Raw genomic sequence first — 72089 nt, 5'->3', positions numbered from 1 at the left:
TACTTTGCAGCTCCATGGTTGGAAGGAAGACCTGCCAATCAAGGTAAGCTGGGCTTCCATTTGGGTTTCCAGGGCGACAGAAGGAGTGCAGACAGAGTTCAGACATTCCCCCGGCTCCATTTCCAAGGGAATTGATTGATGGTGCCTGACTATCTGACTTCACAACCGTGGAAGAACGCACTGAACTGCGCCTCTAACAAATGCTGGTTCATTGGCCATGGACACTCACGAACCGCCGGATCGCAAACAGAAGATTGGGCGGTTTGTGGGTTTTTTTGGTTTGTAATGCGGTTCATGCCCATGTCTAGTCATAGCTCACTTCTTCACAGACAGACTAACACAGCTACCCATCTCTTTCTCTGAGATCTCTTCTAAACTTGCTTTGATACGATTTTTCCAGAAAGATCATAATAAAAGTGGCTTTTCCTCCTATGAGTAGGAAGGTGTAGCTTTTCAGACCTCACTGCTAGTATCAGCATCATTTTCCCTCAGTATCCCCTCATGCCTACCATTCCTCCCCTGAGCTGCCAGTAGCCTTTTTTCTGGCTTTATTAGTTTAGTAGTTTTCTGGCTGTAGTAATTGCTGTATCACTATAGCATCATGATGACACTATAGCACTACCATTTTCTTTAAAAAGACAGAGTAAAGGCCCCCAGCAGCACAAAGCAGAATGATGGGCATGAGGGCATTCTGTGAAAAACATGGAGAATCCCCCACACTCCCATGAATGCTCTGTTGCTACTGCAAATGTGAGAACAACAGGGAATCATCACCATGTAGATGCAGCCACAATATACTTCTTCTGACCACCCAGTCCTGGGAACAAATGTCAAAGGATACTCCACGTGTTTCCTTCTATGTGGTTTGTGTCTGTCCGGTGCTAGAAGACGCAAGGTAGACGGTGCCTGTTTGACTCTACTTATGCTCAACTTGTATATTTATCAATAAAACAAATGTTACAAAGACACTGACATAAATCGCCACTGTTCACTTATGAAAATGGAACCATATTCAGGAACTGTTGCTCTGGAAATTAGGGGTGGGTAACAGTATATTCCTCATCGAACTTACAAGGGTAATAAAATGGCAATCCCTCTCTGGTATCAGTGCCCTATTCTGCTTTAGGATCACTCTAAACATCACGAGTTCACCACAGAGCCAGCCCAGGCTCTGCACAGACACACAGCTCTGGGGAATGGCTTGTATAAAGAAATGAGAGTCCAAATGGGCTCGGAAAGCTGCTGCTGTGGGAGGGAGAGATCTTGCCTTTCTCTCAAGCTTTTTTCCTGTGCAAAAATAGTGCAGGGGCGGGGGGGGGGAGTTTTCCCATTTCTGCTGCTGTTCATAGAGGCATTGTGTGCACAAGCAGCAGCAGTAATGGGATACCTCCCTGCACTGGTTTTTGAAACAGAGTAATATTTACAGTGACCCTTATTAAACATCTGGCTGCCTATGAAATGGAGGGAAATTGCTATTTCAAAATGTCCTAGGGCCTGTCAGACCAATTTAAAATGGACTGAAGTGTTCTGTTAAATCCATGGGCTCTGTAGCTATAACTCCAGTGAAGGGTGGTGGGCTTTGTCTGTTTGACAATTTAAGAGCCAGAAAAATTCCCTGGCAGGAACAAAGTCTGTTTATCTTACTCACATAAAGGCCTGTTTCAAATATTGCATCAGGGAAGCCCACAGAGAGGAGCCTCTTCAATGCTTTCTGGGTCTGTGCGGCTGGTAGAGGACTGGAATTTCAAATTTCACTCCCAGGGAGAGTCAACATCACTGACAATGAAACTCCCAGACAGTCTGGCAAAAGGAGAGCGTTCGGCTGCAAGATATGGAAAGCGAAGATGGGGAGAGATCGAACTGCCACTGTTGGAAACAGAACAAGGCCACCAATCTTATATCAAAATTGTCTCACATCTCCAGTCAATTTGAAAAAAAATGCTTGCTCTTTCCCTCAAGAATGTGTTTGGCCTGTTCTTCATAACATAGCCCCCCAAAATTAAATAGTCTAATGGGAAGAAAAAATATTTTATTCACTTGCTAGGTTTATCCATGGGTTCTTGCCACAGTTTAGCTGGCCAGTGGGAGGAAAATGACAGTGTCCTGATGCACTGACATCACTCCCCATGCACCTGGAAGTGACATCAGCAGATCACCAGGAATGCTCTAGCATTTGGACAAACTATGGTTAAACACAAAAGTAATTATTCACGTTTGAAAAACATGTACCCCTTTGGTTAAGCACATTTAAGCGCAAACCCATGGTCCCGTGAACTTTACATTTGGGGCTATTTTTTAGATCAGAATGTCAGAGATAAAATGTTATTGAAAAAAACATAGTGGATTTTGAGACTAACAGCTCTTGTCCCTCATGGGTTAAATGAAAGCCTTGAATTGTTATCTCGCTTAAGAGATAAAAACTGAGTCAGACCATCACATTTCTCTCTCTGAAGCTCTGTTGCTGTGGGAACTGCTTTTGTACACAATTTTACAGGTTAGTTTTATTTTTCTAACTTGTAAATGTGTTAGAATGATCTATATAATTTTCTTTTTAAGATCTATGTTTCCACCTGTACATAGTCTGTGTAATTTTCCTTTATTGCACCTGTATAATATCCAAAATATGTTCATGACTTTGCAGCTCTGGATACCATTATGCCCTTCTCTCATGCTCGGTGATTACTTTCTGGTTTACTAAGTTTCTTAATTTTTTAAATAGCAAATTATATTTTATTGTTTTTATCTACATTCTTATAGATCCCCTTGAAGAAGCATATGTGAAACACAGTACAGCTGAATAAAATATTTTTTCTTCCCACTACACCATTGCTCGCTTGCTTACTTTCTTGTTTGCTTGCTCTCTGTCTTTCGTTCTGTCTTGTGCTCTGCTTTTTTCTCTGGAATACTTTATAAAATAGCAGCAGCAGCATAGGAGAGAAAAGTGGTTTTTAGGACCAGTGAATGCATCACCCCAAACTGGAACACTGTTTCACTCACCTAATGTTCCCCTCGACCCCAAAAGAAGCTTTTAATCTGTGACATGGATGTTTCAAATTAAAGAATGAGCTCTAGTATACAGAATTCGAAATTGTCTGGGTAAAGCAAAAACAGAACCTTTAGCTACTATGAGAAGATGCTTGAAAGACATAACTTAGAGCAGAGATGGGCAACTTTGTGGGGAAGGAAGCTGGCCATGATTCTCCACTCATCTAACATGAAAATTGCTGAGGTAGGCCTTGTCCAACATGGAAATGTTATAGCACCACATAGTGAGGAAGACTGGTTACTGCAGTGGTAGTAAAATGGTTACTACAGTGGTAGTAAAATGAATTGTGTTGTGGTTAGCCGGACAGAGACAAACATTCTTAATTTATACTGCTTGGGCTGGTCATAGTAAGTGGCTTTTAAAAAAATATATCCAAAGATCTGATTACAAGTGGAACCAGTCTTATGTTTGTGAATGGTATCCTTGCGATCCATTTGTACTACACCAATTCCATCCTAGTGTTATTCTAATGGAATGTGAACTCAGCCATTTCAAGACATCCCAATGCAGTCATGCAGATCACAGGATTCTGTGTGCGACATTATTATCTGGTCATCCCGTTTTCAGGTTTTCTCATACATGCTTTGCTAAATCTTTGTATTAAGATATGGATTCTCATATCTCCCCGTTGGCATCTTGTACCATTTTCACCTCCTTTTTGTTGGTTTTCTAAAATTTTTGATATTCTGGACCTGGATAGCCCAGGCAAGCCTGATCTCGTAAGATCTTAGAGGCTGAACAGTCGACCTTGGTTAGTAATTGGATGGGAGACCTCCAAAGAAGACCAGGATTGGAGAGGCACACAATGGCAAACCACCTCTGTTAGTCTCTTGCCTTGAAAACCCCAGCAGGGGTCGCCATAAGTTAGTAATGACTTGACAGCACTTTCCTCCACCACCGTATCACTATAATGCGCCAAGACTATACATGAACCATTTTTTAAAAAAAAAACTAGCAAAAAGCCTTCAGGAGGCAAGGAGAAGAAGGAAATAATGGGTGTCAAGGGAAAGAATGGGAAATTGACCTGTTCAGAGGTTCAGCACCATGACAAATTGTATTTACAGCAGGTATGAGATCAAACTGGGAGATTTCCCCTATTTAGACATGAGCTATGTTTTTGAAAACAACCTTCTTGCAAAGGCTAGCTTAGAACCTCTTGTCATCTGAAATGGTGTAGTCCACTCCACATTCTCATTCCACTGCATGTATAGATCAAGGCTCAAGGAAGGAGTCTCCAGTAAAAAGGAGAGAAAGTAAGGCGGCACCTGCAGGTTGCTGAGTCAGGTGATACAGGAGACATTGCCTCATCCTCTCATTTTCCTGTTTCCATAACAACCAACAGCAGAACAAGGATAGAAGTCTAATCTTCTGCAGAGTTAGCCTGATTTTAAATCGGTCCTCATTATTATATGCAAACCTAGCAGCATGTTTGAGCATTCCAGAGAAACCAACATTTAAAAAAATGAGACATTCCAGACTTTGGAGCACCTATTTCTTCTACAGTTAGCTAAATGATTCTTTTCAAAAGCAGAGTCTTTTAGAATTATACAAAGCAAAAAAGACAATGTATTAAATTCCCATTCTAGAGAAAGACATTCTGCTGCTAAAAAAAATGCTAGCAAACGTTTGTCCAACCTTTTCTTCAAAGGAGGTTAATGACCATGGCTCAGAGGTTCAGTCCACAGTATCTTCAGTTGGAAAGATCCGATAGTAGATGATGTCAAAGACTTCCTCCTGAGACCATTGAGAGATGCTGCCAGTCAGAGTAGACAATATGGACCCTGATAAACTAGTGGTTGACCCAAGGATAAGGCAGCTCCACATGTACTCTTGTGAAAACCTTCATGGTAAGGACATAATTCATGTGTGATGGGAAGCAGTGGTGATTGTTTTGGCCTTGAAGCTCATAAAGGATTGGAATGTCTTCTCTTTGTCAAAATTCCCAGGGAGCTTGATGAACTAGGCTAGCTTAGGATGGAACCACACGAGATGTATGGGCGCATGTCAGATACTGCAAGGATCCCTGGGAAATGTAGTCTTTAAAAAAAAAAAACCAGCCGCTCAATGTGATTCTCAGCCAGGGAGAATCGCAACTGGAGGGACTTTCTCTCACACACTCTCTCTCTCTTTCAAAAATCCTTTAGGAGCTCTGGATGGGGGTGGGGAGGTGGGGAACGACATAACAAGAGGCAGGAAAAAGCCAAGGTGTTTTGCAACTGAGAGAGAAACCCAGTCCCTCCCATTCTTCTTCTCCTGGCAGGAATTGCAGCATGGATCTCCCCTCCCCCGCCCTGCCTCTGAGTTCCTGAAGGAAAACTAAAGCAAGTGGATTTTTGATAGAGAGAATCTCTCCAGTTGAGTGGCTATTCTTTGTAAGAAAATCCACTTGGCTCCGTTTTCCTCCAGGAGCTTGGAGAGGGGGGAGGATAAGACTACTGCTCCAAGGGAAGCTTGAGTAACCTAACAAGTGCTCTTCTCATGTAATTCATCTCATGTGTTTCCACTCTCGGTAATCATTCCCCTTTCCCAGGGAATTCTGATCTTCATCAGAGAATTCTCAGCACCTTCCCTAGACTGTAATTCCTGAAGTTCTTGGAGGAGAAACACAAAGTTAAGTTGGACTATAATACAACTAATGTAAAATTGTTGTGTAGATACCCCTGTACAAGGTTTTGGGTTACTCAGAACTCTTATTCAGGCTAGGAAAATCCCAGGGCCCAAGTGGTGCTATCCCACTTGTATCTGTTTTATAGTTTTCTTCCCCATAGATGAGGTGACGCACATTGTCTCAGGGTGTCACTCTTGCTGTTGCACAAGTATTGCTTAGGAGGAGAATATATGTTGCAACATGCCTGTACCAGAGGCATGCAAAATCCAGGACATTGTACAAACTGAGGAGAGATCATTGTGACAGCTGTCCTTGTTTTGACCTCTACCTGAGGAACAGCATTCCTTTCTCACTATCTCCATGGCTTTCTCTGCACCATCCAAGTGAACATTCTTGTGGAGAAGATGGGGAAAGATCATGGATGTCTCGGGTATAAAGTCCACAGGGTGACCTAGCTTTTGGTCTAACCTATTTCACAGATGTTTTGCTTGGATTAAAGGAAGGGAGGACTATGCTCCTGAGATCCTTGGTGGAAGCACGGCAAGGAACCATGAAGGAGAACACATCTATGGGCACTTGCAGAGGACAGTCCTCCTCACACTTTGGTCATTTTGGAAATGACAGAAAGGGGGAGGGACAAGGTGAACAATAGACTTGAGTGACGTTAAAGACCAGTGTAGTTATTACATGGTACTTTGCCACCTCAGCAATGGTGACTCTATCCACCCTCCCCCTCACCTGCTCAAAACTTCACTACCCTGAAGGCAGCAGCTCCTGCTCCCTCTGCAGCCTCGCCACCATGGTGGTAAGGCCAGTACCGAGCAAAAATAATCATTTTTATCTCCCATCATGATTATTTTCTGAATTTTCATTGTATATGATAGACCCAATTTAAAACCTAGTTTATTTCAGTTACTATAGTGGAGCCACAAACCAGGAAATCCCATGAACAATTCAGCCACCTGTCTTTCAACTTCAGCTCCTCCCCTTTGCAATATGGGCATCACATTGCCTGCATCCCTTTCGAAGGCCTTTAAGTACTCTTTTATTGCTGATGGAATAGGACTGTCACATTGTCGTACAGCTATGACACAACAATGGCTGACATGCCCTTCTTGCCAGCATGGAAGATACAAGCCAAGGGGAAGCTTAAAACTTACGGCCATCATGTAGCCCTTTGAGAGACAGATTAATGAGATTTTTCACCTCATAGACCTTATAGATATCCATAATGTCAATAGGATCCAGCTTCACATAGCCACACAGAGTCTGTTTAGCCACCTTGTTCATCCCTACTGAAAAATAGACAGTAAGAGGATGACAGAAAGAAAAATAAATATGGATAAAATGGGAAGCCAAAATAAATGCTCAGTGTTTGATTTACATGCCAACAGGGGACATTTCAAACACAGCTGAGAACTCTTCCAGCTGGCCAAATTCTTCCACCCCCTCCTGCCCTGGATGGATGTCATACCACAAGCCAAAATAATTCCTATTTACCCATTTTAAAGCTGTGTTTTGTATTAAAACACACAGGTGCATGGTTGCATTAATTTGCAGAAGCCCATGATGCTCTACTTTTGAGGTGTTTCCAGTCAACACAGGTGTAATATTCAAATGGAACTTAAGACAACTGAGAACTAGCCGGATGGTCTTGGCCAATTGCTCAGAAAGATCTGGACTCCTACACCAAAGAACAGTGATTTGAGTCCAAGAACCTATTTAGTCACACAGGCAAAGTGTCCTGCTCTTTCCTTGCCTCAGCCCCATTGCAGTCAGGCACTCTAACATTCTCCCCTCCACTGGAGTGCCTTTTTTCAATTACTGATGTCTTTATACAACCCTCTGGCTGAGGGGAGGCTGAGGTAAGGAAAATAGTGTCGATGTAGTTGGTACCTGGAAAAAGTACCATTCACATAGCTATCAAAGTGATCTTTCCAAAAACATTGTACCCAACCAGGGCCGTTTCTTCGTGGAAGGTTAGTTCCACCTTGGCTTCATTACACCACTGTCATTTCCTACTTCTGTGTTTGCTGCAATCTAGTTTGGTAAGATGTTTTTTGAAAGATCACAGTCGGATCAGCTTTGGATGATGTGCAGTTGGGAAGGTGTGGAGGCAGCCCAGATTTGGGAAGATCACAGCCAAGTGGTGAAAACATGGAAGTGGGACAAGAGAAAACAATATTGTGCGGATGATCCCCAAAACAGCTCTGCAGTAAGGAAGCCAAGCTCAGTGGGTCAGTACACACCCTCTTTGCAGGCATACTGCCCAGAGTTTCAATCCCTAGCATCTTCAGTTGAAGGGAAACCTTTACTTGGCAGACTGGAGAGATGCAACCAGTAGACAATATGTGGACCAGTAGCTTGATCCAGTATTAAACAGCTTCAGATACTCCTCTTGCCTCCATCATGAACTGAACAACACAAGAAACCTCAAGCCTCTTCTTTCCTCACTAATATGAGGATAATACTGACCTGTCTTACCAGGCTGTTGTAAAGAAAACAGAGTTTCTCTACATTAGACATCTTACATTAGTAGGATCAAGTGAAAAATCTTATACTTGTTCTCCCATTGTGGATACACATGCACTGCTAGGGAGACAGAGTACACTTGAATATAAGACCACACAGAAAGTAAGTCACTTGAGCATCCTTTATGTAGAGAGACTCTGAGATGAAGAGCTCCAATGACAAAGAGTCTTCAGCAAAAAGAAAGGCTATTCCAGGTTACCACTTTAAATCACTATGCAGACCCTTAAAGGCGGAAAGGATACTAATGTTTTAAATGAAGTATTGTTAAATATCATCTCATTGTGGTACAGAACCTAACAACATTTTCCCTCCAAGCGTTATCTTTTCTCTTCCTTCCATACTTAATTAATAAACCCTAGCCTTACTGGAAGTTATCAGATTACTTCAAGAGAATGCCATGTTGCACAGTACAAAAAACTGGCCAGCCCTGGGCAAAGCTCTCTGCAGAACCATGCTTCAATAACCTGCTCCTCTACAGGTATACATAAGTAACAGGCACCAGGGCTCGGAGCCAGGCAAGGAGTTTTTACACACAAGCTGTTTTGCTGCATATTTCACATTGTTTGTGAAAGGTGGGGCAAAACCACACAGCATTTATTAGGCACTTAACTCTACTTTTAAAAGCAGCACTGCACCACACACAAGGGTGCCTTCCTTCTCCTCCCTCTCTGATGCCTAACTCTTCTTTGTCTTACCTGATCCTTAAAAATTTATTGCACAAACGTACATCTATGTTGTCATTCAATAAGCAGGAGAATGTTAAGCAAAGGCCTTTTCTTTCCACAGTCATTCAAAGTTCAGCAACTCTGCACTGTTGTTAGGACAGGGCTAGAAGATCCTGGCCAGCCAAAGGATGAATGTTGAGAGAATCTTTTCCAGCCTAGAAAACAGCCCCAAGGGACTGACAGCCTGAACCTAGAGAACCCCATACAATGTATAGCCTTTCTAGAGTCTGCCATCTCCCTAGCCCAAGATTACAAGCATGTTAGACTGTATAGAAGAAAGAAAGCCCATCCACACAAGTGAACAGGCTGCCGCAACATAGTGGATAAGAAAAGCAGAAAGGAAAAGAAGGGGGATATCACAACAGCCCAGTTTCTCCTTTCTGGAATAGATTTCTGACAGCTCTGTCTGCATCTCCATATCAAAGGAGTTGTTTACATCCCCCCTCTCCTCCTTCCCCCCTTCCCCCCCTCTCCTCCTCTATATTTGGCCAGTTTCCTTCTGCCCTCCATGCATCTGACGAAGAGAACGTGATTCTCGAAAGCTTATGCTACAATAAAATTGGTTAGTCTTAAAGGTGCTACTGGACTCTTTTTGACAGCTCTTTAGTGTCCATCACACACCACAATTATACAGCTACCGTCTGGTACTATGTATTTGTTTATTTAGGGCAGGGGTCCCCAACCTGCGGCCAGCGGGCCACATGCGGCCCCCAAAGCTCTTTCTGTGCGGCCCTCCAACCTGCTTATTTGCTGCTATCACCCTGCAATTTTGTTGCATTTTGAGTTAAGCTGTGGCCCTCTTTAGGCACTGGGCACTCTAATGTGGCCCCCATGTGCCAAAAGGTTGGGGATCCCTGATTTAGGGCATTACTTATCCCACTTTTCTCTCCAATAGGGACTCAAAGAGGCTTCTAAAATTACCAATACAACTTAAATATACACTTTAAACAGCATACAGTGTAATAAACAGGGGAGGGGACCCCAAAAGGTATACTAAACATCCTGGGCTGGGCTGGTTCATCTAGTTGATCACAGAAGCACAGGTCTTTGGTTTATGCTTCTGGCCACACCCAGCCTTTAAGTGCCTGAAACAGGAGAGATACAAGAGTTCAGTCTGAATTTTAAACAGCTGGCAGCCATCTCTCACCATTCCCTTGCACTGCAGCACTAAGCAGCCATGTTCAAAAAGCCAGGAGGACACAGGACTTGCCGTTCCAAGCTATTTTGGTATGTTGAATTATGTGTGTTTGGGATGGGAGACTCATACTGACAGAGAAGTCCCAAAGTATTTAATATTCTAGGCTGGAAATCCAAAAGCTTTCCCCATCATGGTCATGATAAAAACATAAATAAAATGTAATAAGCTTACTGCTCTTTAATGGAACTCCAAATCTGGTGCTTCAGGCAGATTGCATCACCCTGCCCAGGAGCCACATTCTAGACCAGACCTCAAATATATTTATTTAATTCATTTGTATCCTGCCTCCCCTACAGTCACCCAAAGTGGTTTACATCATTCTCCTCACTTCCATTTTATCCTCATAACAACCCTGTGTGGTAGGTTAGGCTGAGTGTGTGTGACTGGCCCAAAGTCACCCAGAAAGCTTCCATGGCAGAGTTGGGATTTAATCCTGGGTCTCCTAGAACCTAGTCCAACACTCTCACCACTATACCATGCTGGCTCTCATTCTTCAAATGTTTCCTTGCTTCAGGTCTCCCTTCAGAGGTTCGTTCATCTGGAGTTCACAATACAACTCTCTCCATGTTGGCACTTCCATTTTTGGCATTCTCATCTGTACTTGGTTCAGGCATAAATATCAGTTCAACCATCCTGTTCTTCAATCACCGTGGACCAATGGTCTTAATTTTTAAATGGTGGCAGGCTGTGAGTGCTAAGATGCTGTGGTGCTGATGTTCTCAAGCTTCAGTAACCTGAGGACCCCCATTTTAATTTAAATATTAGTTGACCCACAGGCCTATTGACATTTATTTCAGTGTAAACATGAATAAACTCTGCACATAATGGCACCTCTGTGCACAAAGTGTGCAGGTCCCCTTTACTTTCACTCTAGCTAAAGAAACTGGTGTTGTTACCTACACAGAGGTGTTTCTCCACCTTGCTTTCCCAACACCAGGGGTGTGTGGGGAGGAGTGTCCATAGATGCTGTCCTCTAATTGTCCATTGTCCAGGCATCCCCCACCCTCGGTATGTTCTTCTGCAAACCTGGTTTGATACAATCTTTCTGAAAAGAATGTTGTCTAACCACATTAGCAAAATATCTGGATGGAAAGGCGTACAAATGTCCTGCCCACATCAGCACCATTTTTCTTCTAGCAGCCCATGATGGAAGAGCTAGAAACTTGCTTTCTTTAAAAAATGGAAGTGGGAAATTCATAGGAACAAGATCATGGCAAGAGATCATCATAATGTTATTGTTCTTCTATCATACAATAGCAATCAACATTTTTTTAAAAGCCCTAAAAAAAACCCCTGTGCTGGTGGGAGCAGAGAAGGGAGAGTGGCAGCTGTTGTGGGGAAATACACCCGGAACTCCTGCGCAAGATGCCCTGTTGACATTGCAAATGTCTCTGCACTTGTGGTAGTGATGACAGGGAACAAAGAATCCTCACTATGTGGGTGCTGTGATTGTAAAGAACCCAAGAATTGTGCCTATACCAGCCAATGTTGACCATCACAGCCACAAGCCTGCACCAGATACGGAGGAATGGAAAAAAATAAGCCCTTGTTTCTATTGTTCTGTGCTTGGCATAGACAAGATTTCAACGGAAGATGTAGAAATTATGCTCCAGAGGGTAAAGTGAAAAGAACTGTCTAAAGAACTCAGCCAACAAGCTCACTCAAAGTTTTTATTATACAAATTTGGGCCTCCATTTACATAACAGGTATTTACTTGTATTACAAATACATTTACAGTGAAATCCTAAGCAGAGTTACTCTGCTTAGGAGAGTAACTCTCTTTAGGATTTCACTGTTAAGAGATTACCAGTTTCCCCTTTACCAGACACATTATCTATCCAAAACTATACTTGGGGGTGGGTGGAGGGAGATTAAGCTAAAATATATACTGTAGGATTTTCCTGTCAAGATAAAGCACAACAAAGAATACAATTGCATATAACAAAGTAAGCCAGCAACAGACCAAATCCACCTAGAAAATTCTGTGTTGAAGGACATTGAAGGGTTGTTAAGATGATTTCCATCTCAGTAGTGAAAAAATCATATGGATCACATAGGTCAGCGTGGCTACAAAGGCGAAGACCTAGAGAAGAAGAGGACATTTAGTACGTTGACTTCATCCAAATTGCCATTTCCCTCCATGGAATGATTCTCCAGCGTATTCTTCTCAACCTCCCTTTTACTGTCTCATGCTCTGAAGTACAATCTCTCTTCCTTCAAACTCCCCCCCCCTTCTCACTTTAGCTTAGCTGAAATACATCTAAAGGTCCCCAACTCAGGTTTTTGCAGCCATACATCAATTAAAAAGTAAATGGCTGTTAAAAAATAAAGGAGAGCCCAGATAGCCTAAGAATGCCTCCATGGGGGAAGGAGGGAAGAGCCACTCCAGGCACATGGATAGATCACCCTCCTTGAGCCATTTCCCCGTGTGACAATAGCATGGGAGAGTCTCTCTCCCCATTTTTACTGCTCCACCTGCACAGAATACTCCACATGGAGCAGAAAAAACAGGGCAGGGGGGACTCCCTCCCCTGCTATTCTGATATGGGGAAACGCTTGTGGGGGGAGCCCCTCCGCTCCCTCTGCAGAGACATTCTATGGCCATTTGGGCTCTCCTTTGTTCTTTAACAACCATTTCCCGAAGGTGTTGTTTGGCTGCATGGAACCTGAGTTGGGTCCAGGTAATCCAGTCAAAGACCTAACTCTTTGACTCTGACTCTTCCTTGGGTCTGGTGTTTGTCTTTTGTAATGCAGAAACCCAACAATACACCAGGGAGTTTTGTGTCTGGAGCTCTGAACATTTTTAAAAACACAGTTATCGGGCATGGGGGTGAGGGCGGGGGTCTAATTTGGATCAGGATCATGGCACAGGGGAACAGAGCAGAAGTGAAGCCTCCCCTATGCACTGGGTTCCCCAATCTAAAACAGGCCTGGGGAGTTACTATTGGGCTTATTGAGGAAACTTATAAGTACAAATACAGGTATGTTTGTTTGTATGTTTGCCCCAATGGGCAAAGAAGGATTCCACAGACCATTTTAGATCAAGAAAATGGCAAGGGAGAATTTTGGGCCCCACATACCTCAGCTTAAAAGAAAAACAATAACAGAGAACTCTGTACAAGGAATGTACATTCTGGAACCCCTGAACTAAAAATATGCTCCAATTTTTTCCCAGAATTATGAAAAAAATGGATAGAATAGGAGATCTTTCTGGGGGCCTGGAGCATCTGTTTCTAGAGAAAATGGCACCAAGATGTCAAAGAACTAAGTCTTCCCTTCCTCCTAAAGACCACCACACCTCTACCAAGTTTGAAGGGGATTGGACAAAGGGGACCCACACAGAATAAAGTCAAGTCAGAGAATCCACACAAACCAATGCTGCCACACCCGCCAAGTCAAAGGAAGCACGGTATTTGTCACCAAAAGAAACAATGGAGACCCCTTTGTCCAATTCCCTTCAAACTCGGGGGGGGGGCAGAGTCTTTAGGATTGATTCCCTGCCAACTTGGTGCCATTTGCTTTAAAAACACCCACTCCAGGCACATGGAAAGATCCCCTATTTCTCCATAGGAAACAATCGCCCCAGAAAAAAATAACCCAAGATAAACCTGAACCAGTAGCAGGACATCAGAAAATGTGGGATTACAGTGTTAGTTCCCTACCCAAAATCCAAATCCAATTTTTTAACCAATTTTATTTGAGAAAGTGGGTGGGAAATTTGAGAAAGTGGGTGACAGGGCTGGATTTGGGGACGCTGCCACCATGTGTACAAACAGGTACTTTAACTAGAGGCATGTTATTATCCATGGAAAACTGATGTATTTGCTTGCAGTAGTGAAACATAGGCTCTGACCTTGACAGCCCAGGTGTGCCTGATCTTGTCAGATCTCAGAAGCTAAACAGGGTCAGCCTTGGTTAGTATTTGGATGGGAGACCTCCAACGAAGACCAGGGTTGAAGAGGCAGGCAATGGCAAATGACCGCTGTTAGTCTCTTGCCATGAAAACCTCACCAGGGGTTGCCATAAATCAGCTCTGACTTGAGAGCACTCTCCACTCCACATTGAAACATGGAATATTGTTAGATATTCAGCACAATTCCCAACCCCATGTTAATCAATGTGACTTCTGAGAGTTCTCAGCTGCTACTGCTGTCTGCATTTTGAAGTTTATTATTTAGTCTTAACGTAGTCCACAGGAGTTAAGTTATGTGCAGGTTTGCTTATATAAGAATGCATGAGCATCACTGTGAGATCAGATGAAAGTTGTTAAGTCCCATTTTTCCCCATACTGTAGCCACAGACAAAGCACAATAGAAGGGAGATTTTTGTGGATGCCAAGTTCTGTAGTTACTATCAATTGCTGCACTCTAAAGTATTCAACTGTAGTATACAAAAGATCTCTGTATGGTTTAAAACCTGGTGCCAATATTGTCCTCTGGCCAGCCCCAAGTCATGCAAGTTTCACAACCTCAACCATGCGGCAGCCATGGCAATTTTCACCAAATGATCAATCTACAATCAGGTAAGGGAAATAGTTTTCTAAGAATCTAGCTGGAATCTAATTGATTTCATTTGAGTTTGAGTCAGACTACAGATCACAAGCATGTGTCTCACTCAGTGTTCCCGTTAATGTGAGCAACTGAGCAATTGCTCACAGATTCGGACTCCTCCACTCACAGCTTCTCAGCTGTAGCTCACAGGTACTAACTAACGTTACCTGCAGAGTAATTTAGTTTGATATTTGGAAACCATGTATGAATGACTGCTTTCATTGTTTTTTTCTAAGCAAGAAACAATACAAATTAAAGTAGTTTATAGTTTGTTTGTACATTTTATGTTTGTAGACTGAATTAAAAAAAAAAAGAGGTGCGCTCAAAACTTTAATGCAACTTGTTTTGGCTCACGAAGTAGATTTTTGGCTCACAACGCTGCACAGCTTAGAGGGAACATTGGTCTCACTCTTCAACCCTTTAGATGCCCAGATTAGTTGAACCATCTTTTCTCTGTAGCTTTGGGATCTTGAGCAGAACTAAGGCATCAAACTAGGTTAGTAGCACCCACGGCTGACCATCCCCACAACCTACTTCGCAGCCATGGACGCAATCATTTTACACCTTGCTGGAAGATGTCTCTCCCTTTCCCAGACAACTCCTCATACAACTTAAATCCTGACATTCAGCAACAAGTTAGCACACAATACACAACAGACTTACCACTGCCGCAATATCTATTTGGTAGTATTTGTAATCCCCAGTCTTGATGCTGATTGTAGCAGTGGCTTGCAAAACTGCTGCACTCAAGTAGAACAGAGCAGCTGTTACCTGGTAGAAAGCATCCTGGAAAAGAGATGGTCAAGGATCTTAAGAACACTGCTAGACAAGACATTGCCACAACTGCACATCCCAGGCACTACCAGTGAGATGCCCAATATGCATTAGCTTCGATAGCAGTTTTACTTGATACTATGCCACAACTAAAACTTCAGGCCTTGAACTGGATGGCCCAGATAGCCTGATCTCATCACATCTCAGAAGAAGTAGGTTCAGCCCTCATTAGTACTTGGGCTGGAATCCACTAAGGAAGTCTATGGTCCCTAAGCAGAAGCAGGCAATGGAAAATCACCTTTAAATGTCTCTTGCCTTGAAAACCCAATGGGGTTTCCATAAGTTGCCTGTGACTTAATGACACTTCTGCCACCAAAGTCTTCAGACTTCAGTGCAAAACTTTTGAGGCACACATTTCCAATGGAAAGAAGGATTGCCAGCTCTCAGCTCTCAGAAACCTGTCCCTCACATATTTTGTGAGTGTTCCTGATCTAAGCCAGTTTGGTGTAGTGGTTAAGAGCGCCAGACTCTAATCTGGAGAGACAGGTTTGATTCCCCACTCCTCCACTTGAAGCCAGCTGGGTGGCCTTGGGTCAGTCACAGCTCTCTGGAGCTCTCTCAGCCCCGTCCACCTCACAGGGTGTTTTGTTGTGGGGATAATAATGACATATGGTTGTTGTGGGTTTTCCGGGCTGTATTGCCGTGGTCTTGGCATTGTAGTTCCTGACGTTTCGCCAGCAGCTGTGGCTGGCATCTTCCGAGGTGTAGCACCAAAAGACCAAAAGTCTTTTGGTGCTACACCTCTGAAGATGCCAGCCACAGCTGCTGGCGAAACGTCAGGAACTACAATGCCAAGACCACGGCAATACAGCCCGGAAAACCCACAACAACCATCGTTCTCCGGCTGTGAAAGCCTTCGACAATACAATAATGACATACTTTGTAAACCGCTCTGAGTGGGCATTAAGTTGTCCTGAAGGGCGGTATATAAATCGAATGTTGTTGTTGTTGTTGTTGTTGTTGTTGTTATAAGCAGTGGATAAAGTAGAGATTCAGCAGACAGCTTCCTCTGTGGAATAGTACTTGGGCTTGTAGAATCCATTTATTTCTTATAGCTCATTTCTTAATTTTGAATATTTCTATCCCATCTCTTCCAAAAAAAACCTCCCTCACTTGAGTCATCTAACAATAACGACAAAAGCCGAATACTATATTTAGTTTGAAGAAGAAATACTGCCGATTTTACTGATTATTGTTTTACGGTTGAGAATTATTATTTTACTACTGAGATAGTCTGGTGTAAGGATGAGAGTCTCAGGCTAGGATCTGGGAGCACCAACTTCAAATCCCCGCTTTGCCATGGAAACTTGCTGGGTGACCTTGGGCCAATCATATTTTCCCAGCATAACCTACTTCACAGGATTGTTGTGAGAATAAAATGGAGGAGAGGAGAACAATGAACAAAGTAAACACATACATGATTAATATTGGGATTTTATCAATTGTTTTAGAGAACAGGCTGTACACAGGACATTCATACATTAGCAATTCTCTAACATACCAGTAAAATCAAAAAGAGTCCAGTAGCACCTTTAAGACTAACCAATTTTATTGTAGCATAAGCTTTCGAGAACCACGTTCTCTTCGTCAGATGCATGGAGGGCAGAAGGAAACTGGCCAAATATAGAGGAGGAGGGGGGGAAGGGGGGAAGGAGGAGAGGGGGGATGTAAACAACTCCTTTGATATGGAGATGCAGACAGCTCCTTTTGGTGTGGGGATCAGTTTGCTTGTGTAAAGATTCAAAGGAGTTTGCCGTGTTAGTCTGTAGTAGCAAAATCAAAAAGAGTTCAGCAGCACTGCAGCACAAGCCCTCGATAACCACAGTCCTCCCCGCCACATGCATCTGACAAAGAGAACCATGGTCCTCGAAAGCCCACGCCAGGTGCCACTGGACTCCCCCTGACCCCGCCTCTGTGAAGGAAATCAGTTACCTGTGATAATGAGATAACCATTCATAGTCCCTATTCAGTCCCAGCTTGACAGAGTCAAATTTGCATATGAATTCCAATTCAGCAGCTTCCCATTGGATTTTGTTTTTGAAAGGTTTCTGTTGAACTACAGTGACCTTTAAGTCTTTGATGGAATGTCCTGGTAGATTGAAGTGTTCTCCCACTGGTTTCTGGACGTTGCCATTTCTAATGTCAGTTTTGTGTCCATTTATTCTTTTGTGTAGAGGTTGGCTGGTTTGTCCAATGTACAGAGCAGAAGGACATTGTTGGCACATGAGGGCATATATCAGATTGGAGGATGAGCAGCTGTAAGAGCCAAAGACAGTGTAGTTGATGCCATTGGGTCCTGTAATTGTATTCCCTGGGTAGATATAGGGGCAGAGCTGGCATCTGGGTCTGTTGCAGGGCCTGGTACCTGTGCTGGTGACTCTGCTAGCCGATTCATGATTGTAACTACACTGTCTCTGGCTCTTACAGCTTCTCATCCTCCAATCTGATATATGCCCTCATGTGCCAACAATGTCCTTCTGCTCTGTACATTGGACAAACCAGCCAACCTCTACGCAAAACAATAAATGGACACAAATCTGACATTAGAAATGGCAACGTCCAGAAACCAGTGGGAAAACTCTTCAATCTACCAGGACCTTCCATCAAAGACTTAAAGGTCTCTGTAGTTCAACAGAAACCTATCAGAAACAAAATCCAACGGGAAGCTGCTGAATTGGAATTCATATGCAAATTTGACTCTGTCAAGCTGGGACTGAATAGGGACTATGAATGGTTATCTCATTATCACAGGTAACTGATTTCCTTTACAGAGGGCTTTCGAGGACCACGGTTCTCTTTGTCAGATGCATCTGGCGGGGAGGACTGTGGTTATCGAGGGCTTGTGCTGCAGTGCTGCTGAACTCTTTTTGATTTTGCTACTACAGACTAACACAGCAAACTCCTTTGAATCTTTACACAAGCAAACTGATCCCCACACCAAAAGGAGCTGTCTGCATCTCCATATCAAAGGAGTTGTTTACATCCCCCCTCTCCTCCTTCCCCCCCTCTCCTCCTCTATATTTGGCCAGTTTCCTTCTGCCCTCCATGCATCTGACGAAGAGAACTGTGATTCTCGAAAGCTTATACTACAATAAAATTGGTTAGTCTTAAAGGTGCTACTGGACTCTTTTTGATTTTGCTACTACAGACTAACACGGCTAACTCCTCTGGATCTAACATACCAGTGTTGCCATCTTGAAGACAGAGAGAATTATTTTGGGTAACCATATATAGCACTGTGTTGTTAGGATACCCAGTGGACACACAATTGGGGGATTTCAGTTGGTAGATTACTATTGCACTCCCTTTGATCTTTTCCTTTCTCACCTGTCTTTCAGTAACCTTGTGACTGAACCAGCTCTGGCTGCAGTACTGCACTTAAGGCAGTGAAGCTTGCACCACACATGTGCAAACCATCGCTCAAGGGATGAGAGCCAGTTGGTGTAGTGGCTAAAAATGGCAGGACTCTAATCTGGAGAACTGGGTTTGATTCCCCATTTCTCTTCTTGAAGCCGACTGAGTGACCTTGGGTCAGCCACAGCTTCTCGGAGCTCTCCTATCCCCACCCACCTCACAGAGTGATTGTTGTGAAGATAAGAATTACAGGCTTTGTAAACTGCTCTGAGTGGGAGTTAAGTTGTCTTGAAGGGCGGTGTATAAGTTGAATGTTTGTTTGTTTGTCTGTTTGTCTGTTTAAACTTTTATTCTGCCCTCCCCACACAAGCAGGCCCAGGGTGGATTGCATCAGGTAAATAACATTTATAATAAAAACTTATATCTTAAAACAGTTTAAAATCAACAGACAGCATAGCAATACAATACAAATTTTAAAATACACAAGATAGCAGCAATCAGCTAATTTGAGGCACTCAATCTACCACTTTAAAAAGCGGGATGGTGGATGCCTCTGATAGGGTAGGATCCAATTCCAATCTTCCCTTCTCCTCCTCTATCTAGGCCGATGGAAGCCTAGTCTAGTCCCAACCATACGCCTGGTGGAACATCTCTGTCTTACAGGCCCAGCGGAAAGACAGTAGATCCTGCTGGACCCTCGTCTCACTAGACAGAGAGTTCCACCAGGTTGGAGCCAGGACTGAAAAGGCCCTGACTCTGGTCTAGGCTAGGTGAGCCTCCATGGGGCCAGGAACCACCAATAGTTGTTTCTCTCCTGATCAGAGCGCCCTCTGGGGCACATATGGGGAGTGGCGGTCCCACAGATATGCTGGTCCCAGTCCACATAGGGCTTTATAGGTTAATACCTAGCTTCTTGTTGTTGTTGTTGTTGTTGTTGTTGTTGTTGTTGTTGTTGTTGTTGTTGTTGTTGTTGTTGTTGTTGTTGTTAAGGGTAAAGTTAAAGGTAAACACATACCTGCAAACTCATCTTCCCACCATCCAAAACCAGTGACCATGATGCAAAACAGTTGTGTGGTATGCAAGATTTGTTCACGTGGTACAAAGCTGTTCATTTGAGAAAATTTGCTAAATTGCTAAAGAGGTCTGTTTGAGAGGGACTTCGTTGCTTTATGACAGCAACATTAGAAATTGGCTGTGCCACTCATGGTGCTCATAGAGATCTGGATGTCAATTAAAGCTGAGCAGGCAATATAACTTCTGAAAAGCCTTGCTATATTGTGATTTTTTTAAATTACAATTTATTGTTGGGACTGTTAATTGATTTAAGCTTTCTAAACTTGATATTGTATTTTAAACTTTATTAAGCAAACTGCTTCAACCATTCTGGAGAAGCAGGATAGAAACATTCAAATAAATAAAGTTTTAACTAGCTGGAAGCTTGTTTTGTTGAGCAGATGCTCAAAACACAGAAGATACTGGGCTGATTTTTGACATCATGCTCCCGCACAAGAGTCCGTGTCAACTCAGCCATCTAGCTCATTTGTGCCAATGTATAACCGAAATACATTATCAGGAGTCTGAGCTGGTATTCTATTTCTGCACAAGCCACACAGGCCTACAGCAAGCAGAGCTGTCACTCCTGCCTTTTGGGAACTGCCTGTCTGTCCAGCCTTGGATGATTCCTCTATGTTTATCCTCTAATTTGGGGGGGACTGGGGGAGAGATCATCCTCCAAGCTTCCTGAATATCAGGAAGGCACCGGCTTTGTTGTGTGAGGTGGAATTATTTAGGGGAGCTTCTCCTGCTGGTAGCTCTGTTATTATTGGCAACAGCATGACCAATTGCAAGTATTTATGTTTATCTGTTAGCTGTTTATTCACATGTGTTAATGGATATGTCAGGGTAACCTGTCTAAAATACATCAGGGCAACATCAACACGTTGTTTATTGTGCTACTGTTACCCTATAGCAACCATTACAGCTTGGACAAGATAGCCAAGTTGCAAATGATTGCTATAGTACAATCTCCAATGATGTGTGAATGCAGCCCTGGAGGAAAGTGCCCTAAAAAGTGACTTAAATAATTGCATGTCATAGATTTGGCACTCACACAGAATGGTAGTGAGCTGCCCCAGCTCCAGGAATTGGACAATATAAAATAGTTGTTCAAGCTCTACTTTGACTCCTCCAGTCATCCGGTAACTGGGCGTGCATCCCAGCTTGAATGAGCTATCAGAGCGCATCCTTCACATGTGGTGTGTCTGGGGTTTAGCCGCTGGCCTCTTCCCCTAAAAGTTCCAAGGTTGCAGGTGCTGCAAAGGTCCTTTTTATGCTGGAGAGCCTGGGAAGCTGTCACTAGTCAAAGTAGACCAAAGGTCTGACTTGGTAGAAGGCAGCTTCATATGTTCTTATCTGAAGCCATTTGCTCGGCTGTCATTTTTTAGGCTGTCTACTTTATTCATTGCATCAGTTGGTCTGGATTGTGTCATGCCTAGCACATTTGGGGCAGTGGGTTAACTGGGTGGCATTCAGTCTCTTCTGAGACTTACCACAGCAACCCAAGCAGATTTTTCTCCATGAGCTCCACAGAAATACAGGAACAGAAGCAACGTTGACAATACAAAGCAATAGACAGAGACGAACATCACCCAGCCTTGAATCATTGGGAAGAACACTCTAGTGGATGCCACTAGGATCCAGACGAGGCCACCAAAAACCTGCAAGAAAGCATAAGCATAGTCTGTCAAGAAGGATATGTCATGCGATGAGCTTACAAGACTGAATCAGAGGCATCTTAGAAAGCACCATTTGGCATGAATGCTTAGTGGTGGCCATCAATGCAGCTCGAACCTTTATTGGATGACGCTGATAACCTGACTTTTACATTCAAGGTGGTTCTTGTTATCCCCAACAGCATAAGGCACAGTACAGCTGAATCTTAAAATATAAAACCCAAAGCCTTCATCTGAATTGGCGATACATCCACTTGGCAAAGGTTTTCTGTGTTCCTTCTGTTGTTGCTATGAATGAAGAGGCATTTATAGTGGCAAAAGGGTCCATACAGCCCCCACAGCTGCCATTTCCCCCTGCACCTCTGCAGGCTTTAAAAAAAATAGTAACTGATATATTGATACAGCATTAATATGTCAAGTACTGATTTTAAACTATAGTAATATATAGCAAAATTACTACATCTTAACCAAATGGTGATATGTCAATTACCAATTTTTAAAAAGTTAAAAACAGCTCTATTGTGTGCATGTGAAGGGAATGTAGCAGCTGCAGTTTCTCCCAATTTCTCCCTGAAATCCAACAATACTTTTCTTTTCTGATCAAAGAGAAATATAAAGAGAGGAGGAATAGGAAGGGCAGTTCTGAAAAATTTCAGAATTTCACTTTGTAGATGCTCAGAGGCACGCAATGTCTTCCCAAGCCTTTCTTATCTTCTTGCTACAGCACCACCCAAGAGAATATAACATAAAACTACTGCAAGAGCTGCAGTTATAAAATGGTGCCTTGATTTCTCTTCAATGAGAAATTTTGCTCTTGAAAAAGAGTAAGAGGAATCAGTGGCTATATCTAAAAAAGTGAATTTCAGAAAAAGAAATTCCTCATCCCATAGCAACGGGTTGTTTTATAGGGCGTGCCATCCACACCACATGAAAAAACACTTTGATGGTTGTTGTGGGTTTTCCGGGCTGTATTGCCGTGGTCTTGGCATTGTAGTTCCTGACGTTTCGCCAGCAGCTGTGACTGGCATCTTCAGAGGTGCAGCACCAAAAGACAGAGATCTCCCAGTGTCACAGTGTGGAAAAGATGTTGGCAGGTCATTTGTATCTACTCAGGAGGGGTGGGGTTGAGCTGAGTCATCCTGTAAGAGTTTCCCAGGGTGTGGAATGCTAATGGCGGGAGGCTTCACTGTATCCTGAGGAGGTTCTTTTGCATATGGATTGGGGCTTGATGTGCTAATCTTCTCTGAAGGGCTATTGTCGGGTGTAGAGTGTTTTGTTAGCCTGGTGTTTTTCAGAACTGGAAACCATGCTCTGTTCATTCTTAAGGTTTCTTCTTTCATGTTGAAGTTTTGCTTATGCTTGTGAATTTCAATGGCTTCCCTGTACAGTCTGACAAAGTAGTTGGAAGTGTTGTCCAGTATTTTGGTGTCCTGGAACAAGATACTGTGCCCTGTTTGAGTTAGGCTATGTTCAGCCACTGCTGATTTTTCAGGTTGTCCAAGTCTGTATCTTTCATGTGAAGATACAGTGAAGCCTCCCGCCATTAGCATTCCACACCCTGGGAAACTCTTACAGGATGACTCAGCTCAACCCCACCTCTCCTGAGTAGATACAAATGACCTGCCAACATCTTTTCCACACTGTGACACTGAGAGATCTCTGTCTTTTGGTGCTACACCTCTGAAGATGCCAGCCACAGCTGCTGGCGAAACGTCAGGAACTACAATACCAAGACCACGGCTATACAGCCTGGAAAATCCACTACAACCATTGTTCTCCGGCTGTGAAAGCCTTCGACAATACATCAAAAAACACTTTGCAATTTTTCCCAAAAGATCATACCAAACTAGGTGTGGAAAAGATCACAGCAAAGCAGGGGGAAACACAGGAAGATGACAATTACAACACAATATTGTGTAGATGGTCCCCAAATCCTCTCTCCAGTCTTAAATAAAAAAGGAGAGGGAAACCTCCAGGTGGAAGCAGCCGAGGAATCAAACCACGCAGCATCATATAAACATATGAAGTTGCCTTATAATGATTCAGACCATCAGTCTATCAAAGCCAGCATGGTCTACGCTGACCAGCAACAGCTCTCCAAGGTAGAGGTCTTTCACATCATCTACTACTTCATTCTTTTCACTGGAGATTCTGGGGGGTTGAACCTGAGACCTTTTGCATTCCAGGCAATTGGTCTGCCACTGAGCCACAGCCCCTTCCTAATAAATCCAGTTAACGATCGAGTGAGTGAATGATTGGTTCAGTTACTATGGCTGTGTATATAGCCATACAGCTATGATGCAGGCTGGGTGAGATTTCAGCTCCAGCTCAAAGTCACCATCACTTGGCTCAGATCAGAATATACTTTTAAAAAATCAGGAAGACAGAAAGTCCCAATAGTCCACTATTGGGACTTTCTGTCTTCCTGATTTTTTAAAAGTATATTCTGATCTGAGCCAAGTGATGGTGACTTTGAGCTGGAGCTGAAATCTCACCCAGCCTGCATCATAGCCTCAGGTTATCTTCCTATTTTTAAGCAGTTTCTCAGCAGCAATGCATCTATCCATGCAGGCAGTCTATGTCCTGGCATAACTCTCTTTCTCTTCCCATCTCCTTCTGAAGCTCCACAGATAGAAGCAGGCTAAGAATTCTGTCATTTTGCATATAGCATCCTCTTTCAAGACTGGGTAAGAAATTGGAGATCTGGGCAGAAATTAACAACTGTAGGAGCAGCGGGAAAAGCACTCTAATAAATATGCATGGCAGTAGCAGTCACAAAAGGGAGGAGGGCAAAATGCTCTTGAAATACTGCATACAGGATAATAAATCAAAGACATCAAAATTCAACCGACAATTGTACTTTCAGTCTACCTTTTGTATGCAACACCAGCCCTCTTTTCACAAAGATGGACTTCTAAAGAAATTTATACCATTAGGTATCTGGGAAATGTTCAGGGGATTGGTCCTTAAAATAGATAAAGATAATAAAAATGCTGGTTAAACATTCATTCCTTACCTACGTGTCATGCTGGGCAGAAATGTAAACTTACAACCAGGTTGTAAAATGCATTGACAGAGGCCAGCACTCGAGTTCTAAGGACACTTTTGCTGAAGTATGTTTTTAACCATTTAAGCAAAGACTTGCCAAGCCCCACAGCAGCACATTTCTTCCTCGAAAAAGATTCACACATGAATGTATTTTGAATGAGGACTTGGACGTAAACATGGAATCCGCAGTGAGCCAACAGTGTTTAGAAATGGTTGTTGTGGGTTTTCCGGGCTGTATTGCCATGGTCTTGGCATTGACCACGGCAATACAGCCCGGAAAACCCACAACAACCATCGTTCTCCGGCCATGAAAGCCTTCGACAATACAGTGTTTAGAAATGTTTATACTGCTTTTCCGATGTTCAAGGCAGTTTACAAATATTAACTAAACACACAGTAATGAAATCTCATATTGACAATACAGCATATCACACTGTAAAAACAGACAACCACAACAAATGAGAGTTTCAGCTAAAAGCCAGATACAAAAGTTTCATGCCCTCTGCAAAAGCCTAATAAAATTTCTCTTTACCTGTTCCAGGACGGAGTCAGTTCCAGAGAACAGGAGCCACAGTTCAAAAAATACTGCATCTGAACAGCTTTGATATTACCTGATGGGTGGAGGGCACTACAAATACTGCCTCCTCACCAAACGTTAACAGGAATAGGGAGAAAGGCCACCCTTCAAGTATGTGGGCTCCAGGCAACCAAAGGCATCGAAGGTTAACACTAGAATTGAGCACTAGAATTGAGCACAGAAGCAAATTCCTAACCAGTGCAGCTGAGATAAGACCAGCTGGAGCCAGTATAATGTAGTGGTTAGAGTGTCAGACTATGATCTGGACGCAGGTTTGAATCCCCGCTGTACTATGGAAGCTTGCTGGGTGACCTTGGGCCCGTCACACCCCCTCGGGCTAACCTACCCCACAAGGTTGTTGTGAGGAGAAAAGAGAAGAGATGAGAAATGATGTAAACCACTTTGGGTTCCCTTGGGAAGAAAGTTGGTATAGAAATAAATAACTAAATATGATCATGTCACCATGTCACCCATCAGTCACAGAACATTAAAAGCTACACACTGCAACTTTAATGTTGTCAAGTAGAGCTGCCCTTGACTAAAGCTTGAATCAACTTCAAGGGCAGCTCCACTTGACAACATTAAAGTAGTTAAACCTGGTAGTTACTATAATGATCTAACTGAATGATCAGTTAGAAGAGAAACATCCAAACACATTGATAAAAAGCACACTTAGCCACAGCTCCAACCTCCTTCTCTAAATCAGGACTGAGTCTAAGAGTCATTCTAGGCTCTAAGGGCCCCCAACCCTTGATCATAGGTAAGCAAAATCCCGTACACGGAACGCTAGCATCCCCTTGATCTTGCCTGGATTCAGTCAGTTTTGTTTCATGTGGGCGAGTGGCGTTTGATCTTCAAAAGTCATTTTGTGCATAATCATAAGAGCCAGGGCTTTTTTTCAGCTGGGACGTGGTGGAACGGAGTTTCAGAACCTCTTGAAAATGGTCACATGGCTGGTGGCCCTGCCCTCTGATCTCCAGACAGAGGGGCGTTTAGATTGTCCTCCGTGCTGCTCCAGTGGCGCGGAGGGCAATCTAAACTCCCCTCTGTCTGGAGATCAGGAGGCGGGACCACCAGCCATGTGACCATTTTCTCCGAGGGCAACCCACTGAGTTCCACCACCTCTTTTCCCAGAAAAAAAAAAGCCCTGATAAGAGCTGACTAAAAACATAAGCCAAAAGTTATTAGAATATGTAAATGCCAAGCATCCCCTCTTGATGCTGAGGCCTTCAGGTGATCATACCTGAATTCACCCTTGTCATGTGGCGAGCCATTTGGCTGGCACATGTATTCACTCAACAGAAAATGCTTTGCACAGCTAGGAAAAAAGATTCCTGGTCCAACCAAGCAGGCTGTACCTAGCAGCTGCAGATGTGTCATACAGCACAGGCATCTTTCTGGTCCACAGGGACTCCTCCCACTTGCATGGCTACCTTACTTCTCCCTCTGCCCTTCTCCATCATTATTTCTAACAGCGAACACACTTTTATTGTCAGTCCTTACCAGAGCTCTTCTATTCACCCAAAAGATTCAGATACTTGTTTAATCAGAGCTGCTTCTTGAGGGTTTTTTTTTGCATAGCTCAGAACACAGAACTTGACAGAATGATTACAGCATACTGATTGTGCATTCATTGTGTGAGTCCAGCCATTCCATCACTACAGTGGAGACACTGCTTGCTTTAATTCGTCTATAGCTGGCTTCCTGTTCAAATGCAGCAGGTGGGGTCTACTACCTGTTTTTTGCAGGATGATTTCTGGTACATCAGCTGGAACCCAGAAGCAAATCATCTAGAATTCATACACTAAGTGCAAAATTATACATTGTGAAGTTCTGTTTTTTTAAAAAAAATGCCTTGCAACTGCTCGTGCTACAGTTTGCATTGGAGGGGGGAGGTTGGTTGGTTGGTTGGTTGGTTGGTTGGTTGGTTGGTTGGTTGGTTGGTTGGTTGGTTGGTTGGTTGGTTGGTTGGTTGGTTGGTTGGTTGGTTGGTTGGTTGGTTGGTTTAATAGCAAGACACAGTGGAAGAGAGAAGAAATGTCTCTGAGAATGGTTGTTGTGGGCTTGAACGTAATATTCAAATAATGTATAGTGATCATGCTCTGGATAATCTGTGTAAAGGGTATCTTAATCTCCCCCAGTGTAATGGGTATTTCTGTCTCTCCTTATTTTTTTTCTGTATCTCCTTTGTTGTTTAGAAAATTTTTAAAACATTAAAAAAACATTTTTATTTCCAGATGTGTGTCTCCATCTTCTTCCCAGTATCGAAAAAAAAAATTAAGGGGTAGAGAGATTCAGAGAGATTGCAGCCTCACTATATGCATTATATGAGAGAGAATCTTCCCAGAAAGAATCATGTAACCCTATGCAGTGTGCAGTTCCACTTTCAGTGGCATTGAGCCATTTGCCCAGTTGGCATGAAGCCAGCCTCTGAGTGATATGGCATTAGTCAAACATTTGCTTGCCAGTATCTTGCTCATACCAACATCCTTTTTATTATGGTTGATGTGGGTTTTCCGGGCTGTATTGCCGTGGTCTTGGCATTGTAGTTCCTGACGTTTCGCCAGCAGCTGTGGCTGGCATCTTGTAGCACCAAAAGACAGAGATCTCTCAGTGTCACAGTGTGGAAAAGATGTAGGTCATTTGTATCTACTCAGGAGGGGTGGGGTTGAGCTGAGTCATCCTGTAAGAGTTTCCCAGGGTGTGGAATGCTAATGGCAGGAGGCTTCACTGTATCCTGAGGAGGTTCTTTTGCATATGGATGGTACTTGATGTGCTAATCTTCTCTGCAGGGCTATTGTCGGGGATAGAATGTTTTGTTAGCCTGGTGTTTTTCAGAACTGGAAACCATGCTCTGCTCATTCTTAAGGTTTCTTCTTTCCTGTTGAAGTTTTGCTTATGCTTGTGAATTTCAATGGCTTCCCTGTGCAGTCTGACAAAGTAGTTGGAAGTGTTGTCCAGTATTTTGGTGTCCTGGAATAAGATACTGTGCCCTGTTTGAGTTAGGCTATGTTCAGCCACTGCTGATTTTTCAGGTTGTCCAAGTCTGCAGTGTCTTTCATGTTCTTTTATTCTTGTCTGGATGCTACGCTTTGTGGTCCCGATGTAAACTTGTCCACAGCTGCAGGGTATATGGTATACTCCTGCAGAGGTGAGGGGGTCCTTACTGTCTTTTGCTGATCGTAGCATCTGTTGTATTTTTCGGGTGGGTCTGAATACTGCTTGAAGGTTATGCTTTTTCATAAGCTTTCCCATCTGATCAGTAATTCCTTTGATATATGGCAAAAACACTTTTCCTGTAGGAGACTGTTTTTCCTTGGTTGTTTGATTCATCCTGGGTTTGATTGCTCTTCGGATTTCATTTCTGGAGTAGCCATTTGCCTGAAGTGCGTGGTTTAGATGATTAATTTCCTCATTGAGAAAGTGCGGCTCACATATCCGTCTTGCACGATCCACTAATGTTTTCATTATGCCTCTTTTCTGTCGGGGGTGGTGATTGGAGTTTTTGTGTAAGTACCGATCAGTGTGAGTTGGTTTCCTGTAGACCCTGTGACCTAACTGAAAGTTTGCTTTGCGGATGACCAAGGTATCCAGGAATGGGAGTTTTCCCTCGATTTCTTTCTCCATTGTGAATTGTATGTTCAGGTGGATGTTGCTGAGATGATTCAAAAACCCCATCAATTCTTCCTCCCCATGGCTCCAAATGATAAATGTATCATCCACAAACTGGAACCATACACTAGGTTTGTGGGGTGCTGATTCTAGAGCTGTTTTTTCAAAATGTTCCATGTAGAAGTTTGCTATAACTGGGCTGAGTGGGCTCCCCATGGCCACCCCATCCATCTGTTCATAGAATTCGTTGTCCCACTCAGACAACAAGTACATGACTACTTTTTAAACACATGGCACTGAAATAAAGTTTTATTCTGAACCAAACAACTTTGCACTTTTTTGATTGCACTTTTAGGCTGCCATTCCTCTAATGAACTCATGCCAAGATGACTAGGCCAAGATCATTTCATGTCTGTGTGGGGATTTGAACCCAGTTCTCATCTGACTTGGAATATTAAGCAATCATTTACAAATAACCCCCCCCCCCCCGCCCCGGTCTACTTATTTCCATCCAGCACTTTAACAACTCTCCAGTCCCATGCTCTTAAGTCCAGGTGCTTGCACCTTCCATTCTGGTATGCTCAGCTGCATTATAAAAATCAGATTCTTTTCCTTGGGGGGGAGCGTATGTTTTATTATTATTTCTTTTAAGTCAATAAATATGGTAGTATAAAACCTGTACAAGATAATACATACCAAATAGAGAATAATGATATGTCATATACCATCCTGGAACTTATTGTTTCCATATATATATATAAACATCACCCATTTCCCCAAGTATCTATTCACATACAATTCTATGCTTTTTTTGACCTCCTGTAATAATAGGCCATCCTCCATGTAGGGCATGGCCTTGGAGTTCTTCCAGAATTACAAATGAAACCCAGGCTGCAGAAATCAGATCCCCTGGAGAAATTGGCTACTTTGGAGGGTGGGCTCTATGGCATTATGCCCCACTCAAGTTCTTCCCTTCCCCACCCCACCCCCAGATCCCTACCTCCCAAATCTCCAGTAATTTTCCAATCCAGAGCTGGCAACCCTACTATAATAATTATGTTAAAATGGCTAATCTCCACAGACAATAGAACTAATCAGAACTGAAAGTGATTTGTTCTTTGCCCAGTTTCCTGCTGTGAGCATTCTGGCAACAATTAACAAATTTACAATCAGTTATGTCTCAAATTTGGTTATCACACCTGTCAAACACAACAGAATAACTTTAGAATCAGGTAGAAGTTGACACTCCATCGCCTCATTAATTAGATTCAGAACACTCCATCACAATATTTGGATTTGGGGTCATGCGTGTAAATCTGCTGGCTGAGACTGACCTTTCCAGCATATGTTAATTGGGGTTTTATAAATACAAGCTCATCTATGTGGACTAAGTACCCAGGGGTGTCAAACTTTTTTCCCCTTCACAGCTGTGGATATCCAGTTTGTTAGAACTGATTCCTGAATCCAAACCAATGTTCTTGTGGAATATTAGATTTGAAATCTGCCATGTATCCAGAGGGAGTGTTGTTTGAATATAAGAATAAAAATATGATGTACCACCTTGATAGTTACCACTACTGGTCAACAATGGTCAACAACACCTCAGACTAAGTTTTTCTAGGCTGATCGTGTTTGCTTAATATGTTAGTTAATATATGTCCAACGCGCAAGTACTTGAAAAACAAGGGCCTCCTTCCCCCCGCTTTTTCATGACCTTCATCAATGGACATAGTTCTACCAGTTCTCAAAAAGCTCTCTAAAGTGTTGAAAACAAAATCCTTCCAAATCTGTATATCCCACCCATCCCCCAATGTCCAAATTAAGCACAATCCCATTATAAAATGCCAAAGTCAGAGTGAAAATGCATGGACTCAACTGGCTTTAGTTTGTACCATAGTGAAAAAATAATTGGTACCGAAATTTTATTCTACTTCATACGTCAGGTTTAGACTTGCTCATGTTCTGTTTCAGTATTGTTTCAGCTCTGTATTGGATTTCTGCTTGTTTTCAAATCTACAAAGTTGTATTTGCCTAGTCTATTCCATTGTTTATTGAATGCTCCTGCAGTTGATTGTATTGATTTACGTGCCTTGAGTCTCAGTGAGAAAGGTGGATTATAAATAAGGTAAATAAAATAAAAATGAATATGCCTAGCCTTCAAAACAAAATCAGGTTCTATTTCCTCAAGAAGTTCTCATTTGGCTTGGAATATTAAGCAAGTTTCCAATCATTTACAAATGAACAACAACAACAACAAAACCCCTCCAGAACGATGGCTGTTGTGGGTTTTCCGGGCTGTATTGCCGTGGTCTTGGCATTATAGTTCCTGACGTTTCGCCAGCAGCTGTGGCTGGCATCTTCAGAGGTGTAGCACCAAAAGCACCAAAAGTCTTTTGGTGCTACACCTCTGAAGATGCCAGCCACAGCTGCTGGCGAAACGTCAGGAACTACAATGCCAAGACCACGGCAATACAGCCCGGAAAACCCACAACAGCCATCGTTCTCCGGCCGTGAAAGCCTTCGACAATACCCCTCCAGAACATTTAGCTTCCAAGGCAGGCGATGTCCCTTTTGAGGAGGCCGATCCCTGGACAAATACACGCCCCAGGGGCCCCTAGCACTGGGATGCAGTCATTTCTCTCCAATCCAGGTAGAAGCCTCACTGTTGGCAACGGCCACCTCTGTCAAGTAAGGTTTGGCAAAGAGAAAGGACAGCTGAAGGGGGCTGGCGGATGAAGGGAGAAGTTGGGGCCCACTGCAGTCCCCAGCTCATAACTTATAAGGAACCCAATGAGGTTTCCAAAATTTCAAAATATGTTGGGAGGGAAGCTGTTTTCATTCTCAAAAACAACAACAGCAACATTCAGTTTATATACCACCCTTCAGGACAACGCAATGCCTTCTCAGAGCAGTTTACGAAGTGTGTTATTATTATCCCCACAACAATCACCCTGTGAGGTGGGTGGGGCAGAGAGCACTCCTGTGACTGACCCAAGGTCACTCAATTGGCTTCAAGTGGAGGAGTGGGGAATCAAACCCAGCTCTGCATATTAGAGTTCCACCACTCTTAACCACTACACCAAACTCACTCTCATTATCACATCCATTCCAACTGAAGAGAGGGGAGTCAGTTCACCCATCATTGCTTTTAACACAGTTTTCACATGATGCTCCCTCTTCATGCAACACTTCCTACCTGCTCTCACCTGCACAGCTTGAGGCCACCATCTGACGCTGGCACATGGCTGAAGGCTCTCCTCCTCCTGTCCATCAGCCCATCTGCTCTGGATTCTGGAGCAGGGCATGTTAGTTATTAATCCCCTAAACAATTCAGCCCCTATAGATTTTTCCATTATCATTTAAAAGAATGAGCTGCAGCTCAAAAATATTCAGCAAGTACTACCACCTATACTGGGAGAACAGGAAAGAGATGGAAGGAAAGTGGCATGCTGGCATCCTGTGTGTGTGCATTTGCAAGCCTGTATACACAAGCTACAATGCATACAGCTCCCATCTGGTGATGGAAAGTGACATCAAGTCATAGGCAACTTATTATGACCCTGGTGGGGTTTTCAAGGCAAGAGACCAACGAAGAGTCATTGCCTGGACCTCTGTATAGTGACTCTGATCTTCCTTGGAAGTCTCCCATCCAATTACTAACCAAGGCCAACCCTGCTTAGCTTCCCAGATCTGACAAGACTGGGCTTCCTGGGCTATCTAGATCAGGGCAAACCTCCCATATCCATATTGAATTTCTAGATATTTAGGATATTTTGGAAAAAATAAGTAAAAAGAAAAGCACAAGACAGAATTATTTAGAATCATATAATCATAAAGCTGGAAATGACCTAAAGGGTCATTTACTCCAACCATCTGCACAACTCAGGAAATATGTAAGGGTCACGACGAGCCAAACATTGGCTCATTCCTTCCTACCTCCCTCTCACAATCTGCCTAAGTTCATACTGAATCATAGAATCAGCATTGCTGACAGATGGCCATCTAGCCTCTGCTTAAAAACTTCCTAAGAAGGAGAGCCCAAAGAAGAAGAGAACCTTCTGAGGAAATCTGTTCCACTGAAGGACCACTTTAATCATCTGGAAGTTCTTCCTAAAGTTTAGCTGAAAACTCTTTTGGTTTAATTTTAATCATTGGTTCTGGTTTGACCCTCTAGGGCAACAGAAAACAACGCTGTCTCCATCCTCTATGTGACAGCCCTTCAAATATTTGAAGATGGCTGTCATATAACCTCTCATTGTCTCCTCTGCAGGCTAAACATACTCAACTCCTTCAGCCATTCCTTAGAGGTCTCCAGACCCTCACCATCTTCATTGCCCTCCTTTGGACACATTCCAGCTTGCCAACAGTGTTCTTAAACTATGCTGCCAAAACTGAACACAGGACTCCAAATAAGGCATCTCCAAAAGACACTTCGGGTCTTTGTCTGGTTATTTACACAACATATACAGAAGGGAGATGGATCATTCCTGCTGGCCCTGCCACCAACATCTACATAGGCAAGAACATTGTACAAAGCATCCTGTTGTATGTTGGAGCCTATGAACTTAGACTAGCATGCCCAGAGCAGATTACTAGAGGGCAGCATCTATGGTATAACATAGACTCTAGGTGAAATAGAGCTGGTCCAGCCGTAGCAGAGAATCTAGTAATCTGCTCTGGGCATACTGGTGTCAGCCCGGATTAGTTCTTGGGTGGGAGATCACCAATGGTTACTATGCAGAGACATGCAATGGCAAACCACTACTGCTCATCTCTTGCCTTGAAAACCCCATGAGAAGTTGCCATAAGTTGGCTGCAGCTTTAAACACACAGACATATATGTGCGCCAGGTGAATTTAACACTTTATGCGCATAACAAAGTGGCCCCTGGCTTCCGAAAGTTTATTTTAAGGACAAGACTCTGTGCTATTTTGGCTGCAGATGCTAGACGAACACAGCTACACTTCTGAAACACACTCTACAGCACTGACTGCTAGGGCTACCACCTCCATATTGGGAGGGTCCAGGATATTTGGAGGGGGGGTGCCTGGAGAAGGTGGGGTTTGGGGAGGGCTTGCCAGCCTCCAGGTGCAACCTGGAGATCCTGGAATTACAGCTGATCTCCAGATAATAGAGATCAGTCCCCCTGAAAAAAATGGCAGCTTTTGAATGTGTCCTCAATTATACCCTGTTTAGGCCCCTCCTTTTCCCAAACTTGGTCCTACCCAGGGTCCATCCCCAAATATCCAGGAATTTCCCAACACAGAGTTGTCAACCATAGCAAGAGGAGGGACCTCAGCAGGGTATAATATCATAAAGTCCTTCCTCCATAACAACCATTTTTTTTCCTGGTGAACTGATCCCTGTAGTCTGGAGAGCAGTTGTAATTTCAGCCCTCTCTGGAGGTTGGTAATGGCAATGCTAATTAACTACCTACCAAGTGAGATCAGCGTTGCCACTTGTACTTTCTTGTTCCCCTCCTTGCATGGTAATTATTGCCTCTGTCTCCGCACTTAAGCTATATTCCATACAAATAATACTGGAAATACCATGGACGGGGTGAGATTAAAGAGACTGGTCTCATCTGTCTTGGTAGCACCACCAAATGAATTGCAGTTTATTTTTCCTATGCTTCTGTTGCATAAATGTTGGACTGTTTAGAACTTTTAAGCTTTATCCGTTAGAATGTGGTACTGGTTGCGGCATTCAGTCCCTAAAAACCTTAGCTGGGGGAGGGGGGAGTATTAAGCCCTTTTTTAGTCTTTATGACTTCAAAGATTAGCTTTGAAGTATGCCTGGAGAATCTGGTGATGTTTCATACACTAAAGAAGCCTGTCAAAGGTCGTCCGGGGGGTGGAGCTTTCAGCATAACTCCTTGTGGTTCTCATGAGCTGCAGAACAAACTTATGCAAAAGACTGTAGAATTCAGCTGCCCTGTGACCTGCAAGTACGCAAACAGCTGCATTGTCACTGTGCACCACCCACAGCCCCAAAACAATTCTTACTCAACCTTGTTGCTGTTGTTGATCCTGAACTGCCACAAGATTTCCCTCAGGCCTACAAAGAGAAGATGTCCCTGGACCTTATCAACTACTTTAGGTAATTTAGTAATAACTGTGAGGTCTGTACTAAAACAGAATCTTGCAACACTGGTTACAGCAAAATTTATGAGTGCTTTTTTTCTGGGGGGATGCAGGGGTATGTGTACCCCTAAACATTTTGTGAATCTAACGGGAGAAAGTAAAAAATTTTAAATGTTGGAATTCCCGCTAAACCAACTCCAAATGTATTATGGATATTTATGTGATTTGTTAAGTTTTATGTAGCGTATGTTGGCAACAAAGATGTTTAGTTATATTTAAACTCACTAGGAGTGCTGTTCGTCTTACAAAAAATGGAACGTCTTTGAGCATCGAACACGCCACCGAGATCACTGGCATAATCGGTGATCCTTAGGGTACAGACAAATACAAGCAAGTCTTCTCTGAGCCACTTGAAGCTCTGGTAGTTGGAATCTAGCACGGTGATTGGTCAGTCTTGTTGCTACCCCTGATGGCAGCGACCAATTTGTGTATTTGTGTATATTTTACGCAAAGAGTGCAAAGAGTTTGTCTATACCGAAACTCTTTGGTTGTTGTGCACACATGTCACTATAGAGGGGCTTGGTTGGCAATACTGATACCCATAATTCATGGTTTTTGAAAGGACGACATCTGGCGACGGACACCAAAAGCAAGCAGAGGAATCAGGAAGATGTTAGTGAACACAACCTCATGCCAATCTGGAAGTTATTGTGAGCAGTGTAATATGAGATAATGCATGTTCTTGGTAATTTTTTTGTCCATTGACTGCATTTATTTTTTCCAATTTGAACTATAAAATGGTGATTTTCTTGAGTCAAACTGAGAGTACCCCTAAACATTTTTTTAGAAAAAAAGCACTGAAATTTATACTTGTACTACTACTGCTTGCAAACCCTTGTTGTGACTTCTGTAATACATTTACAGTTCACCTTTCTCTTAGAAACACAAGGTGGATTGCATAAGGGGAAGGCAATGCAATAAAGCCAATATGTTTAGCCAATCTCCAGGTGGGGCCTGAAGGTCTCCTGGAATTACAGAGATGCCAGGTCCCCTCTGGCACTTGGTGGGGTGGGGGAGAGTTACCTGGTTATGGAGGGGATCAGAGAGAAAAAAATGGCAGGAATGGGGAAGAATATCATCAGTGTCCCTATGATGTCCCCCTTTTGCCTGGAAGTGATTTCAGCATATCCCTGAGGAACACCAGGTTAAACCATAAAATGTTCCCAAATAGTAATGCATCCCTAGCATCTCCAGGCCATGTGCTGACCTCACTTCCAGGTGCACAGGGAGTGACATCAGCACACTGGAATGCTGATGACATCCTCCCAATTCCCACTGTTTTCCCACAGCCAGCCAGCTGTGAGATAGCAGGGAGCCCAGGTCATGGTAGGAGATCCCCTCATCTGACAGGGGGAATTGTAAGTCTAGGGATTAGAATGGATCTCTAGACTACAGAGATCAGTTCCCGTAAAGAAAATGGCTGCTTTAGAAGCTGGGCTGTCTGGCATTATACCCCGCTGAAGTTGCTCCCCTCCCCAAACCTGAACCTCCCCAGGCTACACCACCAAATCTCCAGGAATTTTCCAACCCACAGTAGACAACCCTAAGTAGAAGATGCAAATAATGCCATGGAAAAAAGGTAATACATGCTGCAAACCATGCAAACTGGCTTACAAAATAATAAACTATGCAATATAGACAGCATAATTTATACAATAAACAGTGCAAAAATATAATAAATCTGCCTCAAAAATTTAGGCATTAAATTTAGAATCCTGTTCTCTTTATAAAAAGGCCCTCCTGAACAATTCTATTTTACTACAAGCCTATTCCTTTTATTTTAAAAAATTGTTATTCTGACCAATTCCATTTTGCTACAAATGTATTCCTTTTATAAAAATGCCCCCCTGAACAATTCTGTTTTACACATTTTGCAGAACAACAGAAGTGTGGGAGCCGATCTAACAGAATCACCAAAGGGCCCTTATTTTACTGCTTGAAACTAAGACTAGAAAACTGTACAGCCTTCTAAATCTTCTCTTCTTCACACACACAGAAAGAGTGGGAGATTTTGCTTCAAATAATGTACTTTGCTCCTGCTTGCTAAACTGCTCCATGGGGGGCTTAAATGTTCTCTGGATTCAGGCTCAGCAAGGATTCTGTGTTTCCCTATCACTGCTGCTGCAAATGCAGAGGCATTTGTGCTAGCCATGGCGCATCCACAGGGACATTTTGTCTGCACTTTCTTCCGTCAGCCACTGTTTCCCTTGCATTTTCCTCCCATTACACCACTGGAAGGCTTTGGAGGACTTTAAAAAATTGTAATTGCTATTGAACTATAGCATTATATTGTTCTAATGGTTTATTGCCACAATCTACTATTTCCTCTTGAGTTCTCAGCTTACATTTCTTTTTTTAAAAAAAACCTCTATTCATCTTCATAGTTCAGATATAAAGGGAGAGGCACATCTGTATAACAAAAAAAGGGTCAGGGATTTGTTATAAAATAAAAGCAGATAATTAAGAAGAACTAGTAGATCATTGCAATAGAACATCATAACATGATAGTGAGGTGGTAATTACTGATTTGTTTAAAGACCACTCAAAGAACTGGTTATCCATCCTCTACTTTAAAAAGATGATGTGGCCAATTATTACCCAGTCTCTAATCTACCCTTTCTGGGCAAAGTGATTGAGAGAGCCATGCTTCTTTGTTGCTTCTCGTGGATCTATTTGCAGCCTTCGATACAGTAGACCATGCCATCTTGTTGAGGCATTTGGAGGCAGAAGTGGGTATCAGGAGATATGCCTTGGACAGGTTCAAATCATTCCTCAGAGAACAGACTCAAAAAGTTGCTGTTGGAGACCAGTTATCTTCAGGGTGGAAGTTGTCTTTCAGGGTTCCATAGGGCACAATCTTATCCCCCATATTATTCAACCTTTATGTAAAGCCTTTCAGGAGAAATTATTTGTGCCCATGAATTAGATGCCATCAATATGTGGATGACACCCAGCTCTATATCTCGCTATCCAAATCACTACAAGATGTAATAGAGGTTGCTAATTGCTGCCTGAAAGCTGTGGTCAATTGGTTGAAACTGAGAGCCAAGCTACAAGTGACGAATTACACTTGCCTGGCAAGTGGACAGACTCACATGTAGTCCTCCTTGTTCACTTGCCATTCACTTGCTCTCCACTTGATCAAGTGAATGGCAAGTGAACAGGGAGGAATACACATGAGTCTGTTCATTTGCCAGGCAAGTGTAATTCGTCACTTGTAGCTTGGCTCTGAAACTGAACAGAGACAAGACAGAAGCAATGCAGTTTAGGAAGGCAGAGATCTTGAAGGACATTGTACTCCTCATTTTTGATGGGGTTCAGCTGACCCTTGCAAACTCGTTATACTGGACTTAGTGCTGCCGCTAGAGAAGTAAGTTAATGCAGTTACAAAAAAACACCTGCAATTTTTCCAGTATTTATTTGCTTTGAATCATATATATCGAAGTTTAGTGGAAGATCTTCCCCACTATGTTTTAGTTTGCCCTTTATATTTAATATCCCAGAATAAATTTCTAGCAAAGACATGAGAGAGCTTATATTCCTTTACTGATTCTGACAAACTAGAATTTATGCTTTGTCTTGTCGAAGGCTTTCACGGCTGGAGAACGATGGTTGTTGTGGGTTTTCCGGGCTGTATTGCTGTGGTCTTGGCATTGTAGTTCCTGACGTTTTGGTGCTACACCTCTGAAGATGCCAGCCACAGCTGCTGGCGAAACGTCAGGAACTACAATGCCAAGACCATGGCAATACAGCCCGGAAAACCCACAACAACCATCATAGAATTTATGCTGTCAGACATGGATCTGCCTGTTTCCAACGGGATGGCACTTTTTGCTTTAGCCACCGTAAAAATCAGAGCAAATGTGGTTCTTAAGAAAGCAGTCAGATATGTGTCTGAATGTGTATTTTTAGAGATGATTTAGAGATGATTTTAACTTGTAAAGGCCACATACAATACATTTGTCTATCTGCTTTGAATCAAAGCTCTAGCTCAGTCGGTGGCTGCCTTTTCCCCCCAGTCACCAAGGCTCCATACTTCATGAAAAGTACAACTGATGCAATTTAGATGTTTGTTACATCTGTGGTTTTGGCAACTTTATCTGATCCAACTCTTACCAAGGAGACTCCCTGTTTCCAGTACGTGTCACTGATAAATCACTGTTCTTATTTCTTTCTTCTGGGGAAAGTTAATTTTTTTAGTGCATGCTGCTAATTTTTCAGGTTTAGGCTCCCTCCTAGAATCTCTAGAAAGTAGTATGTACTGGAGTGGGAAAGTCTGTAGTGCACATTCATATGAATGCAGGTGTATTAACCCTAAGGCATCATGCAGTGCACGGCTTTCCATTTCACACAGATACCATTAAGAACTATATTTTGAACTGTTAACAACTTATGCTAGGAAAAATCTGGTAACACAGGGTTTTGTATACATAGATCAGGGTCGAATCCACATTCACCCATTACCCGCATGTTTATCGGATATCTTCCGTTTGCCTCCAATCCGCGATTTTTTCCTCTTCGTTCACATTCCTGCTTCCAATCCGTCTTTCTCGCGCATCCCTCCGGTTACACGGCCGCTCGAAAACTGCTTTTTTGGGCGGGACCTTTTTTTCCCGCCCATTTTTTTTAATTTTTTTGAGCGCACTTTTCCGTTATTTCGATCTTTCCTTATAAAGAAACATCATTGAAGATAATGTTGCCTCTCTTTCCCCCACTGACAGCACTGATGGCTCTCTCCCGTTTCTTTTTTGGAAATTTGGAAGCATTTGGGAAGCTTTTGTGGGCATTTCCTATGCAGGACAGTTCAGTGCCTGAATTTTACTGAACTTTCACTTCCTTGGAGTGTCATTATTTCGATATTTCATAATTTCGATATTACAGCAATATAAAATAAAAAAAAATAAAAAACAGTTAAAAAGGAAGTTTCGCGAGTCCGTTCTGAGGGTGGATTCACCCCAAAATGATTTTTCAAACTACCAGATTTGATTCAGAAACAGCATAATCAATAAATCCAATGCTATGAAGTCAAAAACAGTCTTTTGCAGACTACGGAGCACTTGCAAGTTGAATCAGCCAATAGGAACTCTCAGAACGGCCGGAGAGACAGGAAGGGGGGTGGTTTTTTAAAAAAACCACGTAAATTGCGCATTGGCCCGTTCACGGCCACCGTGAAACTCCCGTTGAAAACCTGTGACCACATATTCGGGAGAAATGCGAATGAAATGCGTCTGTTTAATGAGGTAATGTGACCGGCACTCAGGATTGCGTGGGGAATGCGGGGAACATGCGACTTAGAATGAGTAATGTGGATTTGACCCAGGTTACCCTTCTCTGTAGATGAGCACAAGCCATGCAGGACCAAAACTTTACCTAAGGACTCCATCTTACCCAGCTCTGAGAGTTAAGGTCATGATGGACTTCTCAGTACTGCAACTTCAAGACATACCAGCCTATCCTAATTCAACATAATTTAGGATGAGTACTGTATTTTCACCTTTTCTTTGTATCCTTTGCTCAGCCTGATACTTGAACAGTCCATGTAAACTCTTTTTATTTTTGTTTAATACACTTTCTAACATGTTGAATCCTCAAAGCCCTATCTCTGCAAAACCATTACACATTTTCAGTCTTGCTATCAAGTGATAAGGGGGTAAGAGAAATGAGGAAGCTTGCCACCCCTTGAGTATGACAGCTCAAAATTGTGGAAGTGTAATAGATCATCCCCATGCTAGCATGTAGGAACAAAACAGGAGACACATCAACTTGGCCATGGCTCCAAATAGCAATGCAGTGCTGGATGTGCAAACATGTGCTTTAGGAGTGTCCAGGGGTGGCAATGCAGACCCCTCTGCATTGACCTTCAAAGCCAGCCAAGGCCCCCGCAGGCATTGCCAAAGTGGGGATGGGGCCCAGAGAAGCAATGCACCCCAAGGCCTGTGGGCAGCCAGGAGGAACCACGAAAGCCAACACTGGGGTCACCAGCAGCCCAGCAGCAATGCCCAGTGAGGAGGTGGAGCCTAGTGGAAGACTGAGGGATGCCGTGGAGGCCCAGAGAATGACTGCCAGGCTCCTTGAGGTGGCATGGCCCTGTGGGCCACTGGAAGACACTGAAAGGATGGCAGGAGGAGTGTCCAGGCCCAAAGAGGCAGCACAGGCCTCCTGGAAGCTGGGAGGCACCATGGAGGAAGTGAAGGAGGTGTCTGGTCCCAGAGAAGCAGCACAGCCAGACAGACAGCTGGGAGGCATTGGAGAGGACTTGACAGCAGCAGAGAGACCCAGTGGAGAGGCACGGCCAAGGGGGTGGGCACTCTGGTGGGGACCAGCCAACCCTGCCCTGCAGACCAGTAGTAGTGGATCAGGGAGAGGTGAAGGCAGAAGAAGCCCCAGGGGAGCCCCAGACAGGCCAGCAAGGCTGGCAGTCAGCCAGGAGAGGGTGGGGCGGCCCCTGAAAGGACAGGGCCTGGGGGAGGGATGACTCAGGACCTTATAAAGGCAGACTTGGCATAGGGGGAGAGAAGTCGTTTTCACACACACACACACACACACACATAAGATCGCGTGAAACTCACATAACAAAGCATCTTCCTAGAGTGATTTCCTGGCATGATCCCCTTAAATGGTGCGATGACATCAGAAATTGTGCCATTAAATGGGACCATGCTGGGAAATTGCTCTAGGAAGACGCTTCATTCTGTGAGTTTTGTGTGATCTTCCGGAGGCTTTGCCGTGTGGAAACTGCCAGGGAGAGACACAGAGAAACAGCAGAGGGAGTCAGTGAAGCTGGCCCAATGGAGGGAGAGGAGGCATAAGGGTGCTGAAAAAACCCCTTCTCCCCCATGTCTGAGGCCTTCTCTAGAGCCTAGAGTGATGCCCAGGGCATCCTGGAGGGTGAGCTCCCCCCCCCCCGCCAAGCTCCAACACCCTGGGGGCGGAGCCTGACAAGAAGATTCTGGTTTGCTGGTGGTAGCAGTTATTGCCTGGTTTGATTTTGGTGCCCCAAAGTAAGGTACAGGAGCAGCAGTACCAAGCAGAAACTTGCAACAGTCATAGGCTTTTCCAAACTAACAGGAACCCAAAAAGAATGGGGCTTGTAAGACTATTCCTTCAGTAAGTGAAAAAGTGGCTTATTGCAGAATACATGGATATAGTTGGGTGGCACACTTGGGAACCAATCCTAGGCTGAGATGTTACAAGCATGCCGTTATTTGTTAGTAAAATGTTGGGGTATATGCCGTTTTGGGCCAATAGTGTTCTTTATTACGTATGTTCACAGCAACAAACAGTAGGGAAGAAGTCAGTGTGGCATTCTGTGACTGAACAGAAATGCATGTAGAACATGCTGCATGTTTATAAGTTGTTGAAGAGGCAACCATTAAGCATCCTAGAAACAATGGTGATTTAATGGGATTTCTCCAGTTATTTGACTGCAGAAAGAATGGTTTATGTTGCAGATCACATTCTTGTACATGCACATTGGTACAAATAGCCATCTCTCCATTTTTATGTTTGCAGTCACTTGCACTGATTAATCCGTAGCAAGCAATACAAATGATTGAATGTATTCATTTAGATAATTATACCCATTTTCCACCCTGTTGGGGATCCAAAGCTGCTTATAACATGGGCCGATTCCACACTACCTTAGCTCCCGCTTTTCTTGTGCAATGATTGCTCCATCTGTTATTGCATGTTCTTCGCTTGTTTGTCCACATCACCCTTTGAATAGCGCTTCTCCTGCGCAATCCGTTGATCACATCCCCTTTCAAAAAGACGGGTAAAGGGGCGGGAAAAACCCGAACGGCCCCGCGGTTTGTTTGTTTTTTTAAAAAAGGACAAATTGACGCTATATCGACGAGTAAGCATCCTGGTTCAATGGTACAACGACACCATTAATATAATATATATTAAAAAATCACCCGAGACACTTACGATGAGCGCTCGGAACATCACAGCCTGCATGCTGGTTGAAATCATCCAGGAATGGGTGAGCGGTCACGATCACCTACAGCAGCATCCCACAGCAGAGCTTCATTTTGTCTTTGGAAAATTGACATCTGTGCCTAACTCGTCGGCACAGTCCATGTCGGGCGTAACATGAGCCATGATTTCAGTATCATGTGGATGCCCCCCCCCCAAATATATAAATTGAATTAACATATGAAATTTTTCCTTTGATATTTGAGGTCTGCCCGCTTTTTTAAAATGAGATTAATATGATGAAATGTCACCATATCGACACGGTACTCTTTTATTTTTTAAAAAAAAGGGGTGGGGACAAAGGCGGAGAATTACTCCTTAATTGGGAGGCGGGTCAAGAGAGGCTCGGAATTCAACGGAGGGCAGTTATTCATTAAAAGATAACCCGCGGCGAAAGTGCAATGGGCTGTGGCGACGCCATGCCGAATTAATGACGGCTTCAGAGACGATGCGTGTGAACAGATGAAGGAATGGCGCTGCGGAAGCGAAAAACTGCCGCGAGAACAATGGTAGTGTGGATTCGGCCATGATTCTCTCCACCATGTTATCCTTACAACAACCCTTGCATTTCCTTCACTCAGTCTCACACACACATGCTTCATTTAGTACTACAGATCTTTAATTTAATAACTTTGTTACAAGAGCAGATCAGCTACTGTTAAAAGGTTTGCACCCCTGCTAGCCTTTTGAGATTATGTAACTCTGTGGGAATGGAGAAGAGAGAAAACTTCTACTTTCCAAGCTCAACTAGGGAAACGGGGCCTTGTGAAAGTCACTCTTTATTCATCTACCTTCCATAGCTAGTACAAGGATTAGATTCTGGCTGATTTTTATGTATTTATTTACTTCATTTACCTCACTTTTGTCCCCAATAGGAACCCAAAGTGCCATATGTTTCAAATCCCTCCTCAAAACCAATCGTAGGTTGTTGTCATGTGCATGGACTTTCTCCCTCCTCACTGTCCCCCTCCTACATCATTGAAAACTTCTTGGTTCAATTGGAGTCTTCAAGCTCCAATTTGTCAGGATGTCTGATTCTAGATGAATCATACAGACTGGGATTTTAAACCATGACAAGAAGCCTGGTTGTGTTCATCACAAGCAAGTTTCTGTTTGCTCACACCATTTGAATGGAGCCCAAGCACAATATCATTTGTATCCCTTGTTATCAAGCCACAGCGTGCCTGACTGAGATTTCAGTATATTTCTAAAATGACTGATTACAAGTACCTTTGATTCCAAATAGGTGCTATTTAGCCTGTTGGTGAAACCCACATGTATGCCAGGTCACATGTAGGTTTTTCCAGTGGGCCAAATAGTTCATCCTGGGACCATTTCAGGTCAGGAAAACGGCATCCACTCCATGTGTACCATGGTCACAATCACAGTTGGGTACCTTCCTGTGGAAAGTGAGGAGAACTCACAACTCATGTCTCACTGTTACACTTAGGATGGGGTTCCTAGGCTCAACTTGTTACTTTGTAATCAGCAGTAGTTTAGAGGCAGTCTCCTTTTTCACACAGAGGAGAGAATCCTTTTCTAAAATGATGACTGCTACAGAATCACAGAGTTGGAAGGGGCCATACAGACTTCTAGTCCAACCCTCTGCCCAGTGCAGGATGAGCCTACCAACATGCATGTGCCCCATCAATGAAACAAAAAAGAAAATATATTGCCTACTTTAGAACAATTCTTTACTATCATGCAAATTCAACCTGTTACACAACTCATCCATTGAAACCCATGATCTTTTTGATCGGTTGGGTCATTGCAATGAAGAGTTTCTGCAGCTAAGACCACTGTTTAGCAATGCTGACAAGGCTGCTGGTACAGGCAGGCTGCATAAGTGCCTTGGTGGAGTGGCTTCAGGTATGTCTTTCATCCCATTGAGTACATCATCTTATCCATACAAGGAGGTTACATCTGTTATTGTGAGACTGCATCTGTAGTTTAGTTCAGCTTTCTGTTAGAGAAACAGATATCTGTTTCCTTGTATCTGACAAAGGGAACTTGACTCTCAAAAGCTTATACCCTGAAAATCTTGTTGGTTTTTAAGATGTTACTGGACTTGAATCCTGCAGGTTATTTCCTTATTTCTAATTGTGGCAATTATACTTTGGATTAGGGTTGCCAACTCGTGGTTGGCAGCTGGTGGGAGACTGGGAGGTGAGGACATAGGGGGGTATCAAATCAACAATATGATTTTATTTCTGAAATGAACCTGAAAGTGGTGTCGTGCCAGCAACACAATACTCTAGAAATCAGTGGAAATACTATGGTTTTACAATAGTTTCCAATGAATCCTAGAGTGTTCCATTCAGGGCTTTTTTTCAGCTGTAACGCAGTGAAACGCCATCCTGGCACCTCTAGAAAATGGTCATGTGACCATTAAACTTTTTAAAAAATGACAGTCAGCTGGAGCAAGGGAGGGAGTTTAGATCACCCTCTGCTCTGGCATTGAGGGAAATTTAAACTTTAAAATGCCCCTTCCCTTGCTCCAACTGATTGCTGACAGTCAGCTGGAGCAAGGGAGGGAGTTTAGATTGCTCTCCTCACAGGCGCTGAGGGAAATTTAAACTTTAAAATCCCCCCTTGCTCCAGCTGATCCTGGGGTTTAAATGCCCCTTTCCGTGCTGCTGCGCAGTGGCAAGGAAATGGGCATTTTAATCCAGCCGGCTCGCTTCTGCTGCCTGGCCAGAGAAGAGAGAGTGGGAGGGGGCATAATGGGGGAAAGAGACTGAATGGGCTGGGAGCAAGGAGGAAAAGAGATGGAGAATTGATGGAGGGTTAAGAGTGAAAGAGTGTGACAGGAGGTGGAGGAAAGGGAGAAAGAGTGAAGGCGTAGAGGAAAGAGACAAGGGGGAAGGAGACAGAATGGATTGAGTAGAGGGAGGAAAAGAGGTGGAGAATGGGTGAGGGGGGGTGAAGGAAAGGGAGAAAGACTGAAGGGGTGGAGGAGGGAAGAGACAAGGAGAGGGGGTATAATGGGGGAAAGAGACTGAATGGGCTGGGAGCAGGTACTAGTGAGTTCTACCACCTCTTTTCCCAGAAAAAAAAAGCTCTGGTTGTATTGATGGTGTGATGTCACTTTCAAGCTTGCCCCAGAAATGACATTACATTGTCAGTGCAATGGTGATGTTTGGATTAGTTTTTCCTCTGTTGCTCTACTGAGTGACAGTGGGGATCAGGGGCTGACATCGGGACGTCTCCCACTACATCTGGAGACTGTGGGAGCCTGGTAACATGTGTAGATGGTGCAGTTTTAGCAGGAAACCAATAAGAACATATAACAGGAGAAGTGGTAACTTTGGGTCCAAACCTGACCCTAACAGGCTCAGCTCCAGATCTTACCCAAGTACCAGATTTTTGTTTTTTTATAATTTCAGGAAAATCCTAATAACAACTTCAAGACCTTGCTTGTTTGTATTACAACAGATCTTGACCCACTACTGCCTCAAGAAAGACACCACAGCCCCAGGCAGTACAAGTCTTATATTTTCTTCCTGGAAAAAATGGACACTTGTTTTCAAGCAAAATAGTAGCAACATTTTATTAGTACTGATAACATTTACTTAACCAGTCTTAGCACACCAGACCCATCTTCTAACCTGGTCTCTTGCACTGACTGATCCTTATCAAACACAACTGAAGGCTCTTGTTCTGCTGTTTGGAGAACACTTGCACAGGTGGGCTGCAACTTGTGGAGGGGGATTAGGAATTGTACATTTTGATGATCAAAAGGTACAATTCTTACTCTCCTCCAAATAGGGCTGCCAAACCCTTGCTGGGAACAGGGGGATTTCCCAACTCCCATTTCCCACCACCGCTTGGAGCAGCAGCAGGTGAAAAGAAGTCAGACTAACACTTCCAGGGGAAATCTGGAAATAACATCGGTCCTCTCTAGGAACTGCAGGAAACTCTATGGTTTTCCCATAGAGTTTACACTGGGTTTTGCCCCAGAAGTGATGTGATGCTTTTGCTGACAGCGCCCCCACCCATGCCTCCATGCCTTGCAACCCTATCCCCAAGTCAGAATTTGATTACATGAGCAAAGGGTTAAGAGATGTCATTATGCTCCAAGCTCCCCTGCCACTGTCAATTGATTACTGCTTTCCAGTAAATACCATGTCACCTCACATGTCCCAATTGATTGGATGTCATTTAGGACAATAAATAGACACTGTTTTTCACTTTGTGAGGACCACAGCATTTCCAGGCAGGGCCAAGCTCCATCTAGCCAATTATAGAAGGCAGGTAGTGGGCAGAAAGGAGAGTTATATCATGATTAGAGAAGCCCAGTGTTGTGTTTTAATAACTATAGTTTATTTCACAGTTGATTTTTAGAATCAACTGCCCCATTAGGGAGACTGTAATTTGTTGGTGGGTAGACCAGACCCCTATAGACAGAAAGGGGGAAAACAGAGTGGAAGGAAATAGGAAACATGGAGGAGAAAGTAGAGCAGGGACTGTGTCAAGCCCATGGGCTTGGCCCAGGGCTGCTTCCTCATGTGGGCATTTCATCATTTTCTTCTCTCTCCAAAAAAAAAGGAGGATCATTAAGGCTGCAGCTTATTGCTCAATGTTGGCAATAATAGAATCTCAGGTTCAGTTGCCTAATAACTGCCAGGACACTCTCTCTCTCTCTCTCTCTCTCTCTCTCTCTCTCTCTCGGCTCTGGTTCTGCTCAAAGAATTCCTTATTTACTGCCTCTGGCCACTGTACCCTTCTTGCAGAGGTAGATGGGTCCCAAGAAAGTAGGCCTCAGGCCTTGCCACTTGTCTAGCTTACTGTCGAGCTGGCTCTCTTCCCTCCCTTCCCCCTGCCCTGGCTTTTTAATTCTCTTTCCTCCTGCCACACTCACTCTCATCATTTATACTTGAGTAGGCCTTTATTGCTGAGGAAGTCTCTATTATTATTTTTATTAAGAATTTTATATAAAGGAAATGACCTAACAACAACAAAAAATTACCCAGAAAATAATTAAACAAAGAATGACAAGTAACAAACCAAAAATATAACAAAAAAGACAAAAAAGAAACTATAAAAGCTAAAAAGAGGCTTCCGATTTTCTCCATAACAATATATAAGTATAATTATCAAATTTTCTATTACTGTATTTTACAAAGAAAAACACTTTTTTCTAAAGCCCTTTATTCTGCAAACCCACAGATAATCAATTCGTTTTTATCCCTTTCATGCAAAAAATCTGTAAGGGGTTTCCAATCAACAATAAATGAACTTATTGTCTTTTCTCTAATCAATGAAATAAGTTTTGCCATCATTGCAAGTTCCAACACCTTCACCGACCATTCCTCTGTTGTAGGCAATGTTAGACGCTTCCAGTTTTGCATATATAATAATCTCACAGCCATTGTCATATATAAAAACAAAGTTCTATGATTTCTTTCCAGCTGAGTGTCCATCAATCCCAAAAGAAAAGACTCTGGTTTCAATTGTATATTAATCTTTAAAATCTTCTGGATTAATAGTTGTATTTGTATCCAAAATCTTTTTGCTTTCTTAAATGTCCACCATATATGGTAAAATGTTCCTTCATGTTGTTTACATTTCCCGCATAGACCTGAAATACCTTTGTACATTCTGGCCAGTTTCTCAGGAGTCATGTACCAATGATACATCATCTTATAAAAATTCTCTTTAAGACTAGAGCTTAATGTAAATTTCAATCCTTTTGATCACATGATTTTCCATTGTTCTATTAATATGTGCTGTGTCCAAAATTTTTAGCCCATTTAATCATAGATTCTTTCACTTGTTCTTCCTCTGTCTCAAATTTGAGCAAAAGTTTATAAATTTTGTCAATAATTTGTACATAATTCTACTTCAAATTCATTCTTGGGTTGCTCAAAATCATGTATTTTTGTCAACTTTAAACCGTTCTAAGATTTGCAGATAAGAGAACCATTGGCAAATATATCCCTCTGTTATCAAATCTTTTCTTAATTTTATTTTGTATTCATCTTGTGAAAATTTTAACATATCACTATTTATGTGAACTTGACATTTCCTATTCCTGAGGCAGCCTTTACACCCCCACCCCCAAAGAAGGCTAATACTGGTAGTCTTTGGCCCCGTCTGCCTTTTTGGTGCTTTTAGTCCTGACCTCCCCTCATCCTAAAGGCTAAAATACTGTATGGTTTCCCTGCTTCCCATCCTGACACAGGATATCATAGGATGAGAGAGGTTATAAGTGGGACAGAAGAATATAACCTTGTATTAAGAAACCTGCCTTGTGTTGTCTCTTTGACTGCATCAAGCTACATAATCCTGTTCCAAGATAGCTTGACCAGGAAGGAATAGACTTAGCCCTCTGTATCAACAGCTTGGCTATCCCTGCTTTAAATTATTCCTCAAGCATTTAATCAAAGCAGTTAAAATAGATTTTTTTAAAAAAACAGAAATATACCAGACACCGTCCCATTCTTTAATGGAAAGGGTCATGTCAGAACATAAATTCCATTTTGAAAAACCTCTTAAGTGAGGCAGTATGTACACTGGCCCCACCGTGGCTAGAGCGCAGATGGTATCAGTGAGATAATTTTGGTATCTCCTGTAATGTCTCGTTTTAGTCCCAGTTGTATACATGTTGCTGATGTTTTGGCATAAAAGGGGGTAGGAGACAAGATAGAAGGAGGTTTTAAAGCAGCTTTTAAAATGCCACACACTTGACAAACACACCTGTTATGTGTTGAATTTGTAACCCTACCACAATTTCCTGTGCCTCTTCTCAAGTAAGACAGTGCTTTGACTTCACATACAAACTGGACTGTACCACTTTCCTCCAGCCACAGAATGTATTGTGAAATCTGAGTGATTTGGTATAACAAGTATGGCCGATTCTGGCTATAAAGAAGGCTTTTTGGAGTATAGGGAAACTGGCTATTTCAAAACACCTGTTTCAAGGTGTGTTTCCCAACCATATGCAAACGGCATTTGGCCTGCTGTCCTTGAAGGATTTTTTTTTAAGCAACAGAAGCATTTAAATTCTCCCTTGAAATGGGTAGGTTGGAAATACTCTTCCCAGCTGACTTGGGCACGTTAGCCAAATGAACCAAATCAGTTCATTCATAGGACGGCTGGGATATTTGTCCTAAGCACAGCTGGCTCACACAATTTTTTAAAAGGTAGAACTTCAAGTTATGAGTCAAATATAGGCAGGGGCTTAGTCATCTTGTGCAGCTGCCCCAGGTCCTGGGCTGCAGGAGACCCTGACCCCTATGGCCTCACTCTACCCTCCAATGGAGGAAAAAAGAAGAGGAAGAGTAGGCAGGCAGGCTCCTGCCACCATCCACATGCACTCCCTCTAACTCTTGGGTAGGCAGCTCTGCAGTGGCCATGTGCATGTGCACCCTCTGGGGCTCAAGCAAGCAACCAGCCAGCTGGGCAACTGCAGTACAGGGACTATAGACTTGGCTGCTGATGTAGATATATTCCTACTGGGTAGTTTGACATTGCTAAAGATGTTACATTAATTACTTATGCTTTAATTCAGAAAGGTTTCCTCTATATGTTAGGCTTTATGCTGGTTTTCAAATGTCCAGCTACCATACCCTGTTGTATCTGTTCTCATTGAATGTCCTAACTGTTGATCATCTTGTATTTTTTCTTAGTGAATGTCCTAGCTATTGATTAAATTGTGTTCACTTGCAGTATGTAATCCGCCTTGGATCTCAGTGAGAAAGGTGGGCTATAAACAAACAAACAACAACAACAGGCTCTGATGGAAATGCTGTACTCTTGAGCTCTCCTCAGGCCCCCTGATCTGCAGTGTTTTGATCTCTTCCTCCAGCTCATTTGACTCCTTCTCCAAGCCTAGCTCAGCAGGGGTCATGATGACACAAGCCCAGATTTGCCTTCTAGCACTAACATAGGGGTGGGGTATAAAGAGAAAGGCAGATGGGGGAGAGAGAGAATGGGAAGCATTCCGTGACAGCTTGAAGAGTTTGAGGCTTTTACTATTAGATCATATTTAGTATGCTACCTAGAGTGCTGTTCAATGAGCAGAAAGGTAAGATATATAAAAGGCTCTAAACAAAATCAGTCTCCCACCCACTGATTCTCCATCACAGTTTCTGCCCAGCAGATACTTGCGCACCAACATAAGGTCTCAGATCAGATGCTCGGTTCCCTAAATCGGAGGCAGTCAATGTATGGTCTACAGGGAGGCAAAACAGATTCTAGACAGGGCAAGGGCAGTGGTCCTAGGAGGTGGGAAGTGGGGGCGTGGGCGCTAGGGTTGCCAGCTCCATGTTGGGAAATTCGTGGAGATTTGGTGGGTGAAACCTGGAGAAACCTGGAGAAAGTGGAGTTTGGAGGGAAAGGACCTTGGCATGGCATAATTCCATAGAGTCCACCCCCCCAAAGTAGCCATTTTCTGCAGGTGAACTGATCTCTGTGGCCTGGAGACCAGTTGTAATTCCGGGAGATCTCCAGCCACTACCTGGAGGCTGGCAACCCTAAGCATGGCAGACCTGGGCAGGTTAGGGGCATACCCTGAAGTCTACTTGACCACAGTCCTCAAAAGGCAGCAAATGAATGTATGGTATGGTTCAGGGGGCTGGAGTTTTCATTCTGCAGCAGGCAGCCTGGTTAAACAGGTTTCTAGTCGCTGCCGCAGCACAAGTAAGATCAAATGGGCCATTAATCCTCCCCTCCCCCCAACACTGAGCTCTCCAGCCACTGGTTTCTCTCCCTCTTTTGCCACCACCCTCCGCTTAATCTTTTGCTCACTATCAAATTCTCTGCTATTGTATCAGCTGGGTGGGAAGTTGGTTTTGGCTGTCAAACTCTGCACCCATTCCCTAATCTTTCATTGGGTGGGCACCTCCTGTGCCAGCTTTAGTTCTTGCTATCTCCATCGTAGGCCTCAGTTGCGCTATCAGTTTGTTTAATGGAGGAAAACACACTGGGTGTGCTGGAAACTTTGGGCTGTTCCTACAACTATGCAGTTTGACCATCTTTTGCTGTTCCCCTCAGTTACCAAACTGGACTCTAGTGCGGGCGTTATACAGTTGCTTTAGGTCCACAGACTGGTTTGTTCTCAAAAGGGTTGAAGCTTATTAGCATTATTTTTGCACAGCTGCTACCATTTCAGAGAAAAGTTAAATTGGCTTTTTTGGTATCATTGGCCGTTAGATTACAACAGAGCCAGACATCCCTCATTCCCATTCACTTTATACAGAAAGATTCTTCGGTGAGAAACCAAACCCCCATTGTTCCCAAGATCTTAAAAAGGTCAGCCAGTTGTTCTCAAAATTAAGAAAGTGTGCAAAACTAATATCTTTACCTGGAAGTTAAAACATGCCTATGTGTTGCTAATCAGAACCATTTGAGCAGCTGAGAAATCCGGGGTGCTTCAGCACAGCACTTTTGTTCTGAGCTCCGGACCCTACCCCCATCACAGTGTGTCAAACTTCTTGGTTTTCCCTGGCTCCATCACCATTTCACTCAAGCCTACTTTGGTGCAATGCTTTGTGGAAGGTTGCACCCAAAGCAGGTTGGGAAAAATGGAAACCCGCATTCCCTACCTGCATCTGATGCTCTTTCCCCCTCCACCACTGACAGACTTTTTATGGTTTTTAAAAAATTGTTACTAGTTGGGATGTTGATATGGACACTATAGTAATACTCCACTTATTGATGATATTTTTTAAAAACACAAGCAAAATCCAGCCAATGGCAGGGGCAGGGGCAGGCCAGTGAGGAAAGCACAGGGTAAATCTCAGTTCAGAAATACTTTTGCCCCTGTGAATCCATTTACAGCAGCAGTCAGAGCAGGGTGAGGAAATCATCCCCTGTGTAGAAGCAACCATGGAAACTAAGCAACAGAGGTCTAATAAGGAGGGGGATTCTACAAAGCACACGCTGAAGGGCCTTTTCAGTAAGTACTGATGTGTTTGGGGTGAGAGAGAATCAAGTCTTAGAGGAAAAAAAGAACAAATGGATAGCGGTTGCTAAATCCCTACCCCATAGCTCACTTATCCGCAGACTGTCATCCCCATCCCTGAGGCATTTTATCCTCATACCCATGGAAATAGATCCAAATGGGTAGCCATGTTAGTCTGTCAGTAGCAGTAGAAAAGAGCAAGAGTCCAGTAGCACCTGGTAGGGTATGAGCTTTCGTGAGTCACAGCTCACTTCTTCAGACTAATTTTGTTAGTCTTATACGTGCTATTGGACCCTTGATCACAACAACCATGTGTGACAGGCTCAAGGTCACCAGGCAACCTTCCAGGTCAGAGTGGGGATTTTAACTTGGTATCTCCCAGACCCCGGTTCAATGCCCTAACCACTACACCGCACTAGCTCTCCTCTAGATTAGATTATTATGATGTGCTCTATGTGGGGCTGCACAATATTTTGGGTGAGGAACACCTTGTTTACCACAAACCATTGTGTGAGGGATGCGAACAGCTCTATTGGATTTTGCAGCTTCTGTTCTAAAGTACTACTTACATGCTCTAATGTTGCAGCGATGTGGTGGATAAGCTAGCACAAATAATATCCTGATTCTTTAAGCCCAGTTAAGGGCTCAGACTTCAGAATTTCACCTCATCCCCTCTCTAGTTGAGTGGTCAGGTGCCATTCCTGGGAGTCCTTGTGCCCTCAGCAGGAGATTGGCAGCTCTGCTACCCCCTTAGCAATAACTACAGATTACATCAGAAAAGAGGTAAATACATGAGACTAACTCCAAAATCTTACCTAAAAACAAACTGTAGTTAGGAACTGTGTCCATTCCACCATAACCTAATCTATTATAGAGCATCATGAATATTACACCCATCCCACCTGTTGGTCTATATAAAACCCTTTAATGTATGTTCTCAGAATATCATTGGACAGTACGACCCAATAGATGCCCTTAGATACATGCTGCATAGGGCTGCCAATAAGCCTGGAGAAATAAAAATGTCCCATCCCTTTAACAGAGATTTTATGAGTGGGAATGGGCAGTTAATGTTTTCCATGACAGGAAGATTCTCATCATATGGTAAATAACATCCCTTTAAGTCTCTGATAAAGGGACAGGCCATTTTTTCCTCCAATCAGTTAGCAACCCTAATGCTGTATGTAATGCCCTACACAATAGACATGCTATCATTTGCAGTAGGGAGAAGCAAAAGAATAATGGCCCCTTCCATGTGTGTGTCAAAATGTTGTTGCTTGAATGCTGGGAAAGACCAGATGGCCTTTCAACAGCAATAGGACTTAAGATTTACCAAGGGATCAGTCACACTAGTCAAAGAATATGGTATTCTCTTTGGATTTATGAAAACAGACTTGCAAGTTAGCTGTACAAGTTAGTAGCATACTATGCAATGCAATTTATACCCAAAACATAAATGCATAATTGTTGTAAATTAAGATATATAGATTTTCAACCAATTGTCCAATATTAACCACGCAAAGCAGCCTTCCCAGCAAGTTACATAGTAGCCTAATCTCTCCCAGGAAATCCAAGAGATTGTTTTCAGCCTGGGTTTCCCTTCCCCTATGTGTACTGAGTCTGTGCCATAAAACAATCAGTCCAAGAACTATTAAGGCAGGCTTACAGGATGGCTGAGAAGGATGCTGGATTGTTTCTCCACCCTCCAGAAATGCAATCTTTTATATTTCCCTTGTTCCTACATGCAGGGCTTTTTTTCTGGGAAAAGAGGTGGTGGAACTCAGTGGTGGAACTCAGAACCACACAATGATGTCACTTTGGGTCAGCTGAAACAAGGGGGGAATTTTAAAAGTTTAAATTGACCTTGGTGAAAATGGTCACATGGCCGGTGGCCCCGCCCCCTGATCTCCAGACAGAGGGGAGTTTAGCTTGCCCTCCGCTCCGCAATCTAAACTCCCCTCTGTCTGGAGATCAGGGGGCGGGGCCACCAGCCATGTGACCATTTTCAAGAGGTGCCGGAACTCCATTCCACCATGTTCCTGCTGAAAAAAAGCCCTGCCTATACGTGATAGGGATAAAGTAGAAGCAATCAAGTGGAGTGGGTACAATCCAAGAAGATTGATTTTAGCAGCAGGATTGCAACTTGAGGCTATTGCTAGAGGCTGTGTGAGATTCTTCCACTCTCCTTACTGAGCAGGGCTTAGCTACTGGGGACTGGGCCTGCCATCTTCTTATGGGCAGAGGCTATGCCCCTAAACAGCTGCTAACTGTGAAGTTCCCTCACTACAACATTTCCAAGTCAGAAAAAGTTTCACCCAATGGGTTTGCATGTTATGGGCTCAGAGCTTCCATCTAGCAACAAAACTGGGTATTGTAATGGTGTATTCTTGCCGCAACTTACTAAAGATAAACTAGGAAAAGTGATGAAACCAGGGGCTAAAGAACCCGATAAAACGTGGCCAAAGTGATACTTTCTAACTTATATTTTTCGCCTCTTCAAGAGACACAATACTAGTAACAAATTTCTTTCACCTTTGTTTGTAAGTCTATTATTATTTATTTACTTCATTCAGACCCCTTCCTTTCTCCCCAGTGTGGACTTACAGCAGCTTACATCATTATCCTCTCCTCCATTTTATCCTCACAGCAACTCTGTTAAGTAAATGAGGCAGAAAGCGTGTGACTGGTCCACAGTCACCCAGCAAGCTCCCTTGGCAGAGCGGATTTCAGACCTGGGTCTCTTAGAGCTTAGCCTGACACTCTGGAGTTCAAAAACCTGCTGCGTGGGTGTCTTAAAGAGAGGACGAGGGGGAAACACAGCCAGGATGCTATAGCAGCTGAGTCTTAACAAGTTCAAATCTTATCTCTATGACAAAAAATAAGAGCAGAAATGATAGCAATATATGCATTTCTTTTCACTGTCATCCTCACAAAGTAAAGCAGGAAGTCCTAAAAGTAAAATGAATATGCAGGCTCTCCCTCCCCTGCTAAACATACAATATATATTACCAGTCCTCAGGAGATCAATGCACTGTAAGATATTGCGCTCCCATTGTGCTATCATAATCATGCCCCTCCTGAATGCATCACAGGAAAATCCAGAGGTAAATGATTTACTGCAGCATAACAATAGTGCAATACCCAAAGATGTGGATCCAGACATTGCTCCATACCATCTTCTCCATGCATGGTTCAGAAACAGAACAAAGCAGAGGATCTGCTGCAACTTACTAAAGATTCAGCATCTCTCTCCTCTTTGCTTTTGTTACTGTTCCACAGATACATACCAGCAGGGCTTTTTTTTCTGGGAAAAGAGGTGGTGGAACTCAGTGGGTTGCCCTTGGAGAAAATGGTCACATGGCTGGTGGCCCCGCCCCCTGTCTCCAGACAAAGGGGAGTTTAGATTGCCCTCTGCGCCGCTGGCAGGGGCAATCAGGGGGTGGGGCCACCGGCCATGTGACCATTTTCAAGATGTGCCAGAACTCCGTTCAACTGCGTTCCTGCTGAAAAAAAGCCCTGCATACCAGTAATCCTCCTTTAAATGTGAGCTTGGCAAACATAGAACTAACTAGTTGTAAATTAGCAAACCACTTATCTAAGAGTTCTGCACCTTGACAGTTTCCAAAGCTTTGATCAGACAGTCCTAAGCCTCACATATTTACAGGACTGGGTAACTCTTCTGTAAGGTTTTTCCATTCGCACCTGACAAGGTTTGTCACAGGAACTGGGGGCCTAAACGTTTATGAGTCAGTATTCCCGCTGCCCTCCGAGTAGGAGCTTGTTTTCCTCATTTCTTCATTGTCATTCCTCATTTCCATACATTCAGACCCAAGTTTTCTAGGAAAAGCACATTGACTCTAATCTCAGCCTGTAACTATGGCCCATCGATTTTTTAAAAAAGGTGCTTATAATTATAATTATAAATGAGCAAGTTTAAAAAATACATTCTTAGAATTCTAGAGTGTTTTTTTAAAAATTAATACAAGTATAATGGATGCACATGTGCAAAGCAGGATTGTGACAGATAACCCCGTCCTGTGCATGCTCAGTAGACAGAGAAGAGCCCTTATACATGTAGGAACTGTACACACACAGGCTTAAAATGATTATAATCACAGCCTGTGAAGCATTCACAGATCATGTAAGGTTTCCTACCCTGTCCCATTTCTCTCACACATACAAATAACACTAGTCAATGTGCCTACACTGATCATCTTGTATCTACTAAGGAACTATATGACACATTGCTACTCAAGTATTTATCAGGCTCCTTATATCATCTCAAGCATATATGACAATGATAAGGTAGCTCTTATTCACTTTCCGTTATTGTAATATCTCTATTCCATTGTCTGTTAGGGTCAAAATACACAATACATGTGACATAAATTGGGACAAGGGTGCCTGACCCAACTCATTGTCACATGTAGGATCAATACAACTCACTTTGAAAGTGCTGTGTTGTTTTGCATGGCTCGAAATATTACAATGGGGGAGGAGGAGCTTCAGGCTTCCTTCTTAAATTTTCTCCAGCAGAAATGGCCACCAAAGGGTTGCCCAGGTTGCTCCTTCCTTGGATTCCATGAGTCCATGATGTCAGATTGGCACCAGCATTGTCCATGGAATCCTTTCCATCTTATGTGCATATTTCAACATTTCAGAGCATTGCAACGACACCTCTTGCTTCCCATTTGATCAGAAAATTTAAGGTGCAGAAGATCTTGGGCAGTTCCCTTAAAACTGTTTAATTAGTCTGAAAAAATGTGTTAGATCTTTACTATCAGGCACAGGTATCAAGCCAGGCTCTCTTCAAGTACATAGGCCTCAAGTTTAAAGTTGCCATTTAACAAAGGTCCCACTAAATAAAAAACCTAACGTTTCAGACTATTACTTCCCATGTTTATATCCTGCTTTTCCTCAAAAAGAGCTTAATACAATAAAAATTATTCCCTCCCCACACACACACACACCAAACACTGCCAAATATGGTTTGGGAAATGCCTAGAAATTTGGGGGTGGTGCCAGGGAGTGTGGAGTTTCAGGAAAACTCAAAGAAATAGGATTCCATGCAGTCCAGCCTCTGAAGCTATCATTTCCTCCAGAGGAACTGATCCCTGTGGACTGGAGAGTTGTAGGCCTCACCGGGAGGTTGGTAACCCTACCCCCCCACACACACATACACCCTTATCTTCAAAACTGCTCTGTGAGATTGTGAAGGAGCTTAGACTGAATGATTGTGACTGGGACACAATCACCCAAGGAGCTTCACAACTAGTAGGGATTCAACCCAGATCTCTCCAATACGCTACTGAATTTGAGTTGGTAGTAGGGTTTATTTTAAAAAGGTTTAGCTAGTACTTAGAATGCCTGCGAGGCAGCTAACAATATTGAGTAATATAACCACTGAACAAAATACCATAAAACAATGAAATGAAACTGCTATAAGGCAGCAAGAACTAGAGACAATGCAGTATTAAAGCAGTGAAAACAAATCAAGTATCAAATGTGTGGGAAAATAAACACATCTTAAACTTGGCACCTAAGAGGAGAATTAGGCAGCCTTGAATCTCTCCAGGAGGGAAAATTCCACAAACAGGAACCACCCTAAAAACAACCCTACCCCCAGTTACTACTCGCATCTGAAAGCCCAAAGCTGAGCCTCCGAAGAAAACCTCAAAACATGGTCAGATTCATGCAAGCAAAAGGGTGTCTTTCAGTTTAGCAGTCAGATACAACTATTCTTGGCATAGACAGTGACGACTGTTGAGAGCATCACCTCTTGAGTTTCTATCTGTAATACATCCACTCAAGACACCTTTCATCTCTGTCTGATCTTGAACCACAGCATTCCTCATGCTAAAGCAAGGCTATGGGAGAATCAGAAATCTAGATTCTTCTTTCTTGTTTTGTACTCATTCTCTTCCTGTACTTTTAGCAGAAGTCAAACTGGCAATGTATTTCCTGTAATGGAAATGATGCAGTAAGAAGAACTTCATCTACTGGGTGTCTGGAAAATACATGCTGTAGAAGGTGCAAAAGCAAGGCCGGTAAGGAGGTTGTCAAACCTATCCCTTCCTTAACAACTTCCAAGTTTCAGCAAGCTTTTCTAGCCACACATTTCCCAAGCCTTTTTTGAGTTTGCGCTACAGGGTTGGCTTTATTACCCATTAAAGTAGCCAAGCACCTGCCAGCTCTTCAAATCAGAGCAACAAGCCATGCTTTCACAGTAAGCTGCACACTCAGTGGACCTTGAAGATTTGTTTTAGTTCAAGCCACCAGTTCAGCTCAGTAATTAGCTGCCTGAATGCTACACACACCACCGATACAAAGGAAGCCGGCATGGATTAGCAGCAGAGTAACCTTGAGGGGCAACCAACTTACCATGCTCTCGTACCAGAATAAGAAGAGTCACTAGGCAAAAGGTTTGAAAACAGGAGTTTTTAGACTCCCTAAATCATATCTGTAGCAGAAAAAAGAAACTCTGATTGTTTAGTTTTTATATTTACTAGATTTTTTTTTTAGATTTTAGAAGAAAAAATGCTGCAGGGATTTCCTCATTGTTTATTCCAGCAGGAGATATGCACAGATTGAAGAGAATGCTTTCGGATAACAGATTCTATCCACAGAACTGAACTATTTTTTTAAGCCATACTTACAAATTCAGGGAGAATAAGAACATCTGGAAAAGAAGCCAGGACTTTGATGCCGCTGGGTAAGGATGCGGAAGCTGTGGCTGAAGACATCTTACTGGTTACTTTCCAGACTCCCCAGGAAAGTCTTCACACTACAAAGCAGGTCCTTCCTTCTGTTCTCTTGGGCAGGTGAGCTCTTACCTGTTCAGATATGTTAATGCTGCCCGCCCTTCAGGGCAGGAGCTCAGCATAGGTGTGACTAACCAATTGGAGATACCTCCTCTTGTGTTCATGTGCCCTGGACTGCTCTGGCTTTTAAGTGTCTCACATAGTGTCAGGTGCCTTATTGTCATGCTTAGAAGGCAAGTGCAGCAAACAGTTTTAAATCCGAAGTGCTTTGGTTCAGGTGAACCAGCTCTACAGATTATTGAGTGCGGGGACAACCCCTGGAGTGAGTGAAGTAGTGGAATGCTCTTTGTGAGTTTGTTTGTTTGTTGTAAACGAACTTCTCTGGAGTTCCAGAGCTATATCCCTTTTCACTATGTGTCCAAGATAAGTAAATAATGTTATTTTTACTGCATAAGCACTCTATCATTACATAGTAGCAAATCAGCATATACTAAAGTTGAGATCGATATGTTAATGGACTGTAACAGCTGCCATTAGTATGAAGTGGAAACCAACGCAGATTTGGTTTCCACTTTATACTCATGTCATGGCAACTATTACGGTCCGTTCACATAACCAAGGTGGCCTGCTATTTTTAAAAACATTGGCCTAAGTTGCTTTGAGAATGTCTACAGTTCACCCAAGGAAAACAACATTTTTTTTAAAGGACCTGTACAACTAAACATGTACAGAGAACTTCCTTTGTAAAGACAAAGATCTGTCTTGAGACAGTCTAGATGTGCTGTCTCCTGTGCCTCAGGTCCTTACCTGACATGTACTGTGAATCCAGTGATGTATTAAATTTATTTTTTAGGTATATCTGGGCTGGATTTGGATTGCAGCACACAGGGAGGTTTTTTTTTCCTACCCTGAAACAGCCCCAGGGATGCATTATTTGCCTTATTGGCCCATTTTTTTCCTCCCCTCCCTCATGCCATGGTCCCAATCCAAATTGGAGGCCTGCCTTGTGCAGTGGAAAATTAAGCTTTTAAGAATCCCTGGGAACTCGGGATGAGGTCTTGTAAGGCCCTCACATTCTGTACAGGGCTGCAGTGGCTCTAAGCAGCCATGGGGGTTGTCAAGTATCCCAGCATGGCTGCAGGCTGCCACTCAGCAGAGTCTTAGACTACCCTACCTGTTGGAGAGCTGTGATCAGATCTGCCTTAGTTTCAATTTTTAGTGAAAAGGAGCTGTAGAGTTTTGAAAATTTGATTGAAGAAATAACTACAAACGTTGAATGTCACCCTCCATCCATCAGCCCATGCACTCTCCCATTAGGGCCCTGGGCATGGTACAGAGCCAGCATGGTAAAGAGGTGTATTATCATTATCATTATCATTATCATTATCATTATCATTATCATTATATCATCTCCCGCCCTCCCTGCAAGTGGGCCCAGGGCGGGTCACAACAGAAGATAAAATATACAAAGATAAAATCACAATCAATTAACACGGCTTTCTAATAAAACACCTGCTCACTGTATAAAAACCATATAGCATCTGACAGAGCTGGAGTTGCAGCTTAACCATGCGTGGTCACTCATATATGGGGGTAGATCATCAATACCCCCTACAAACATAGAGGAGACTGGGAGAGAGGCTCATTTGGTGGAAACCCTGATGGCCTCAACTATATGCCTGGTAGAACATCTCCATCTTACAGGCCCGCCTGAAGGAGACAAGATCTTGGTGGGCCGGGGTGTCCTCAGACAGAGAGTTCCACCAGGTCGGGGCCAGGACCGAAAAGGCCCTGTCCCTGGTTGAGGCCAATCGAGCCTCCCTGGGACCAGGGACCACCAGTAGGTGCTTACCAGCTGATCTCAGCACCCTCCGGGGAGTATATGGGAAGAGATGGTCCCTCAGGTATGCTGGTCCCAGTCCATTTAGGGCTTTATTGGTTAATACCAAAACTTTGAACCTGATCTCCATGGAAAGCCAATGTAGCTGCTACAGAACTGCAGTTACATGTGTCCTGAAAGGCACACCCATCAGGACACGGGCAGCAGCGTTCTGGACCCGCTGTAATTTCCGGGTCGGACTCAAGGGAAGCCCTGCATAGAGTGAGTTACAGTAATCCAATCTGGAGATGACCGTTGCATGGATCACTGTTTCCAGGTCAGGAGACTATTTGAAACAATTTTGCCAGGCGTAGTGGTTAGAGTGTTGGATTAGGAGCTGGAAGACCCCAGTCTGAATCCCAACTTTACCATAGCAGCTTGCTGGTTGATCTGGGGTCACTCACACTAGCCTAACCTACCTCACAGGATTATTGTAAGGATAAAATGGAGGGGAAGGAGAGTGATATAAGCTGCTTTGGGTCTCCATTGGGGAGAAAGATGGGATATAAATGAAGTACATAAATAAATAATATATTTAATTTAAATATTTAAATAAAATATTTAATTCTGTTCCTAATCTGATTCGACATCATCTATTTGTTTTCTCCTGATATTGCTCTGAGGCCCAATCAATGTTTGGCTAAAGCAACTCTTTTAGATAAACGTGTAGTCACAGGGCGGCTTCACACCTGGACTTCTGATCTTTTTTCTTTGCACAGTGCTCAGAGCCACCCCACACTTTCCCATGAAGCCTTTGGCCAAAACTTTTCATCCTCTTCCCAGGCCAAAAAGAAGCGTGAGTACGTACCTGTGTTTCTGGACTCAATTCAAAGTGTTAGCTTTGCCCTTTGGTTCCCTAAGCCGTCTGGGCCTAGAGTATCTCAGGGAGCACCCACACACCCGTGTGGAGTCCCCACCCCAGGTACGGTTGGGAGGCATACAGTACAGCTAAGCAAGTCTCAGTCTGGTTGGTGCTGGGAGGGCAGGAGGAGCAGTCCACAGGCCAAGCAACCCAAGGGACTGCTAGTAGTGACTCCAAACTGGTGGAAGGCGGCAAAGCAGAAGGAAATAAGTGTGGCTTCTACCTGTTGCCACCACCCTAACCCAGGAGGCGGCACATGTCCTTTGTACCTGTTGTCACCTCTCCTTGACCCATCTTACTGCCACACAAGTCCTGAGCCAGCCTTGCTAAGCAAGAGAACTTCAGGAAGAGTAGGAACAGTACTTTGAGTTCCATGAAGGAAGGAATATGGCAGGGACACAGCCAGATTCCTCACCTGGGGGAGTTGCTGTTTATCCAGTGGGTCTTCAAAGAAGTAAATGGGAAAATCTGTGATTTTTCTCTTAACTAATGAAAGCTTCTACATATCTTTTGCCAAGCCCAAATACTGGAGCATTTTATTTTTTTTTATTTTTTTTTTTTATTTTTCATAACTACAAAACACTACACCAGACTATCACAAGGAAAGGGAAGAGGGAAGGGACAAAGGGGAGTGGAAAAAGAAAAAGGGGGGGGAATGGACTACAAACACTAAACACTACACTTCAATGTTTCCCTTCATACTGTCATAATACAAAAATAGCTCCATAGAATAATGATGGAGTGGTTAATCATACAGAGAATAAACATTTCAAATTCTGATTAAACTTTCCTCCCCCTTCTGGGTCCCGGACGCAATTCTCTCTGTGCAACTGCTGTTGCAATGCTCTCCTCCTCCCCCCCCCCCCTCCGGCTCCTCCTTTTCTTCGTTCTTGGTGCAGCAGAGTTCTGGGTTTTTATTCTCAAAATCCTTTAGTTGATCTTCTGATAATATCTTATAGGCCTGATCTTTATATCTGAACCATATTCCTTCCGGGAATAACCATTTGTACTTTATTCCATGGTCCCTCAGAAGAGCTGCAAACTTTTTATATTTAAAACGCCGTTTCCGGACTAGAAATGGAACGTCCTTCAAAATCTTGACTTTCAAACCCATAAAGTCCAAATCCGCATTGTATGAGTTATATAGGATGGTGTCCCGAATCTTTTTAGTTGAAAAATCAATAATGATCTCACGAGGCAACTGTCGCTTTGTTGCATATTTTGAAGAAGCCCGACGGACCTCCAAAATGGCGCTTTTAATACTGGAGCATTTTAATGAGTATACATTGTTAGTACTAGAAACATATTAGTTGAATAAAAATAGATTTTTTAAAACGTTCAGAACATTTTACCCATTTATTCATTTCATAAAAGTGATCAACATAAGAACACCCCCTCTCCCGTTTAAGCATATTGCTATAGTCATCACCACTGGAGTAAGGAGAAAATGAGTGATAGCAATCTTGAAAAACCCAATAGAAGAAATCATCTTAGTTATATTTAATGTATATCTAATCTTAATTATATCTAATGGATGGAATTTGGAGCATTATAACTTGGGGTCAGGGGAGACAAACTGTCACTGATTTATTTCCAACCAGAAATTTTCCTATTCTAAAAAGAAACTTTTATTCTTTAAATGGAAATGTCAATAAAGAAAAAGTCTCTTCTTTGAAAAATTCTTCAGTGGGAGTAATCAGTTCTACAAGTTGTACCACCAGAGTAGGGACATAAATACAATGAATAAATAATATGAACCCTCTTGCTCTTTAAGATCTCCCAAGGAAGCTTGGAATACTATCTCAGGTGGATGCACTAGGAGCAGGGCCTTTTCAGTGGCTGTACCCAACATCAAAGAATTTAGTAGAGGGAATGTAGTGCAGTGGAAGAACATCTGTTTTGCATGCAGATCTCAGTTTCAATTCCAGGCATCTCCGGTTAAATCCAGGAGTAGGTGATGTGAACGTCATGCACCTTTGACCCTGGAGTGTTGCTGCCAGTCAGAGTACACAATAGTGATGATGTTGATAGACCGGTGGTCTGACTCATTATAAGGCAGTTTTATGTGTCCAACTGGTTCTCCTGGAGAGTCACATTTTTCCTCACTGACCTCTTCCTGGAAACATTTTTGAGACAGGATGTTAATCAACTTGAGCTGGGCTGTTTTGTGCTGCTTCAGATTTATAAGATACTTTATAATATCAAAGAGTCCAGTAGCACCTTTAAGACTAACCAACTTTATTGCATGCATCTGACGAAGAGAGCTGTGGCTCTCGAAAGCTTGTGCTACAATGAAGTTGGTTAGTCTTAAAGCTGCTATTAGACTCTGCTATTCTGCTACTGCAGACTAACATGGCTAACTTCTCAAGATATTTTATGATATTTTATTATGTTGTTTAATTAACTTTAGGGTTTTGTTATTTAATGTTAATCTACAAACAACTTCAAGAGTATTTTGGAAGGCATACAATTAGCAGTATAAAAGTCTTTTAAGTTATTATCAGAGTCTTCCCCAGCAGAGTCGGAGACTAGGACTGCAGCACTTTCTAGCATCCCTTTTTCCAAGCCCCAGCCCTAAATGAACCTCAGGATGCAGAGATGTTCTGTCACACCTCTCTCACTCTCTCTCTCTCTCATGCCCTCCTGCTCACCGCTGATACCTTAGGAGCAGTCTTGCCCTTCCCCCCTGCTCCTCCCTGGGCTGGCCTAATGGACTGTCTAGGAGTGAGTTGACCTTGGGCTTCCCCAATTCCCCCTCTTCAGGTGCAGGTCCAAGGTGAGTGAAGGGTAGGGCTTTCCATTCCCCCATTGGGGCAGGGAATCCCCCATTCTCCAGCCTCTTCCCCTCACTGGCAGGGGGGGTGAAAGGTGTGAGAACACCATGCTGGGGGCGAAGCACACTCCCACGTGCTCTGGAATGTCCCTGCATATGCCTAAGTTGCTAGATCCCTTTATCCTCCCAGTGGGAGGGGGACCCAGCACTCGCATTTTGGTGTCTTCACACACATACAAAGCATGCACATGCTCCCAGCATGGCACGATGACATCACTTCCAGAAGTGACGTCATGGTGTAAGCTCCCAAAGTGCTCCTGCCCTTTGCATGGGCCGATTCTTAAAGAATCCCTTTGGGGCCCAAATCAACCTAGCACAAAGCGTGGGAGCACTCCCAGTGCCTGCATGATGATGTCGGTCCTGGGAGTGATGTTATCACACTGCGCCAGGAGCACACCTGGGAGGCATGTTCCTGCACCTTCTCCCCCTACTGACCACATGAGTGGGGGGGTGGAGAGTGGGAGCAGGGTATCCTTTGCCCCTACCAGAGGACTGGCAACACTACATGCACCCGTATCGCACCAGGAATGATGTTATTTCTAGCATGACATGGGGTGCTCTGGAGCATGCATGCATGAAGCACACGTGCAAGGTAAGTAACCACCTGCACACAACTCCTCATGTCCCCCCATCCCCAGGTTTGCCCCCCTAGAGACGTGGCAACCCCATTGAAAGGAAACTGGGCCCATGGCCTCCCTGGCTAGGCCCTTCCTTCTTCTGCCTCACCCTCCTCAGAGGTTTTAAGAGACTGCTTCACCTGCCTTATCATGCTCCAAGAAGCCCCATCTGCTTCTGTCCTTTTTCCCTGGTCTGCTTTCAGGTACAATCTGCCGCCTGAGTCCTTTTTGAGGCATGCGCTAGGCCTGAAAGGCTCTGCTGCTGGGGCACTGCTGTGGATGGTCTTGCCCTTGTTCCTTTCCTCACAGCCCCTGGTTGATGTGCCTGCCTCAGCGGTGCCAGGGCAATGCTGCCCCCTACCAGAGACTCTGGAGTAGGTGACTGTGGGGCAGGGGCACTCCACCCCAGATAGTTAAATTAAAATAAAAGTGACTATGGGTACGATGCAGGCAAAATTGGCAACTTCTACCAACTCCCCCTTCCTGCTGCAGACCCCTTTATGTTGTTCCTTAGGGCCCCCTATTCCCCAGGAGCAGCATTTGTGGAGATCTGTGGGCTGAGGTGGGAAGGAGGGGGTGGTAAAATTCATTTCCACTGAACTGAACTGAAAAATCCTCTATATGCTCCCGTTCATCCTTTCTGTTCTCCACTATCCAAATGTACATAGTAAGTGCCTTTTTCTCAATGATACTCTATAAAGAGCCATATAAATTGATAGTACTGTGTACACCAATATGTAACAACATGTTGCTAAAAATACCATCTGACTGTATCTCACTCTACACATGTACCTAGTGGAGAGACTCTCATACAGAAAAGAAATAATTTTAAAAATACACTCTTTAAGTTGCTCCTAATTTAGGTCTGTGATCTTCATGTGAAACTGTTTTATACAAAGTCAGATCCTCTAGTTCAGTATCCTCTACTCTGACGGGCAGTGCCATCCAGGATATCATGCAGAGAAAGGTCTTGCCCAAGGTCCTTAGCCGGTGATGCTGGGGCCTGAACCTGGAAACTTCTCCATGTAGTGCTTGTATGATGCCAACCTGCCACAACTAGGGTTGCCAGCAATGCCTCAGTAAATGCCAGGAGATCTTAACAGCGGTGCCTGGATAGCATTTGGAAAGGATGTGGCATCACTTCTGGGTGATGCTCTAGGAATTTCCCCTAATCTCTATGGTAATTATCATATAGAAATGAGGAATTCCTAGAACGTCACTATGAAGGCCATTTTCTGGGCATTTTTTCTCCCACTCCTCAATTTTATGAGAGTGGGGAATTGGCACCAAGGGCTTACTTGCTGTGGTCAAGCAAATGGCAAACCTAGTCATACAACCTTTCTCCTTACTAGTTTACTTTCAACATCATTCTCTGCCATAGAACTCATGTGTGTTGCAGATAGGGTTACCAGCCCGCCCCCAGTGCGGGCAGAAGATCCCCTGCTCCCAGCATCTATTCCCACCACCTCTAACTTGGCCAGCAGGGGAGGAGTGGGAACCGGCTTAGGAACCCTCCAGAGCACTTCTACATCACTCATGGGGCTGATTTGGTAAAAACAAGTCCCCAATGTAGAGGTAAGTCTGTCTGTTGCACCACCCATGACCCCTCCCCCTTCCCTCACTTTCTCTCATACATGTCACATTTGCAGGTTTTAGGCCAGTTTTGCTAGTAAAAATCCTTCATGAACCTCTGTGAGATCTTTGCCAGTGTAAAGTCCTTTATTTTACAAAGTACATGATTTAGCAAATTGTAACCATAACCATATGATTAGATTATGTTTGGCAAGTCTGAATTGGGTGTATGCTAATGAATTTCATTAATAACAGCTGTCAAATATTTGAATTGTTACCATTTATAATATCTGAATGCAATTATCATACCATATCTTTTGTTCTCTTTTCCCTACTATTCTTCTGCATTTGGATAGGTTTGACAACCTATCCCATTAACATCAGTGTGATATACAACTTAATGTTTCCCTCCGTGCCAGAAAAGCTTCTTAAGCTGTTTTTTTGTCACATCTTTATCCTGCCCTTCCTGTGAGCAGCTCAGTTCAGCACACGTCATTGCCCCCTCCTCTATTTTATCCTCACAACAACCCTGTGAGGTAGGTGTGTGAAAGGATGTGACTGGCCCAAGGACAACAAACAAGTTTCATGACTGAGGGCCTAATTACTCATTACATTTCCCTTGCAATCTCCCCAGGTCCTGGCAATCAGATACATGCTGTGCATTCCATGCTCAGAATTCAGTTCCCAGGTCTACAGGGAGCATGTTGGGTCAGGCCTGTGGTGTGTGGAAGAAGAAGTTCAGTCTCTCCCTCGCCACTATTTTCCTGACCTGAAATGGTACCGTGAAGCTGCTATTTCCCATGTTGAGGAAACCTACATGCATCCATATAGGTAAGCTTCCCCATCAGGGCAAACAACTGGGGGCTGTTTCAGGTGTTAAAAAAATGCTGTGGGGAAGGCTTAACCCCCCGCCCCCCTCAGTGTGCCACTGCCTTGACCTGTCTGGAAACTGAGTTCTGAGCATGGAACTTGCAGCATACATCTGATCACCAGGACCCATGAAGGACATGAGCAAAACATAACTTGTAATTAGGTCCAGTCTGAGTGGGGATTTGAACCTGGATTGCCCTAACCTTCAAGAGCCCCGTGGTGCAGAGTGGTAAGCTGCAGTACTGCAGCCCAAGCTCTGCTCACACAACCTGAGTTCGATCCTGGTGGAAGCGGGGTTCAGGTAGCCCTGAAGCAACGAGAGTAGTTTGGGTTCAGGTAGCCGGCTCAAGGTTGACTCACCCTTCCATCCTTCCGAGGTCGGTAAAATGAGTACCCAGTTTCCTGGGGGTAAAGTGTAGATGACTGGGGACTGCAAAATAGCGAAATCTCGGGTGAAATCTCACGAGAAGACGCTTTTATCTCGCCTTCTCGCGCAATAACAGTCTTCTCGCGAGATTTCACCCGAGATTTTGCTATTTTGCAGAATAAGGTAAGCTGTGTGGAAACGGCCTTGTTTTTATTTAAATTGTATTTTTATTGTTTTGTTGCTAAACCCTTTGAATAGACAGAAAGTGTGAAATATAGCTCTTTAAAATAAATAAAATGTAGCCTTGGTGAAAGCTACTCTTAGGTCATTATACATAATGGATTCTGACTTCCTCCATGCCTGAGTGGTTGCCTTAGACTGAGGGTGGACTTGCACATTAAACATTATTCTAGTGATTTATTTTTTTAACAGAACGGAGCCTCCAGGACTGGAGCTTTAAGAAAGACAACATGGGGGAAAGAGGTAGCTAGCCCTTCGCTTTGCCCCATTTCCCCACCAAAACCCTACCACCGTATGTTTATTCCTACTGGGGAACATTTTCCAAAAAAATCCCCCAGGCAAGGGTAAAAGAAGTTTGAGGGGGGATTTTCAGAGGAAAGATGGGGCCAGGGTCACAGAACAACATGTAATGTTTGCTTCTGCCCAAGGAGGCTGTTCTATTAATAGATTTGGTTAATGGTCAACTGAGGCAAGGGTTCCATTAGTCACTTTTTTGTGCCCATTTTCCTTTTTTTACTACGTAACTGATAACCTGGATCTCAATCAGTATGGAGATTTTAGCCACAGAGTGGAAGATTTCTGTATCTGTGAAAGAAAACCTAGATGGAAAAGTACTACCAACACTGCTTAGGATTTCAGTCCCAGCACTAAACACGGCTAGCAGCAGAAAAGTAGTACTGAACAGTCTGACATCAGTCTGCTCAAATGGACAATCCATGTCTTTTCGTAAGGCTCCTTTTTTGCCACTGAAAACTGCGTTTCTCCTTCCAGCTGCTTTCTTTAGTCCCCAGCCACTGGAGCTCAGGTCCCACCTGCCACATTAACTGTGTTCTTTATCTTTTTCATCTGCATACTTGAGGTACTTTTAATAAGTTCAACTGGGTCAACCACATTCCCCAGGACAGAAGGGGAGAGGCTCAGTCCCTGACCAGGGCCTGTGGACAAATTCCAGAGGGGCAGCCATGTTAGACTACTGTAACCAAATTAATGAGCCTTGCAGCTAAATATATATATATACATGGCATCAGTTTTCGTGAGCTCAGACTCATAAAAATTATTGTCACTTGTTAGACTTTAAGGTGCTACAAGACCCTTTGTTATCATGGCCAGTAAGGTACACTGCTAACTAGCCATTAAAAAAAAACAAAACAAACAGCCTGGCTTGCTTTTTCCCTGTACAGAGATTTGATCTGTAGAAAAGAGTAGAAGAAGCGTTTCATGGAGCCAGACTAAACTGTCACCTTCTTCACTGCTGTAGATCAAACTGCTTGTTGCACAGGCTGGCAGCTGAAGGGGCTGCTTCAAAAGTGGACAAGGTCAGACTCTGCCCAGAGATCGTTGTGGAGAACAGACAGTGCAGGTGGTAGTACTGCAGAACCTGTTCCTTTTTTTTTTGTAAATTCAGACAACATACAACTTTTAAAAGTTTAGTTTGACTTCAGGTGGCCAGAGACAGACATGGTTGGTATGAGGATCTGCTTGATGTTTTTAGTTCACTTTTCAGCAGTGTGCTTTATGGCAGAATTCTCTATGTCAGCCCAAGGCATTTTGCCACCCCAGGTGTTCTCCTCTTGTGCTGCCTCCATTAGGTTAGGGGAGCTCCAGAGGCACTGCCTCTTGGACCCCAGACCAAGTTGTGTGGGGAAAATATGGATTTTCCTTGTACCACCCCTGTAAGCAGGCACTTGGATGCTGACTGGCTCTGATGCCAGCAAGCCTGATTCCAAGCAGCTTTACAGCACTTTGGCAGAACTGCCTTCCTTATTTTCTTTCTAAGGATACAGGGAGAACTAGGCCCACAATGTGCTGAGGTAAAATCAGTAGCCAATATCGTACCAGTCCACTCAATAAAGTCAGGAACCTTCCTTCAACTTAAGGAACTTCTCCTCTAGCAAAAGCACCACTTAAGTTGGAGAAAAGCTCCTTAGTCTGGATAGGATTGCTATCCTCTAGGTGCGCTTGGAGATCTCCTGATTACAACTGATCCCCAGATCACAGAGATCAGTTCTGCTGGAGAAAATAGCTGTTTTGGAGGGTACTGAGATCCCTCTCTTCCCCAAATCCCATAGTCCCCAGGATCTACCCCAAAACCACCAGGAATTTCCCAAGCTGGTGTTGGTATCCCTTAGGCTATAGGAATGCTTCAAATATTGCTTAGCAGAGTGGTAGGGTAGTGGGCCATTATTTTGTCATATTTAGGGTTGCCAGGGACCTGAAGTCCCTCATCGGGAAATGGCCAGGTCCCCGGAGTCTCCCAGCAGGGGATTGCGAGCCGGCACTTACCTTGGCTTCTTTCTTCATGTGTGTGCGCACTCCCAGCTCTCGTGATGACATCACTTCCGGGAGTGATGTCATCACGCGGGGGGTCAAAGGAGGCCCCTGGCTCAAAGGGGGCACTTTCCTCGCTGGCACAAGATGCGCTGCAGCCCGCTCTTGTCGCCACCACTGCAGCCCCCTCTTGTTTGGAGCAAAGGGGCGGCAGCAGCAGTGAGGGCGGGGAGCTGCAGTGGCGAGAGTGGGCAGCGGCAAGAGCGGCCCACTATTGCTGCCACCACCATGGCATGGAAGCGTGCCCCCCGCCTGGGGGTGCACCGCACCACTCAGGGAGAGGGTGCCCCAGGGAGCGTGCCCCCCACCAGCTAAATAAGTGGGCACAGGGGGAGAAGGGTGGGATCGGGGAATCTCCTGCCCCAGGCGGGGGAATGGAAACCCTAGTTATATCAGATTGCACAAGTCTAAATTTTGTCCTGGATTTTTCCAGTAGTTTTGTTTTTGCAGGGGGGGGTGTTGAATAAAATAATTATTAACCAATCTAGGTGAAAAATTGCAATACTCTCCAGAGCCTTTGGGTCAGAGCAGGCTATAATCAAATTAAAAAATAACCAACTGTTTCAAGGGGTGAAAACCAACATGTTTTAGTCAGTGGATACTTGTTTACTTCATTTATATCCCATTTTTCTCCCCAGTTGGAGACTCAGCATATCTTATATCATTGTCCTCTGCACTTGGCTGGCCACCCTGGGAGCACTGGGGAGGGCAACTACAGAATAGTGTTCTGCGACACACACACACACACATTTTGCTCCCACTGCTCCATCAAGCAGGCCCCTGGAGGCCAGGGGAGCGAGGCTTTGCCTCCCATATCACGCAACCTTGCAATGCTATCTCCTCCATTTTAACCTGCAACTAACCCTGTGAAATTAGGCTGAGAGTGTGTGACTGGCCCAGGGTCACCCAGCAAACTT

General features: G+C 43.6%; 1 protein-coding gene across 1 annotated transcript; it reads right to left on the bottom strand.

The window, feature by feature from the left end:
- Positions 1 to 11766: 11766 nt before the first annotated feature.
- Positions 11767 to 59660, bottom strand: MAL (mal, T cell differentiation protein). The gene is made up of 4 exons (XM_054991685.1): positions 59500 to 59660; positions 21397 to 21564; positions 15323 to 15445; positions 11767 to 12192 (listed from the first exon to the last, which is right to left on the bottom strand). Exons 1-4 carry the CDS (start codon positions 59584 to 59586, stop codon positions 12118 to 12120), a joined length of 453 nt encoding a protein of 150 aa, XP_054847660.1. The 5' UTR covers positions 59587 to 59660; the 3' UTR covers positions 11767 to 12117.
- Positions 59661 to 72089: the final 12429 nt, after the last annotated feature.

The sequence above is a fragment of the Eublepharis macularius genome, chromosome 1 (genome assembly GCF_028583425.1).
Source record: "Eublepharis macularius isolate TG4126 chromosome 1, MPM_Emac_v1.0, whole genome shotgun sequence".
NCBI classification, from domain to species: Eukaryota; Metazoa; Chordata; class Lepidosauria; order Squamata; family Eublepharidae; genus Eublepharis; species Eublepharis macularius.
The sequence above is the reverse complement of the archived record's forward strand: the minus strand, read 5'-3'. Positions and strand labels throughout refer to the sequence as shown.

Excerpts from the sequence above, each read along its gene's own strand:
- MAL (XM_054991685.1), bottom strand. The coding sequence starts at position 59,586 with ATGTCTTCAGCCACAGCTTCCGCATCCTTACCCAGCGGCATCAAAGTC. Across the intron at positions 21,565-59,499 it reads TTCTTATTCTCCCTGAATTT|GTTTTTGGTGGCCTCGTCTG; the intron begins GTAAGTATGGCT and ends GCTTTCTTGCAG. Across the intron at positions 15,446-21,396 it reads AATCTGCTTGGGTTGCTGTG|GATGCTTTCTACCAGGTAAC; the intron begins GTAAGTCTCAGA and ends TCTCTTTTCCAG.